General features: G+C 36.8%; 3 protein-coding genes and 1 long non-coding RNA gene across 6 annotated transcripts; 3 read left to right on the top strand and 1 right to left on the bottom strand.

Annotated features, from left to right (window-relative positions):
- Positions 1-5,555: 5,555 nt before the first annotated feature.
- LOC114174438 (uncharacterized) lies at positions 5,556-6,283 on the bottom strand. The gene is made up of 2 exons (XM_028059281.2): positions 5,889-6,283; positions 5,556-5,814 (listed from the first exon to the last, which is right to left on the bottom strand). The coding sequence occupies exons 1-2, from the start codon at positions 6,281-6,283 to the stop codon at positions 5,556-5,558; spliced, it is 654 nt and encodes a 217-aa protein (XP_027915082.2).
- A 17,066-nt stretch (positions 6,284-23,349) lies between these two features.
- Positions 23,350-31,101, top strand: LINC3 (little nuclei3). 3 transcript variants are annotated; one of them, XM_028055791.2, is made up of 8 exons: positions 23,357-23,808; positions 24,870-25,079; positions 25,682-25,935; positions 26,036-26,306; positions 26,402-26,485; positions 27,405-29,449; positions 30,346-30,556; positions 30,639-31,101. In XM_028055791.2, the coding sequence occupies exons 1-8, from the start codon at positions 23,521-23,523 to the stop codon at positions 30,846-30,848; spliced, it is 3,573 nt and encodes a 1,190-aa protein (XP_027911592.1). In that variant the 5' UTR covers positions 23,357-23,520; the 3' UTR covers positions 30,849-31,101. The 3 variants fall into 3 exon arrangements, with proteins under 3 accessions (XP_027911598.1, XP_027911592.1, XP_085525920.1); XM_085669794.1 differs by having other exon boundaries at positions 23,703-23,818; XM_028055797.2 differs by lacking the exon at positions 30,639-31,101 and having other exon boundaries at positions 23,350-23,808; positions 27,405-29,497; positions 30,346-30,500.
- A 268-nt stretch (positions 31,102-31,369) lies between these two features.
- LOC146888317 (uncharacterized) lies at positions 31,370-40,617 on the top strand. Its single transcript, XR_014992969.1, has 3 exons — positions 31,370-31,887; positions 33,563-34,734; positions 40,380-40,617. It is a non-coding gene; the product is annotated as an uncharacterized LOC146888317 (long non-coding RNA).
- A 15,535-nt stretch (positions 40,618-56,152) lies between these two features.
- Positions 56,153-58,563, top strand: LOC114173155 (uncharacterized). The gene is made up of 2 exons (XM_028057401.2): positions 56,153-56,872; positions 57,259-58,563. Exons 1-2 carry the CDS (start codon positions 56,663-56,665, stop codon positions 58,444-58,446), a joined length of 1,398 nt encoding a protein of 465 aa, XP_027913202.1. The 5' UTR covers positions 56,153-56,662; the 3' UTR covers positions 58,447-58,563.
- Positions 58,564-72,089: the final 13,526 nt, after the last annotated feature.

Below are 72,089 nucleotides of genomic sequence, written 5' to 3'. Positions count from 1 at the left end.
TCCGACGGAGGAGATAGCTGAGAGCAGCTTGTCGGCAAAAGCCAGGTATGAGTGGGTAGCTGCAGATGTTGGAACCTAATATTCTCTTTTCAGATGGTCCCGCATACTGAATGGCTGGTTGAACTATGTTCCCATTCTCGAGAGGGGTACTTGGCAGAGCATAGTGTCATTGGAAAGAGTGAGCGTCGTTGATTGTGTTTGCCACGGCTAAGAGGGTGCCATAGAAGGATTCTTCTATATGTATATGCGTCACTTTTCTCAGTTACATATGTGAATGCCCTTTGACGACTTTACGACGGGGGTACTTCGCCTACTCAACGTTGCTCCTACCCAGCTACATCCTAATAGCTGGGGTTATCTACAAGCATTTTGGGTGTTGTGCCGATCTCTTTACTTCCAACCATCACCATGATGTTTTCTGTATTTTTATGACACTCGACCCAAAAGTCCAATTACCTTGTTGTTATTGATAAGCCGCCTAGGGATAAGCAAATTGGACGCCTTTTCTCAATCATTAAAAAATTTCAAAGATGGTTTCTTTAAAATGGTGATAAAGGAGCCAGGACGCTCAATTTTTTATAATGACAATGGGAGTACAAAGTTCCCTTTTCGTTGGACCGACAACCCGTGGCGATATAAGGATATGAAGAGGGAGGAGTTATCGGTGGCTGATAGGGAGATGGTGGATACGTTGATGAGATTTAGCGATAAGATGCCCACTAGGGTTTAGTTAAGGTTTATTTATCCATGCATCCACTTGTTGATTTAGAAGGTATCACTTTGTATTTTTACCGCTATGTTGTGTTCGAGAGAAATAACCGAAATTGCCTACTTTGTAGGTCTCATGGCTCAGCTTGGCAAGAAGAACTTGAATCTGTTCAAGGCTCTCCGCAAGGAGCAAGCTGAGAAGGCTAAAAATGTCGAAAATACTGATGTTCCCAATTTGTAGGAACCGTTGGTCGAGGTCCACGTCCACGGTGGATTGAAAAGGAAGGCAACTGTGCCTGCAAAGCAAGGTGTGGGGAACGACTTGAAGCGGGTAAGGGCCACCTTGTTAGATCCGGGGTCTACCTTTGGGCGAAGAAGCCGAAAGCCTGCCTGATTGAGTTGCCAGAGACAATCGTGCGCTGTGATATTGAGATTTCCTTGCTGGAGTCTTTGGTCTCCTTTATAGACAACATGGAGCCCAATTCAATGATTAAGGTCATGTTGGAGTTCAACAGTAAGGCCTTAATATTGGGTCGTAGAGTGGGCACTCTATTACAGAGAGAGATCAAGGAAGGTGGGCAGGCCAAGGTGGAGGAGGTCCAAGAAGAATTAAAAGTTCAGGCCACGAAGCATGCAAAGGAGAAGGCGGCTTGGGAGAAGGAGAGGGAAGAATGGCTGGTGGAGAGGAAAAGACTAGGCTCGTGGAAGGCTGGATGTCTGGACTTCGAGAAGAAGCTGAATGAGAAAATTCATGACATGGAGACAGACTATGACGAGATGAAGGAGAAGAATGATGGGCTCGAAAGTGAACTTAAAGGTTTGCGGCAAGCGGCCTTTTTCAGTAAGAACGTGGATGTGTCTGATGCCAGGTTCGATGTTAACAAGGATGTGGTGGACGACCGTCTTGTGAATGAAGTGGAATCGAGCCTGTAGGAGGTGGCTGACAAGGTGGCGACTACCAAGGATGTGAATCTTGTGGATGATGGAATCGTGGTGCTGGAGGTTGATGCAGAGCCAATTATTTAGAATTTATGTTTTAAATTTGATTCGTAGTCATCCTATATTTGTAATAACTTGCACAATTTTCTTCTTTTTGAACAATCATCTTTGATCGTTATGGAGTTATAATTTGATGAATGCCTTGTTATGCTTATTGTGTTGTGTGATGTCGTTAGCCCCCGTTTTTAGTTTGATTATAGGCACATCGCTTTATGACTTTATGATTGTGTTTGAATTATTCGTGATTATGCGATATGTTCAACCCTGGCCGCTTATTTGGTAAGTTGTGGGGAACTTAAGAAAATAACTTAATAAGTAAGTTTTCGACTAAGGCTGCTTACTTTGGTAAGTGGTGGGGAACTTAAGAAAATAACATAATGAGTAAGTGTTTGACCCCGACCGCTTACTTTGGTAAATGGTGGGGAACTTAAGAAAATAACTTAATGAGTAAGTGTTCGACCCATGCCGCTTACTTTGGTAAGTGGTGGGGAACTTAAGAAAATAACGTAATGAGTAAGTGTTCGACCCAGACCACTTACTTTGGTAAGTGGTGGGGAACTTAAGAAAATAACGTAATGAGTAAGTGTTTGAACCAGGCCGCTTATTTTTGTAAGTGGTGGGGAACTCAAGAAAATGACGTAATGAGTAAGTGTTCGACCCAAGCTGCTTACTTTGGTAAGTGGTGGAGAACTTAAGAAAGTAACGTATTGAGTAAGTGTTTGACCCAAGCCGCGTACTTTGGTAAGTAGTGGAGAACTTAAGAAAATAACATAATGAATAAGTGTTCGACCCAAGCCGCTTACTTTGGTAAGAGGTGGGGAACTTAAGAAAATAAAATTTGATCAATCAAATATGTGAAGAACCCTTGTTTTTATTCATAAAGTTGGGGTGCCTTGTTAAAATCTCCCTGGCCAAAATCCTCATAGGGAAAAAATGTCAGGTGAGGAAAAAGAGTACACCCAGGGTTACAAATTGTTTGTGCTTATTACATTGACAATCCTAACTAAAATAGAACTTCAGGTAAGATACGCTCCACATGTTTGGTATCTCCTCTCCTAATAATTGCTCTAACTTGTAGGCGCCTCCTCTTGAATCCTCTCGTATTCTATATGGTCCTTCCCAATTAGCCGAAAACTTGTCATCTCTCTTTCTTGCACTGCTAGCCATTCTCCATACCAGGTCCCCTTTGACAAAAGTTCGCGGACAAAGTTTTGAGTTATATTTTCTCGCCGCTCTCTGTTTTACTGCCATGTTTTTGGTTTGTGCTTTTTCTCGTAGTTCTATTAGCAACTCTAGGCTGGTGCATAAACTCTATTGGTTCTTGTTGTAGTCGTATACTTGTCGTCATAAGGAAGGTTCCCCGATCTCGACCGGTATCATAACTTCCGCCCCATATACTAAATTGAAGGGAGATTCGTTCGTAGAGGATTGGGGGGTGGGGGTACATCTGTAGGTGCAAAATACTTCAAATAGTTCCTCTGGCCATCTGTAGGTGACGTACACAATACCTTTTGTGTAATTCGACTAGTATGACTTTGTTGGCGGCCTTGGCTTGTCCGTTGGTTTGATGATGCTCCACTGAGCTGGTGATATGCTTGATCCCTAGGCCGGTATAGACTTTAGCGAGTTGCTTATCTATGAACTATCGTCCGTTGTCAGTTATGATAGTGTACGTCACCCTGTACTGACATTTTATATTTTTCCATACGAATTATTGTACCTGTTGTGCTGTGATTGTGGCCAATGGTTTAGCCTCTATCCACTTTGTGAACTAATCAATTCCTACGATGAGGAACTTAACTTGCCCCTTGCCTGGTGTAAACAGTCCCAATATATCCATCCCCTACTTTACGAATGGCCATAGGGAGAGTATGGAGTGCAACTGTTCCTATTTCTGGTGAATGAGATTGCCATGTTTCTGACATGGTATACATTTCTTGACGAAAGTATGACAATCTACTTCCATGGTTGACCAAAAGTAGTCGGCTCTATGTATTTTGGTCGTCATGGTCTATGATCCTGAATGGTATCTGCATATCCCTTCATGGATTTCCCTAATTACATAATTGGCCCGTTCCTTCAGAATGCACTTAAGTAGGGGTTGTCTGTATCCGCGTTTGTATAAATCATCACCGACCATTATGTATCGTGCTGCTTTTGATAGCTATCCCTTGTCGGTGTTGGCTGGGGGGTTTCCGGATTTTAGGTATTGGATATATGGAGTCATCCAATTGTCGACCTTGTCTAGGTTCAAGCATATGTTTGTCGTTGATGGTGCTGCTAACGTCTATTGCAGGAAGGACTTGTGTCGACCTTTATGCTTTGTAATTGCTAATTTGGACAAGGCGTCTGCGCGCGTATTATCCCCTCTTGGTATATGTTGTATCTTTACCTCGTCGAAGCCGAATTTCATGATGTTGCGGACCAGGTGGTAATATTGAAGCAAAGTGGCATCTTTAATTTGGAATTCGTCATTGAGGTGACCAATTGTTAATTTGGAGTCTGTTTTACATGTCAGCACGCATACTCCGACCTCTCGTGCCAAGGATAGGCCGACCATGATGGCTTCGTATTCGGCCTGATTGTTGGAGGTTTTGAAGGCGAAATGTAAGGATTTTTCTATAAGTATATGGTTAGGGCCTTCTAGGACGATGTCGGAGCCTGCTTCTTTTGGGTTGGAGGAACCATCAACATATAGTGTCCATTGTTCCTCTTCTGGGGTGTGTTGAAGGTTGTTGATAAAGTCGAATAGGCATTGAGCTTTGATTGGGCCGTGTCGTTCATAGCGGATGTTGAATTCGGACAGTTCTACAGTCCAAGATGACATTCGTCCCGCCAGGTCAAGCTTCTTGAGGATTTTTTGAATGAGGTAGTCCGTTTTGACGACAATCTAGTGGTTCTGGAAGTAAGGACGAAGTCATCTTGCCGCATTTACCAAAGATAAGGCTAGTTTTTCCACCATTTGATATCTGGTTTCAGGGTCTTGCAAAGATCGGCTGACGAAGTATATTGGATATTGAACACCGGCTGACTCCTGGACCAAGGCGGTACTAACTGTATGGTCAGTTGTTATGATGTATACTAGGAGAGGGATTCCTACATCTGGTTTGCGGAGGATTGGAGTGGATGTCAGGGTGGTTTTAAGGTTTTGAAAAATTCGCTCACAATCATCGCTCTAAGAGAACTTCGCGGAGTTTTTGAGAAGTTGGATGATGGGTTGGATTTGGTTTGCTAGCTTTGGCAAGAATCTGGATATGGCGGTGAGGCTGCCCACTAGGCGTTGTACTTCTTTGACATTGGTCGGGCTGCACATTTCGATTATGGCCTTGCATTTCTCGGGATTGGCCTCGATTTCTTGTTGTGTTAGCATGAAGCCTAAACATTTTCCACTATCTACGGTAAAAACACATTTTTCGGGGTTAAGTCTGAGGTAAAAAATACTTTAGACAGGTCCTTTGAATTTTGCAGGTGGCTGGGGGATTTGCCGACCATGTCATCTACATATACTTCGACACACTTGCCCATCAGGTGGCTAAATACTTTATCCATTAACCTTTGATAGGTAGCGCCTGTGTTTTTAAGTCCGAAGGGCATGACTACTAAAAGTAGTTGGCGTCTTCAGTTATGAAGGCGATTTTGATCATGTCGGATGAAGCCATGGGTATTTGATTGTATCGTGAGTAGGCATCTAGGAAACTAAGCACTTTCTTCCCGGCTATGCCATCTACTAGCCTATCGATGCTAGGTAGAGGATATGCGTCTTTGGGGCATGCTTTGTTGAGGTCCGTATAGTTAACACACATCCGCCATTTGCCGCTAGCTTTCTTGACAAGGACAACATTGGACAACTAGGTGGTGTAGTGGGCCTCATCGATGAATCCGACATCTAGTAATTTGTCGGCCTCTGCTTTTGTTGCTAGCCTTCGTTCTTCTCCTAACTTTCTCTTCTTTTGGGAGACGTACTTGGCTTCCTTGTAAACAGACAGTTTGTGAACGACAACTTGAGGATCAACGCTGGGCAAGTCTGTAGCTGACCAGGCAAACAGGTCGGCGTTGGTAGTTAGTGTAGGTGCAATTATGTTAAGACCATCTTGTTGCAGGCTTGTGCTAGTATAATAGTTATTCTAGGTGAAAGCTCTAAGGCTTTTGTATCTTTTACTGGTTTGATACGCGAGTCGCACCTTATTTTGAGGTCAAGGTCTTCGCCGAATAGAGTTAGGCCAGAACCGGGTTGGCGTTCAATATTGTGGATTTGGAGAATGGGTAGTTGGGGTCGTAAGATCGTAATGTAGCATTCACGTGCAAGTCTTTGGTTATCATGGATGGTGATGATGTCGCCGGAGGAAGAAGGAAACTTCATGGCTAAGTGGGGTGTGGAGGCTACTGCTCCTAGGATGTTAAGGGAAGGTTGTCCTAGGAGGATGTTGTAGGATGTGGGTGCCTCAATGACCAAGAAACGGATGGGTACAATTTTGGTTTTGTGTCCTTCACGAAACACGGCATGGAGATCAATATACCCTCGAGTGGATACTTTTTCCCCAGAGAAGCCATAAATGCGCTCGTCGTAGGGTACCATAGCTGTGACGGGGAGTTAGAGTTTTTGGTAGGTCGTCCAATACAGGATGTCAACTGAACTTCCTTGGTCTATAAGGACCTTCTTCACAACGAAGTTCTCGAGCTCTATGGTGATATCCATGGGATCGTCCTGTTGTTGGTCGACGCCATGAAAGTCGGCGTCAGTGAAAGTGATGAACGACATTCTTCGCCTATGGTGTGAGCGAGTGATGTGGTTGATGGACTGAATGTTGTAGAGGTGCTTCTTCTAGGCAAATGAGGTGGAGCCTCCTCCTACGAACCCGCCAGATATGGTGTTTATGGTGTCGCAGAGTTAGGGGGATTAACGTGGTTGATGTCGGTATGTGTTGGTGGGTGGTCTCTACGGCTATTATTTGGTTGACAAGTATTATTGTGACGATCATGTGTGGGGATGCAGTTGTCGGATTGCCTAGGGTGGGACGGTCCGTCTTTTGTGACGAATTATCGAAGGTGGCCAGCTCGTATCAGTTCTTCAATCTTGTCTTGAAGCGCTTTACACTCATATGTGGTGTGGCCATTGTTCCGATAATACTTGCAGTATTTGGTCATGTCGGCGTTGGGTGGGTTTAGGGTTTTGCGGGGTGAAGGGATAAGGTCTGCTTAAAGGGCTTCGTCCAAAAGGCGAGATCAGGGAACGCTTAGCGGGGCGTATCTCAAAAATCGGGGTGGTCTAGGCTCTCTAGGCCTCGAATCGGATCGTGATGGTGGTTTGTCGGTCTTGGGAGCTGAAGGTGTGTAGTCAATACAGAATCTGGTGTGTAGGGTTTTCATCTCCACACGGATGTAATCCGCAGCACGCAACTTGAGCTCGTGCATAGAGGCTGGTGTCTAAGATAGACATTGTCGGTAAACAAGCCAGGTTTCAGTTGTCATGCATTGTAAGATCATATCTTGGGTGAAGTTTGGCATAGGGAGGGCAGCTTTGCCAAAGCAATCTATGAAGGCCCTTAGCGTCTCGTCTTTTTCTTGTCTGACGCTGAAGAGGGATAAAGGTGTGGCTTGATGGGGGAAGCTTCCGGTGAAGTGGGTGGTGAAGAGATGGAAAAGGGTGTGAAACAATCAATGGAGTATGGGGGTACAGAGGTTAACCATTCTAGGGCTCGGCCTCTTAGGTTGGTAGGGAATGCCTTGCAGAAAATGGCATCCTCATATGTGTATAGAGCAACGTGGGTGACATACACTTTGAGGTGTTCATCAGGGTCTGTGTCCTCGACGTAGTGTTCTAGTGTGAAGGGTTCCCATTGGCTGGGAAGAGGGGTGGTGGTTATGACATCAACAAAGGGATGGCGGCGTCTGGGTTGGTGTGGTGGTAAGGGGTGTGGTGGTATGAGGTATTAGATGATGGTGGGGAAGGTTGTGGTGTAATGATGGGGAGGGATATGGGTGGTGGGAAGGGTAGCGACAGGATGGATAGTTGTGGGTTGTACCGGGAGGGTGGGTGGGTCTTGCGTAGTTGCCCGATGGGCGGATATGGTGAGTGTTTGCTGAGTGGTGGTGAAAGTGTGCGGGGTAGGGTTATGTTCACTTTCCTCATCGCTGGGTTGGTGTACTAGGGTTTTGGGGTCCTTTAGTAGCTCCTTACCCTTCCCCGTCTAGGTGAGATCAGCTTCAAATCTTCCTTCTCAGCCTAGAATTCTCTTGCCTTAGTGCTTCCATTTCGTCAGCACTACGCTTTTTAAGATCAGCAAGCTCTTGTTGCATCTTGGCCTACCTTTCCAAGATAGCGGCCAAATTCAAGGTGTTGCCCACAAGCATGCTTGGCCCTGCCTTAGGTTACTTCACAATTTCAGTTCTGCTATGTGTGAAAACCATTATCGCAAGTTCTTAGTTTGCTTAGTAAGATGCTAACTTGTGCCCCACGGTGAGGGCTAATTGTTCCTGCGGAAATAATAACAGAATATTAGGGAACACAAATTCATCTTACCCTAATCACCGACTTCTCGGACTGGTTACTCCTTGGCTTGGATGTGCCTTCTCCTAATGTTGGCGGTTTGGACCCTTAAGGGGTTACATATGGAAAGGACTCCGACGATAAGTCAACAAAGGTCTCAAAAGTAAAATCTTATAATAATTAATTAATGAAAGTGTACCTTTTAATTATTTGGGTCCACGTGCATTTACAGAGTCATTAATTATGTTTTCCCTTTTTATGGGTTGGGTCCTCTTCGTCGCGTTGTGATGAATGATTATCTTGTTTTCTTTTAGAGTTATGAATATGGTGAAGTTATTTAAGAAAGCTTTTTGAAAATTCCCACTGGACATTAAGATAGCAAGCTATCTAGATGTGAAGGTTCATTTCTCAAGCTCATGAAAGGAAGAAGAGAGTTGGATTCAAGCTTAAACTCACACGGCATTAATAACACTTAAAGAACCAAAATGAAAGAAGAAACATTAAAAATGGAAAGCATAGAAGATGAAGCATGGAAGAAGCACGCCACTCATAGGGGGGATCTAAGCCAACCAAGCCCTAGAGATGAGTGATGGTGCCGCCACTTGCAAGCAAGATAAGGCAAAGGTGAGTTCACTTCTAGGAAGGAGAGCTCACGAAAATTTAATGGTTGAAACACAATAGTTTAGAAACAAAATGATCAACCCTTTTACAAGACAAGGAGCACCCTTTAAATAGGAGTTCATAGGGGTCCTTTAACAAATACAAAAACATGAAAAAGGATTAACTAGAAAACCCTAAACCTAATGTGAGAGTGAGTCTTGGCCAAGTGAAGGGAGATGATTGGTGGAGGCATTCCCATGAGGATTCTAGGCCAAAAGAGGAAGGAAACCAAGTGACCTTCTAAGGCATAAACCACATAGGCAAAAGGAGACAAGGTACATGTCTACTTTTCCTTTTGCTTTATGCTTTTTGCTTTCCTCTCTCTTCCACTTCATCCAAGTGCTCCAATCACCAAGTGTCACCTAGCCATGCTCTACTTTCTCTTAATTACCTACAAAACAAGACAAACAAGGATTAGCATGTTGGTTTAAGTTAATCTAATCTTGGTCGAAGGTCAACTTTGGATCAAAGTCAACAAGTCAACCAAAATAAATCAACTAGAAACCAACTTAGGGAATTCAAACTAAAGTAATGCAAAACAAAGATAAAGGTGATGGAATAGAAGACTCCCCTCTAGACATGCTTCTAGTGATCCTTCTTGAGTTTGCTTGTAAGGAGGTGGTCACGCCTTCATCATCCTTCCCTTCTTTGAGAGAATTCGACCACGAATTCTTAAACCCTACATCAAAAGGAGAAAGGTCACAAACATTAAATGAGTTACTTATGTTGTAGCTTGGGGGTAAGTCTAACTCATAAGCATTGTTGTTAATTCTCCTAATGACTTGAAAGGGGTCATCCCCTCTAGGGAGGAGCTTAGACTTCCTTTGAGTAGGGAATCTCTCCTTTCTCAAGTGAAGCCAAACCCAATCTCCCTCTTGGAAAATGACTTCCTTTCTTCCCTTATTAGCATCCTCTTGTTGTTTCTTAACTCTCCTCTCAATGGTTTCCTTGACTTGTGAATGCAAGTCTTGGATGTACTTGGCTTTGGCCTCACCATCTTGGCAAGTCCATGCCTCATAAGTGGGTAGGGGAAGGAGGTCTAAGGGAGTTAAGGGATTGAACCCATACACAACCTCAAAAGGGGAATGAGAAGTAGTGGAATGCACAACCCTATTGTAGGCAAACTCTATGTGGGGAAGAAGTTCCTCCCACTCTCTAATGTTTTGCACTATCATACATCTTAGCATTTGCCCTAGGGTTCTATTAACCACCTCGGTTTGGCCATCACTTAGAGATGACAAGTGGTGGAGAAAAGAAGCTTGGTGCCAAGTTTACCCCACAAGGTTCTCCAAAAATGGCTTAGGAACTTGGAGTCCCTATCACTTACAATGGACCTAGGTAGGCCATGTAGTCTTACCACTTCCTTGAAGAAAATATTTGCAATATAAGTTGCATCATCAATCTTATGGCAAGGAATGAAATGAGCCATCTTAGAGAACCTATCCACCACTACAAAAATGGAATCCCTACCTTTTTTGGTCCTTGGGAGGCCTAAGACAAAATCCATAGAAATGTCAACCCAAGGCTTGGAAGGGATAGACAAGGGGGTGTAAAGACCATGGGGTTGGACTCTAGACTTGGCTTTCATGCATGCTATGCAACCTTTGCAATGCCTATCTACATGCTTCCTCATGTGAGGCCAATAGAAGTGTTCTTTCAAGACTTCCAAAGTATTGTTTGGCCCAAAATGCCCCATTAATCCTCCCTCATGTGCCTCTCTAATGAGTGAGGCTCTTAAGGAACCTTGGGGAATGCAAAGTCTCTTACCTTTGAAAAGATATTGATTGAGAAGGTAAAAGTCTTTGTAAGCCCCTTGGTGACACTCACTAAGAATGGGGGAGAAATTAACATCCTTTGGATACAATTCCTCAATATGATCAAAACTAAGAAATTTAGTTTCAAGAATGGAAAGGAGGGAATGCCTTCTTGAAAGTGCATCTGCCACAATGTTAGCCTTTCCTTGCTTATGTTTGATCACATATGGGAATTGTTCTAAGAACTCTACCCACCTAGCATGTCTCTTGTTTAACTTGCCTTGGCTTTTCAAAAATTTGAGTGACTCATGGTCACTATGTATCACAAACTCTTTTGAAAGAAGATAGTGTTGTCAAGTTTGCAAAGTTCTCACAAGAGCATAACGCTCTTTGTCATAGGTGGAGTAGTTGATGTGACTCCCCTTTAGTTTCTCACTAAAATAAGTTATGGGGTGCCCTTCTTGGAGAAGCACGGGCCCAATGCCTACATTGGATGCATCACACTCAATTTCAAAAGTTTTGAAGAAGTTAGGAAGGGCTAAGAGTGGTGCATTGATCAATTTTTGTTTTAAAGTTTCAAAAGCCTTTTCTTGATCTTTGCTCCACTTATAGGCCACACCTTTCTTGACCAATTCATTGAGAGGGGCGGCTATGGTGCTAAAGTTTGGCACAAACCTCCTATAGAAACTAGCTAACCCATGGAAAGACCTAAGCTCACTTACATTATTTGGGGGAGGCCAATCCTTGATGGCCATCACTTTTTCTTGGTCCACATGGACCCTATGTTGATTTATTTTGAAACCTAGGAAGATCACATGATCCATCCCAAACACACATTTCTCCATGTTAGCATACAAGGATGCCTTCCTTAAGGTTTCTAACACACTCCTTAAATGATGCAAGTGGTCATCTTGAGACATACTATAAATGAGAATGTCATCAAAGTATACCACAACAAACTTCCCTAAGAACTCTCTAAGAACATGGTGCATGAGTCTCATGAATGTACTAGGTGCATTGGTCAAGCCAAAAGGCATGACTAACTACTCATATAATCCAAACTTAGTCTTGAAAGAGGTTTTCCATTCATAACCTTCTTTGATTCTAATTTGATTGTACCCACTCTTCAAGTCTATTTTGGAAAATATGGTTGCACCATGTAACTCATCAATCAAATCATCTAACCTAGGAATGGGATGCCTATACTTGATGGTTATGTTGTTGATAGCCCTACAATCTATGCACATTCTCCATGTTCCATCTTTTTTGGGGACTAGGATCACGGGCATTGCACAAGGACTCATGCTATGTTGCACCCACCCCTTTTTTAACAACTCATTCACTTGTTTTTGAATTTCTTTAGCCTCCTCGGGACTAGTCCTATAGGCTGGCCTATTAGGCAAAGATGAGCCTTGTATGAAATCAATTTGGTGTTCTATATCTCTTAGGGGTGGGAGACCCTTTGGAGGTTCTTGAAAAACATCTTTGAACTCATCTAAGACTAATGACAAGTCTAAGGGACATCTAGAGTGAGGGTTTTGGAAGGAGGGGGAAGATTCACTAGGATAAGCTAGGAAGATGGGTTTTTGGGCAAGCATTACCTTCTTCACCCCCTTGAGGGTGATCATGCTCTTCTTGGACTCATGCCTTTGCGCCTTCTCTTCTTTTCTTTTCTTAATCATTTGCAATTGGTCCTCATTGACTTCTCTTGGTGAAAGAGGTAGTAATGTGATCTTTTTGCCTTGGAAGCTAAAGGTAAACTTGTTAGCATGGCCATCATGAAAAGCTTTTCTATCAAATTGCCATGGCCTTCCTAATAAAATGTGAGTTGCTTTCATGGGCACTAAGTCACATAATACCTCATCCTTGTAGTTTCCAATGGAGAAGTTAATAAGGACTTGTTTGTCCACTTTGATTTCACCTTCCTCACTAAGCCAAGAAAGCTTATAGGGCTTGGCATGAGAGATGGTTTTCAAGCCAAGCTTGTTCACAACCCTTGTGCTAGCACATTAACACAACTTCCACTATCAATTATGAGGGAGCAAGTTTTGTTGTTGATTTGGCACCTTAAGTGAAAAATATTTTCTCTTTGGTTTTCAAATTCTTTAGGCACTTGGCCTAACATGAACCTAACCACCAACAAACCTCCTTCATTAGGTTTGATTTCATTCTCACTTGAAGATTGGGAAGAAGCGTGGGAGGAAGAACTTTTAGGGGAGGGGGAGAAGAATGTTCACTTTCAACCTCTCCTTTAGGGTTCAAGATCATGTTCCTTTTTGTTGGGCAATTTGAAGCAATGTGACCATAGCCCAAACACTTAAAACATTTGATGGAACTAGTTCTTAAACTTTGAGAAGAGTTTGTATTTTCATGGGAGGTTCTAGACGAATTGGTCCTAGGTGGGTGGTCTTTGGAAGGAGGTTTCTCATCCTTTTTTTCTTTTCCTTTCCAAGTTCTAGAGTAGTATTCATTGTATGAAGTATTCCTCTTGGCCTCTTGTTTCTTTTTCAATTGATTTTCAACTTTTAAGGCCAAGTGTAAAATTTTGTCAAGAGTGGAATACTCATACAACTCAACTACATCTTGAACTTCTCTTCTAAGACCACTCACAAAATCTAGCTACCTTTTCTTCTTCACTTTCAAATTGGAGTCCTACTTTGAGAAGCATGGACTCCATCATTTTAAAATATTCATTCACGCACATAGACCCTTGTTGAAGCCTTTGGAGCTTCAAAAGAGTCTCCCTCCTATAGTAGGAAGGAACAAATCTAGCACGCATCAAAGTCTTAATGTCCATCCAAGAGGTCGCGGGTGGCTCTTGGTTATTATTGTCCATACACAATTGATGCCACCATGTCATGGCATAATCTTTAAATTCTAAAACTACTAAATCTACTTGTTCTTGATCACCAACTAAATGAATGTTGAAGATTTGATCCACTTTTTGCTCCCACTCTATGTAGAGGTTTGGGTCATTCTCCCCCTTGAACTTTGGAATCTTGATTGGTGGAGGTTGTCTTTGTGGGAGTTGATTGCGCCTTCCACCACCATCATAGTCGTGCCTTCTTCTTCTTCCACCATGGCTAGAGTCCTCAAAAGAGGACCTCCTTCTTCTCCTCTCATCTTCCCTAAGCTCAAGTCTTTGGATGTGCTCTTGTAGGATGATCTCACTTTGCCTCCTATCCGCCCTCAATTGGTCAAAAGTTTCTCTCCTACTCACTTCCATCTCACGTAAGATGTTGGCAAGGGTCATTTGTTCACTTTCTTGGGCCATAGGAGTCACCATGAGAGGGGAATAAGGTGAGGCCGACTCCTCCTCTTCTTCTACCTCCAAGATTGGATCCATATTCATGTTCCTACACCAAATACTCACCAAAAACCGAGACAAGGAAGAAGTTAGCTAACAAACAATTCCAAACCCGAGACCAAGTGTGGTCTTCTCAAGCACCCAAGTGTTTTTTATCACACTCCCAAAGTAACAAGGCAAGGCTAGCACTCAAAATCCACCAAAGGATTGAAGAAAACACTTTTAAAAACTTGTGCAAAACCTTTCAAATGCAAGACAAGTGATTCGGCCACAACACCCCAAGAGTTTCAAGAAAAGAAAACTAGTAAGACAAAACAAAGAACACCTAGTGACAAGCAAGGAAAGCACAAAAAACAAGGAAAGCTAAACTATAAAGAAGAAAAGTTTGAGACAAAACTTTTAACAAGACTAAAACAAGAAAAGCACATTTTAAAGACTATATGGAAAGTACTTGACAAGCATCTTCAAGTCTTAAATTATGCATACACCAAGAAAGATCATAACCAAGTTAAAGTATGGAACAAATTAGCCAATATCACCCAATTCTCAAGTATGAAAACTAGTAGCATAACACCAAGTGAAAAATACACTTTTAGTTCACCAAGGAGCAAGGTTGCTCTCGGTTTTTAGGCAAAAATTGGTGCAAAACTTTCTTCTTTCACAACTAGTTTCATAAAATGGTGAGAAAGAGTTTTAGGTGGCTTGGACACTTAGTTCCTCAAGTTTTAGGCCAAAATCAATTTCATGGAGCATACATCAAGCAAGACATAAAGTGAAAGCAAGATTCAAATACTTGGAAAAACAAGAATAAGAAAACTTCAAGCTAACATATGACATATGACTCAAGCAAAAGTTAGGCACATTTAAAGACTCAAACATGTAGCTATCATGCATTTAAACTTTTGGAAATGAAGGTCAATGATTAAGCACACAAAGACATGTTATCCAACAAAATTTAGGAGTAAGAAGAGTAACAAAAACAGTAGCCAAAACTGCCCAACATAACCTGAAAAACGTTGATTCGCGGTGATCTCGGCAGCTCTGACCTTTGCTCACTATTTCAATCATAACTCTCTCCACAGAACTCCAAATGCATTGGTTCTTTTTTTGTTAAAAACTAAACTAACCGAGCTTTCTTTGGACATCAAGCACGTAATTTTTGGACCACTGAGCAGGTGCAGTTTAATCTTTTAAAATCGTGAACAGTTTCTGCCAGCATTGATTTTATGTGGACCATTAAAAGAAAGCTACACAAGACAAGGTTAGAACATGAAAACACCATATTCAAGGACAACCAAAGCTCTAGATACCAAATGATGAAGGATTATCTTGTTTTCTTTTAGAGTTATGAATATGGTGAAGTTATTTAAGAAAGCTTTTTTGAAAATTCCCACTGGACATTAAGATAGCAAGCTATCTAGATGTGAAGGTTCATTTCTCAAGCTCATGAAAGGAAGAAGAGAGTTGGATTCAAGCTTAAACTCACACGGCATTAACAACACTTAAAGAACCAAAATGAAAGAAGAAACATTAAAAATGGAAAGCATAGAAGATGAAGCATGGAAGAAGCACGCCACTCATAGGGGGGATCTAAGCCAACCAAGCCCTAGAGATGAGTGATGGTGCCGCCACTTGTAAGTAAGATAAGGCAAAGGTGAGTTCACTTCTAGGAAGGAGAGCTCACGAAAATTTAATGGTTGAAACACAATAGTTTAGAAACAAAATGATCAACCCTTTTACAAGACAAGGAGCACCCTTTAAATAGGAGTTCATAGGGGTCCTTTAGCAAATACAAAAACATGAAAAAGGATTAACTAGCAAACCCTAAACCTAATGTGAGAATGAGTCTTGGCCAAGTGAAGGGAGATGATTGGTGGAGGCATTCCCATGAGGATTCTAGGCCAAGTGACCTTCTAAGGCATAAACCACAAAGGCAAAAGGAGACAAGGTACATGTCTACTTTTCCTTTTCCTTTATGCTTTTTGCTTTCCTCTCTTTTCCACTTCATCCAAGTGCTCCAATCACCAAGTGCCACCTAGCCATGTTCTACTTTCTCTTAATTACCTACAAAACAAGACAAACAAGGATTAACATGTTGGTTTAAGTTAATCTAATCTTGGTCAAAGGTCAACTTTGGATCAAAGTTAACAAGTCAACCAAAATAAATCAACTAGAAACCAACTTAGGGAATTCAAACTAAAGTAATGCAAAACAAAGATAAAGGTGATGGAATAGAAGACTCCCCTCTAGACATGCTTCTAGTGATCCTTCTTGAGGGAGCTTGTAAGGAGGTGGTCACGCCTTCATCACGTTGGGCCAATGTTCAGGTTCTAAATGGGATGGGGCAAGCAGAAGCCCTATGTTAGTGAATTGACACTAGAGGCCTCGCTGCACTTTTCTAAGTTTGGGGTTAATGATTCTTCCTTATGTTCCATTCTTTGGAGTAGGCGGCCTGTGCTACCATGTGTGTTGTCTTGTTTAGTTAACCATCTTTTCACAATTCAGCTAGACATAGACGGTTTAGACCGGGTAGTTACCGAAGATCGTCTAGGTATAGTACATTATTTTTATATTTTTTATAATTTTATTTAAAATATTTATGATATATATTTTCTTTTTAAATATTTACATATTTATGGCTATGTGAATATTTATAAATATATGCGGGTTTTAAAAGAAAACTATTAATATTTTATAATGGAGTATCTGAGATAAATAGTTGGATAACAATAGTTGGGTAACAAGTCGATTGTTTTCTTCGGATCAATAATGAATAAACACTATTTATACTATACTTGACTTATTGTCATCTTTATATCTATATGAATAGATAATTTTTCCATTTTCATGCATATATATTCTTTTTAATTTTCATTTTTAAGTAATTGTTAATTTAAATTAAAATAATTATATTTATATTTTTTAAATAATTTTTAATTTAAATTTAATTACTTTTTAAATCAAGAAAATTATTTAGTTATTTTAAATGATTATTTATCTAGTTCAGTTATTTTTTATATTAAAATAATTATCTATAATAAAAAATAAAGGATATACATGAACTAGATTTTCATTAGTAAACTTTATGCTGATATTGTATTATAACTACGGAAGTGGCAGCAATCTATTCGTGGATCATATATAGAGATGACAAATAAACTTGTTTTAGTAGGTATTGTCCGAACCCATTTCCGTTTTGACGGGGAATCTCTGCATTGTTTGGGTATGAGAATGAGAGATTTCCATCTTTTTCAATTGGGTATAGGGATGGGTATGTGGATGTACATATATCCTCATCATAATATCTGCTCCCGTCATATCTCTGTCCCCATTTAAATTATTAAAACATTCACAATTAATTAAGTAACCCTATATATATTTAATTTCTATTTTTTATTTCTTCTAATTATTTGGTCTGTCATGAAAATCATCCGCATATCCAATATATTTTTCATCTTATCATAATAACCTTTATGTAATTATGTTAAAATGATGTATGTCAATTAAAAAAATTGTATGTCTCACATTTGAATATTTCTATTATTTTTTCATATTTTTATTTATTATATACTTTCCTTTCACATGAGAATGTTTAATACTCTCAATTTTATTGTTTAATAGCATAAACATTTCATTTACTAGGTAATATAAAAAACTATATTATATATTTATTATTATTCATTTTTGTTTCATTTGAAGAACTCTTTTGTTTCGCTAAAATAATTTTCGTTATTTCTCAACCATTGAGTATATATGTTGATGTTCCTACGGAGAACAAATAAGAGATGTCAGACACAAATATCACCTTACCTCAATTCGCAATCTCCCTAGTAGGCTTCCTTCCGGCTTGCAAATGTTATCTACTTGTGTCTCGGCTTGGACCGGTTCGGACCTAAGAGGGGTTACCTGCGAAGAAGACTTTGACGCTCAAGTCAGCAAAGAATTCTCAAAAAGTCAAATCTCATGATTAAGGGATTAATGAATGCATACCTTTAATTGCTGAGGTCCACGCGTATTTATAGTTTATTAATTATGTTTGGCCATGTCATAGGTGGGCCCTTGTTTGGGCCGCAGGTGGGCCTGGGCCTAGTCCTAAGGGCTTTGCTAGTAATGCTTTGATTCTGTCAGGTTCTCGTTTCATTTTCTGATGTAAGCGGCTTAGGCCGCTTACTATTGTCCGTTTGATCTTATCTGGTAATTATTTGCATCCTTGGGGGTTATGTAGGCAAGTAAGCGGCTTAAGCCGCTTACTCTTGTCCGTTTGACCTTATCTGGTAATTATTTGCATCCTTGGGGGTTATGTAGGCAGATTTTACGATTATAGTCATGTTGGGCCGCCTAGGTGCAGTACACCAGTCCCCCAACCTGTGTCGGTATACCTATAGCGGCAAAGGATGAGAAGTGTGAGTATTTTTGTTAGGCCGCCTAAGTGCAATACAATTGATATTTGAAAAGTTTGCTTAGATCTCTAAGGTATTTTTCATCTTACCATACCTTTAATTATACATTGTTTTTTTGCGATTTATTTCACTAGTCTCTCAATTTGTTTCTGAGACACACATCAGTTAATTTTTTAATATTTTTATTTTTTGTTTATTTTCATCATGTAGAATACTATTTCAATATATTTTATCTAATTATTTTTTATTTTCTAACTCATTATCAATCATACTATAATTTTTTCACTATAATTGTATAGAGTTCAAAAGATACAAGATCTATGTCAAAAATGTTATTATTATTTATTATTTGTTCTTTGTGTCATTTTGATGTAGTGATGTATTATAACTTTTATTAGTTTACTAACATAAACACAGGCGCTATCGCGCAGCGTCTGTGTGTATATATTTTTTAAATATGCGTGATATTATATTAGTAGATGATAATATTGTAATATTATTAAGTTGTTATATAAACTAAAATTATATTTATATATATTTATTAAAAATAAAGTGAAATATATCAAATAAAAGATCAATCATTAATAAATAAAGAAGAAGAGAAGAAACAGAAATAGCCGAATTTATAAAACATTGTAAAAGTAATGGTCAATTTTTAAAAATTTAATAAATTATTATATTTAAAGGGTAAAATTGGTATTTTGAAATGTGGACACAAAAAGGGGAATCCCCTTTATATATTGTTATAGATAAAAAATAGATTCTTAGAAATTAAAAAATTGAAGTAAACAAATATTTAAAATATATTTTAATTTGAATATTTGTTTTCCTTTTATTTTTTTGAAAAGTATTTTTAAATTTTATCAACTAGGTTTCATTAATGTTTGCAAATTTAATAAATGTTTTGATTCTCATGAAATTTTGTTTGGTATTATAATCTACAATGTAAATAATTATAATTTATTTCAAAGTATTTGATATCGAAGAAACAATTTTGCTCCTAATATTGAATATTTGATAATATTATGTTTCCTTTATTGTAATTTTTTTATTTTATAAAAATTAATTAAAATTAATATTGAAGTAGTAAAAAAAACAGGTATGGATATGTGTACGAGATTATACCCGTTACTCGGTGGAGATGGAGATGAGACAAAAGTTTGATATCTGTTGGATTTGGGTATGGGGATGTGGTAGGATTTTTTCTATGGGGATGTGGTAGGATTTTTTCTACGGGGATGTGTATGAGATAGCGAAACTCGTCTCCACCCCGTCTCGTTCCGTTGCCATCCCTAATCGTATATCCGTTTGATTTATGTGAAAATTCATTTAATAAATACCTTTTAAATAGTACAATAAAGAAAGATAAGTTAAAATTAGCAATCAATTTTGTAAATAATTAATTATCCACAAATTATTTCTCAAAATGTAATATTTATGTATAAAAGTTAATTCAACTAATCTTTTCATAAGTAAACATCTTAAATTTACCTTTTCATAAAAATATTGTCCAGAAACATTTTTAATAATTTAAAAAATGTAACTTTTATAGATAAATTGATATCTATTAATGAAAATTTATCAATAGATGAATTGGATTTAACTTGTATTACATGGAGAAAATTAAATCAATTTGTCTGGTTAAATGTTAGATAAATATGTTATAAAAAGGAAGAGAAAAAAAAAGAAGAGATAGTAGAGACTACTTTATGTGTCATTACCAATATAAAAAGTCTCTATTTATATGTACAAAAGGCAACTCAATGATTACAATAGTTAATGATAACATCAAGAAAAATCAATCATGAGTAGTTGTTAGCAAGTCAATGGACATCCATTAATTTTATAACACTTCATCTCCCTCTTAGGTGTCCATTGATCAAAGAATGTATCTTGTCAAAACCTTATTAGGAAAAATCCTTTGGGATAAAGACCTAGTGAAGAAAAAAGAGTACATCATTTTTTATTCTTTGATATAATATTATTCATCACATATTTTATCTCTCCCCCTCATGAATACTTAAATCATTAAGATGATAGAGTCCAATCTTGTGAACAAACTTTCCAAAGGTTCTCCTTGGCAAAAACTTGGTAAATAAATCTGATAGATTTTCACATGAGAATCTTTCGAATTTGTATATCACAATTTCTTTGAAGATCATGAGTGAAAACATTTTTTGGAAGAATATGTTTTATTCTGCCACCTTTAATATATCATTATTTCAATTGAGAAATATATGCACTATTGTCTTCATATATAATTGTTGATTCCATTTTTTTTATGATAGACCACAAGTTTGTCACACATATTGAACAATAAACCTTAACCAAACACATTCACGACTTACCTCATGTAATACTAACATTTTTGCATGATTTGACGATGTAGCTATTATGGTTTGTTTCATATACCACCATGAAATTATTGTAGCACCACATGTGAATAAATATCCTATTTGTGATTGACCACTATGAGCATCTAATAAATAACTTGCATATGGATAATCCATTGGATATGATTTTGAATCATTTGGATAAAATAAGCCCATATTTGTTATACCCTTAAGGTAACAAAGTATATATTTTATTCCAGACCAATGTCTTCTTGTAGGTTAAGATTATGGCAAATGCTATATCAGGTAAAGTATAATTGGCAAGATACATTAGTGCTCTTATAACACTAAGATATGGTACTTCTGGATCAATAAGTTCTTCATCCTTTTCTTGATGTCTAAATGTAACATCCCGACCGGATATTACGGATTTAAATAATAAAATAAAGAAATATATAATAAAACTTCATTTATTATAACTTATGTTCCCAAAATCGGGAAAATTAAAACTGTATAGTAGTAATAAATAATCTCAAAACCTCTAGTATAACTGAAACATAAAATCCATAACAAAAAAACCAAGTTTAATAATATAAAATATTACAACTGTTCCAAAACATAATAAAAACTCTGATAAAAAAATCTTCTCCCAATACTTCGTTCCGTCTCTAAGCCTCACTAGATCCACCTACAATATCATCTGCTCCCGTGTACTATGTACACGATCATCGCCAAACACAAGTAGATAGGGTGAGCTAACAAATTCCACATATATATAAATATTGCACAATTATATATATCACACAATCACACCAAAGGAATCTCTTCCTTGATCCCATACCACATGGCCACTACCATAATAATCGAGTTCTACGTCTTATAGCGATTACCTCAAGATGTCTTGCTGCCATACCTATCGGCCACAACCGGTAGGGCACGTGCGGGAAACCACGCTATGGATCATACACCGTAATGCCAGGTGGAGTTCCCATATACGAACATAGTTTGTAACGTCCCAAGACTACCAAACTCAACAACTAATTACTGAGGACGGCAAACCATCTAGACCCATCCGTACTGGCCACAACCAGCACACTCACACCGGCAACACTCGCCAACCCGATCCACAACTCAAGAGTTCCTCGTGTTCATCCGCTATCCCGAGCCATAACTCAAGGGACGTCATTCCGGGCCACAACCCAGAGAATGCCCCGTGCTTAACCCCTATCCTAAGCCACAACTCAAGGGATACGTTCTGAGCCACAACTCAAGGAACACCAGTAAGCCGAACTTTAAGGCATCACAAAAGCTTTGTAGATCGCGCACATCAAGAATAAGAACACCAATACTGTTGCAGTAAAATCGCCTGGCGGGAGACACGTACCACTAGGCGTTGCGTGCTTCTAGACATGCACAAGCACACACACACACACACACGCACACACACATGCACACGCACACGTGCACACCCACACCCACCCACCCACCCACCCACAACCACCCACACACACCTACACACATACACACAAATGCACAATCTTGTACTCTCACACACACACACAATCTTGTACTCACACATACACACACACACTCTTGTACCATAAAGGAAAATTACTCCTATATTTCTCCTATTCACATGTGTTCACCAATAGTTTTCCTATGAGTACAGAGATAGTGCTCACTTCCTTGGGTCGAATATCTCATTCTTACCACAAATAAACAATAACCACCTAACGAATCCAATCGTTAAATGCAAATGTGTAGTGAGTGTACTAGTTTTGGTGTGTGTTGATTTTGATGCTAATTTTGGATGATTATAATAGGTGTTTTTGGTTGAAGATGATGAAGGCAAAAAGGAATGGAGAAAATGGGAAAAAAACAAGGAAGAAAAAAAAAGGTTATATGTTAATGTATTCTAGGTGTTCACCAAAGAAATACCAAATCAAAAAGTTGTTAATGTCGTTAGGCAAGAAGGATTACTTCCATGAATGTCTTAAGTATAAAAATCTAAGATAATCAAAGTTTGAGATTAAAAAAATCATGTTATGGTCTAGAGACCAAAAACATTGGTAATTCAATAATGTTTAAAAGTTCTTCAATTATAAAAAATTATGAAAGCAAATACAAGATAATGAAAAAACAGTGCAAGAAGTAAAATGAAAAATGAAATCTAAATTACAACAAAATATATTGAAAGAATCTAAAAATTTAAAATATGTTGTTGACTCCCCATAGAATCATCGTTACATGTATCATACTTATGCATAGTTTATCTGAGTGCTCCCATATAAAGTTGATATTTGGAGAGAATTTCAAATTTTGATAAATTTTTAAACCTAGCTTCCACAACTATATGTTAAACAAGATTTTACTCACGAACTTCGCAAGCTACTTCCAACAAGCATCACTAAACCCAATTCAACTAAAAATTTAATTTTTCTTATCTTTTTAGCTATGTACATGGATGGTAAAAAATTTCAACAAATATCTCTCTCTCTATATATATATATATATATATATTTAAAGATATAACGAACTTAATCCAAAAGTTTGTTTTCATTTTCGTATTCTTTTTTCTATTTTATTATCACCATTATTTTTTAAAAAATTCAAGTTTAATTTTTCTATATTAAATAAATGTGTCATTCGTCACCAATTCACTGCAATCCAAATTGGTGGTACAAAACAGTCTTAAAAGTACACAGTTCTATTCCACATAACGTTTAAACCCTTTTCAATTTCCAAAATTTCATACTTCCCTCAAACTAAACACGATCCCTCCCTCCTTTGTTTCTTCCGGCGGAACCCTCACCGTCTTTTCGTTTTCTTTGACTGCGCAGCGTCTTTTCCTCCCATTGTCGGTTACGGTACAATGTTCACGCCGCAGAAAAAGGTGTGGCCGAATGCCGCTGCGCCTTTCACGCCGCACCGAGGCGGTGCTGTGACGGTTTCCGCCTCTGCGAAGGGCAAAGCAGTCGCCGATGGTCCGCCGCCGCCGCCGTTGGGGTCTCTGACCGAAACCACCGTAGCGGTGGGGTTCGACACGGGGAACGCGGACGACTGGAGGCGGTTCACGGAGTTAGGGTTGCTTGATGAAAGTGTGATGCAGAGGAAGGACCACGAAGCACTCATGGAGAAGGTCTCGAGGCTCGAAAAAGAGGTTAGACTGGGTAAAGGTTTTGCGAATTTTCACCGATATTGATCTGAGGCGCGTTTCTAGGGTTTTTGTGTTTTTATTCGACTTCGACGCGGTAGAGCGGAACTTTATCTGTTTATGGTTTTTGTTTAGCTTATAAAGATAACATTTTGTTTAAATTTATGATTGATTGGTGTTTAGCGCTCGATATTTATGATTGATTAGTTAATTTGAATCTATAGTTGCAGTCGGTTAATAATATTATTAATATTGATATTAACATAGCTATTGGTGCTTATGTAATTTAGAGAAAGGAACTCTTTTGGTGGATTTAAGTAGCTTGAGAGCAACTAACTTTGTTTAGATCCCCCCGATCATCCCTAAAAGAAGTCTTTGATGTGTTGGAGAAATTACTAGAAAATGTGGTTGTGATTTTAGTTGCAATGCAGTCGTAGAGACTTCAAAACTGTGATATTGTACCTGCAGTTGAAGCTTGTTGAAACAAGTGTTGTAGTTGATAAAGTCATGAAGGCAAATCATTTTATGCTATTTCATGTCAAGGGTTGATACAGCAGGGCCTGGAATTATGACATGGTTTTGACTTTGGATGGACCAATTTCTTCTAAACTATGCCTTTTATATATTAAGGACCTAAGGGAGTAATTTTGAAGATTGTAGCTTCGAGTCAAATGATAAATTAAAGTTGAGAAGCATAGTGCAGTAGGAATAAGGTAATTCATGTCATTCTATGACAGATTTATAGGCCGTGATTCTGACTCTTGGTTTCATTAATTTCCCTTAAACTTGCTGACTCAAAGTTTCTAACTCATTAGAAGCTAATTGCTATGCACATGTTGTTATGATATAAAAATGAAGTCGGAACAGGTATTGTATACTGAATGTAAATAGAAGTACGAAAACATATCTATGGGTGTAAACAAGCAAATTCTTTGGGTGGCCTCTGCATTACAATTTCTAAAATATTTTATGGTTGCAGAGATTCTGTATGTTGTGGATATAATGTCATCTCCCTGATGATTGATTGTTCATTGATGAACTATTTTGTTTCTTTCATTTTTTCATAGCTTTTTGACTACCAGTACAACATGGGCCTGCTATTGATGGAGAAGAAAGAATGGAATTCAAAATTTGACCAGCTGAGGCAAGAACTAGCTGAAACTGAGGAGATTCTAAAACGAGAACAGTCAGCACATTTAATTGCCTTGTTTGAAGTTGAGAAGCGAGAGGAGAATTTGAGGAAAGCATTGAGCACAGAGAGGCAATGTGGGGCTGATGTATGTTTTTTGTTTTCATCTTCAGTTATATAGTTGTTATATTTATCTACTTTCGTGCATTTCTACTTTCCTCTGTTGTGTTGTCATCCTTTTTAATTTGCTTATTGTTGGAAGAAGAGCCTATCATTGGTTGGGCTTCAGTTTTTTCCTCACTTCCTCTTCACCCCTTTCCATGACATCATTCTGGAGTATTTAGGCATTACCTTCAGTTTTATCTGTTTTTGGTTCACTGAAAACTTCAGTTTTATCTGTTTTTGGTTCCCGCCTTTCTAATTATTACAAAAAGGTCACCTTATTTTGACTAGCTTTCCTTTTTTAAAAGATTTTGTATAGGAAATGGTGAAAACAACAGATAATAGAAATAGTGATAATATCAATCATCTTCTTAAACCTCTGGCCTTGGTGTTTCCATGGATGCATGTTCTCTTTCCTCTATTACTCTTCAGATTGTTCAGTACTTTACCAATTTATTTCTATTTCAATTTTATGATCAGATTTGTAGGATATTTCTGGAGTTTCTCATGTTAGGGTTGGAGTTTGAGATTCTTGTTTAGATGTTCCTTTATTTTATATTGATGTTTGCATAAATCATTCAATTGCAGCTTGAAAGAGCTCTGCGTGCAATGCATGAAGAGCATGCCCAAGTCCAGTCTAACTCCAATACAAAGCTAGCTGAAGCTAGTGCATTGGTTGATGGAATTGAAGAGAAGTCTTCAGTGGTTGACAAGAAACTGCTTGATGCAGAGGCTAAGCTTTCTGAGGTAAACAGAAAAAATGCAGAGCTGGATATGAAATTGCAAGAGGTTGAGGCTCGTGAAAGTTTGCTTCAAAAGGAGCGTTTGTCTTTAGCTACTGAGTATGCCTATTCTCTACAATTTATCATTGTTTCTATTCATTAAATTTTTTGAGCTCTTATGCATTTCAATTTAACATGAAGTTGGTATTCTACGTTGCAGTCGACAATCATTTGATGCAACATTCTATAAAGAAAGGGAAGATTTGAAGGAGTGGGAAAGGAAGCTACAGCAAAGAGAAAATATGCTATCCAATGGTAGGCAAAATATCAGTGAGAAAGAAAAAATGATAGTTGAAACCGAGAAGAACCTTAAACAGAAAGAAAGAGACCTGGACATGTTGGAGAAAAAGGTTAATTCTTCGAGTTCTTTACTGAAGGAAAAGGAAGCTGAGATTATTAGAAGAATAGCCGATATAAATGTGGAAGAGAAGGTCATGCTTTTTCATTGTGTCTTGATGATTTGTGTTCTGTTTTTTGTATTTTGCTGATACTTTCCATTCTTTGTATGTTGTGACTATGGTTGCAGAAAGTGAATTCCTTGAAGAGCACGCTGGAGATAAAAGAGAAAGAATTGTATGCATTGGAATCAAAACTTAATTCTAGAGAAAGAGTAAGTCCAGGAATCTTGTTGCTATGCAATGCAATAAAATGACATGCAAAATTCAAGAAAAGAAAAACTACATAACATTAATGAATAACTACTTAGCACACATGACCTAGAAATGAAATTCAAAATGATATCACTGAGATAGATTCATCTTGAAACAAATAGATTCTGAAGATTCTTAACCCCTGCCATATTCTTTCGCTCATACTGAGGTCCAAGACTGGTATTTTTTTTGGAGTAAAATCAGACGACCTGATGCTTCCAAATTTCTTAGAGTACTGTATAAATTCCATTGTGAATGAATAAATTTTCCTAGGGCTAGGGGTTCTTTTAGTTTCTGCATATGGGCAATGTCCCAGGCAGATATTAGTTCACAATTGAAAACTGTGACTACGATATTAGAAGTGCTTTGCTTTTATATTAGCATCTTGACATCTGCCTTTCGTTTGTGAATTTCATATTAAAATTGACAAATTTATTATTTTGAGTATCATCTATATTCATTTTGTCAGTTCATTTTTTATTTCTAATATTTATACAGGATAATAAAAGATTAAAACATCTTTTTCACTGACAAGAACTTACGACTTTTTTAAGGATACTGTTTGCATCATTGGGAGAGACCAAACGCTGAAGCTATGCTTTGGCTTTATGCATTAGCAGATGATAGTTTAAAGATTTATTTGCTTAACTGAATTCCTTTATTGTCAACATGGTAATAAACTTTTTTAAGTTTTACTCTGGGAATGACAACTCTACACAATTTTTCTCAAGTGAAAGTAAGGAAAGAAATTGAAAGTGGGAATTCACCATATAAACTCAAAATCAGAAAAAGAAGTTATGAGCAGAAGTGTACATGTTTGACATTAGTTACTTGCATGATTTTATGGCATTCTGATGGTTGAACCTGTGGTTTCTACAGGAGGGGATCCAGAAGCTCCTTGGTGAACAAAAGGCTACACTGGATTTGCAGATGCAGCAGGTTGATTTTGAAATGGAACACCAGCGGAAATCCCTTCTTGATGAGTTTAGCATCAAGGAGGAAGCCTTGGAGCAGAGGGAGGTCGAAGTCAACCATAGAGAAAAAAAGGTTGAAAAAGAAGAGCAGGCCTTGAGTAAGAAGGCTGAGAGAATAAAAGAACAAACTGCGGAGATTGAAGCAAAGCTGAAATCTTTAAAGGAGAAAGAGAAGACTCTGAAAATCAAGGAGAAAGAGTTGGAGAAGGAAAACCAACAATTGGTTGCTGATAGGGAGAGCATGGAGAATTTAAATGCTGAACTTCAGAGGATAAAAGCTGAGATTTCTCTGCAGGAGCTGCAAATACGCCAAGAGACTGAAAATTTGAAGCTTGTTGAGGATAACAAGTTAGAAAATTCTCGATTGCGATTGGAACTGAAACAGGAGATAGAGCATACCAGATTGCAGAAGGACTCTCTTGTGAAGGAAGCTGAAAACTTAAGGGAGGAGAGAGAGAGGTTTGAGAAAGAGTGGGAAGTACTGGATGAAAAAAGAGAAGAAATTACTAGGAAGCAGCATGATATTGATGTGGAGAAAGAAAGTTTAAGAAAGCTTCAGAACAGCGAAGAAGAAAGATTGAAAAGCGAGAAACAAAATATGCAAGAACATATAAAGAAAGAGCTGGAGAAGCTTGAATTGGAGAAGGAATCATTTAGAGATTCAATGAATCAAGAGAAACACCTGTTGTCTGAAAAGGTGAAAAATGAACAGGCTAAAATGATTCAAGATTTTGAATCAAAGATGAGGAATCTTGAGAATGAAATCCAGAAAAGACAGGAAGAAACGGAGAAAGATTTGCAGGAAAGAGAGAGAAATTTTCAGGAGAAAATGCAAAGAGAGCTTGACAACATTAATATATTGAAGAATGTTTCTGAGAAGGAATGGGAAGAAGCAAAGGCCGAGGGGATTAGATTAGAAAAAGAAAGGAAGGAACTTGAATTGAACAAGCAGCAACTTATGTCAGGCCAACTTGAGATGCGTGAAGATTCTGAAATGCTTATGAATCTCAGTCAGAAAGTTAAGAAAGGACGTCAACGCCTTGTGGCTGAAAGAAAAAATTTTCTTGAACTTGTTGAGAATCTGAAGAATTGCAAGGTCTGTGGTGAAGTTGTTGAGAACTTTGTTATATCTGATACTAAACTACCTGACTTAAAGGAAAGTGTGGTCATTCCCTTGCCTATTTCCCCTGTTCTGAATTATAAGCCTCCTAAGAACTCCCAGGACATTGTAGCTACTTCTGACATTAACAATTCTGGATCTGTAAGACCTGTGTCTTGGCTCCGTAAATGCACATCCAAGATTTTCAAACTGTCTCCAAGTAAAAGAGATGAAGCTATTAGGGCTTCTGACATGGCTGGGACATCACCACCCTCAAATGTGAATGATAGTGTAAACAAAGCAGATGAGCCTGGATCTCTTGCTAATATAGAAGGAGCTAGAGTTATTCTTGATGAACGTCAACCAGCGGGTGGGATGGCCTATCACTCTCTAGATACACCGCACCTCCAATCTGATCACATTGATAAAGAGGTTGGTGATGAATACTCCTTATCCATAGGTGATCACAGCTGGGTTGATAGTTTGGTTGATGGAGATCGAGATGATTCTCAACAGTCTGTTCCAAAGCTTCGAAGGGGCAGACCTGGGAGGAAAAGCAAATCTGGAATTGCTAGAACACGCTCAGTGAAGGCTGTTGTTAAAGAGGCCAGAGAGTTCCTAGCCAAAGAAGACAGTCGGGAAGACTCAAGTCACATTGAGAAAGCCAACACTGGAAGAAAGCGTCAACGGGCACAAACTTCTAGAGTTACAGAAAGTGAACAGAATGCTGGTGATAGTGAAGGGCAATCAGAGAGTATTACAGCTGGTGGGCGCAGGAAGAAGAGGCAAACAGTTGCTCCGCCAGCACAGGTTACTGGGGAGAAGCGATACAATCTTAGGCAGCACAAGACGTAAGTTTATTCTCAGGTCTCATCAGGCCCCATTTGGACCAGTAGCAGGTTACATTATATCTTATGCTGGTTGTGTATTTATTGGAGGGATTCTCTTGTGTGTGAGGTGTGAACTGAATATACACGGCTATATTTAGATTTATATTAACTCGAAAGGAATGATATGTTTGAAATAAACTCATGGTTGATTTCTGAAGGCCAATTGATATTTGCTATTGTGATAGGTAGATTTCTGTAATAGCAAGAATGACATTTATTATATTCTCATTATTAAACTGGTTAGGAAATTGTATTTTAGCGTAAATCACTCAGGTGGTGAGATCATTTAATAATATTATATGGGCATAAACACTAAATTCAGATACTAAGTATGACAGTTTTTGTTCTGTAGTATGTTTATTAAAATAAAATTGGTTTTACTAATAATGAAAGGTCAGAAACTTTTTTATTTGTTGATATGGCCCCATGCTTAATAGTATTTTTAAGAATTTGGTCTTTAACGGACTCCAATGGCGCAATGAAATCCATGTTCTTACATAGTGAGATAATGCTTTGTTGTTGATTATTCAGAAGTGATTTCCTTTTTACTGAACTGAAAAAGATCCTAAATCAAAGTAATTTTGGGTTTAGACAGCACTAGTTTACTTGGATGCCCTGTGGTGTGGTGGATACTTTCTCCGTAGTAAATAGTATTTTAGATATGTATAATAGTAGGAAATTGAATTGCTTGATTGAGTTTTAATGCCGTTTGGAATTATGTGAGAGGATGTTAAGGGGTTGTTATTGCAAGTGTCTTGCTTGTGGCTGTTAAGTATATTTAGCAGCAAAACCATGATGCATCATGTCTGTTTATATTCGGAGCTGTGGTCATGTTTTTCTTTATTGTTCTGGAGCAGTGCGGGCAAAGGTTCATCAAAACAGGCCATACCAAATGCAACAAGAAGTATGGGGAAAGAGACTGCGGGTAAACTGGAGGGGCAGATGAGCCCTGAAGTTGTTGAAACCTCATTAGCAGAAGCTGATGACAATGTACAAGTAGAAGACAAAAGCATGGTGCAGGTCACAACAACAAAAACTGTGGATGTCTCAGATGAAAGAGTTGTTAGGGTAACAGACTTGTTATGATCATTGATTTGACCAAACCTTCTGTACATACGTTCTATTCTATTTTTACACATTCTTTTTTCAGTTTGAAGTACCAAGAGATATTGTTGATGACAATGGTGCTGCGGAGGAAAATGGTACACCAGAATACCGAGACGAAGATGGAAGCACAATCCATGATGTTGAAAATGATGATGATGATGAAGATGATGATGATGATGAGGAGGAGGATGATGAGGAACATCCGGGTGAGGTGTCCATCGGAAAGAAGATCTTCAGATTTTTTACAACGTGATGGAAGAAGTTATATTTCATTTATATGACATTAGATATACAAATGTTATGATTCCTTATTTAGGAGATTAGGCATGTAATATTAGATTGGGGTAGCATCCATGTTTGTTTAGCATTTATTACCGGCAGTTGAGAAGCATTGTTCTGCTGCCTGTGTTCTCAATAACTGTTTCCTTGCAAAAATAGATTTACTGCTAAGAAAGTTAATGCTTTCAAGAAATGAACTAAATGGAGCCCAATTTAATTGTCTATTACGAGTGTTTGTGTTATTCATAAAAGGGTTAAATATGTTTTTGGTTCCTCAAGTTTTAGCAAAATTTGAAATTAGTTTCTCATCTAAATTTTTGACCAATTTAGTCTTCTATCTTTCAAAATGTATGAATTTAGTCCTTTTAACTAAAATTTGTTAAGTTTATTTAATGTTTCAAGCGTATTTCATGATAGTATTTCAATTATTTACATTCTTTGACATATTTTTGCTTCAATGTTAACTTAAATACTATCATGAAATGTGTTTGAAACGTTAGATAAACTTAACAAAATTTGGTTAAAAGGATTAAATTTATGCATTTTGAAAGATGAAGGACTAAATTAGTATAAAGTTTTGATGAGGGACTAATTCCAAAATTCATTGAAATTTGATGAACCAAAAACATATTTAACCCTTCATAAAATTAAGCAATTTCATGACATGGCTGGTACTGAATCTATTGTAGAGAAAAGTAGTTTAAAATAACTAAAAATATGAAAATTAAATTTTATTTGCCTTGAGTCAATGAACAAAACAAAAAATAATTTAAAATGAATACTGTGAAACCCTCCTTTTTAGACACTCTTTCCCCTCTCTATTTGCCAATTCGCAAAACAACACTCGTTTACTTTCATTCAACATATTTTTCCCCTTCCTTCCTTGTTTCCCTCACTTCTCTCAAACCAGGAGGCTTGAGCACCAATTCTGATCCCTCTTTCCTTCCTGTATAGCAAGTGAACCTGAGACTAGAACAGGACCTCCTCCACCAGTGAATTTCCTTTTCTTCCATGTAAGTTAATTCCAACCTCCCCAATTCTCTTCAATTTGAAATTTTGGAGCTCCATTCTTGTTGAGCCAAATTAGGATCCTATTTTCACTTTGTGAACTTGTATTTTAGCCTTTTAACTCCTTAGGTTGTGCAATTGAGGTATCCCTTGTTGGAAGTGTTTTGGCTAGTTAGTAACTTCTAGAGGTAAGAGAAGTTGATTGTTTTGCTTAAAATTTCGTATATAATTATCTTTGATACCTTTGATTGCATGAATCTGTGTTTGTTTGATGCTTGGATCACCCATTTGTGCTGAATTAGAGTTATTGGCATAAATTTCATGGCTTCTGCATGTGGGAACAGATTGGAAATTTGGTATTTTCGCCTGGGCAAGCAGCTCTCGCCTGAGCGAAAAGCTCTCGCCTGAGTGAAAATGTCAAAAAACCCACCCCTATTCCTGTGTGAAACCTCGCCTAGGCGAGCTGGTTTCGCTTAAGCGAGAGTCACTCTCGTCTAAGCGAAATAGCTTAGCCTGAGTGAGAATTCGACAAGATTTCAAGTTGCCTCTGTTTGGAGCCTCGCTCAGGCGAGTGTGACCCGCCTAAGCGAGATAGCCCTCTCGCCTGGGCGAGATCCTCTAGCTTGAGTGAGAATCACTACAGAGTTATGATTAATTCCCTGTTTTAAATGGATGAAGTTGTATTTTAAACGCGATAATGTGGTATTTGTTCATACTATACTTGGTTTGTCATAACTAGTAGACTAGGTAATGATATTGTATGAAATTGGAATATGAGAAGTATGGTTGAATTAGGATTTTAAGGGAAATTCTAAGGGAAATGTTTTAGTATATCTAAGGACATGAGGACTCAATTTTGGTTAGTATCCTAATGCTCCAATAACCATTAAGGCTCATGTAGAGTGTAATGGATTATGTCGTGAGGAGTAGCAGGAGGTCCTAGTTTGTGGACCCAATCAGCATAGATGCGAATGGGACTTACCTAGGGAGTGGTTGGGTGATAACCCCTTAAGCCCAAACTCTGCAGAGTTTGGAAACCTTCACAGGTGTAAGCCACCAAGAGATCCAATGTCGCTTACATAATTTGGATATTGAGTCTAGTGTCATGTATCTGTGTTGTGTTGTGGTGGTTTAAGTAATTCTGATGGATGTGAAAACACTTGCTCATAATTATAATTGAATTGCATGATTTCTCTTCTTTTAGTTAGCTTACCCTTCTTGTCTGTGCGTGTTCTTTTTGTGTATGTCCTCTTTTGAAATGACCATCTATGAATTGGTGTGAGTAGAGAAGGATCCAGGTGAAGATACTCCCTTCTTGGATATGAATTGACCATGGATAGAGATGCTTGATATGGTTCTTGTTCATACTTTGGAATAAAGTTTTTGGATGTATATGTTATCTCTTCCTATTGCGACTTATACAGTTATTTTTGGATGACTGTATTAACATTCCATATGGCCTATTTTGACTATCTACTATGTTTGATCATGATATAATGATTTGTTTAATAACTTAAAAACTATTAAATGAGATGTTACACTTTTGGTATCAGAGCAGTGGTTCCTTTAGGATCTGTAGGTGTGAGCTTGCTTAGTTTCTGTTGTGTGTTCCTTGTGATGTCTTTGGCATAGTTTTGGTATCTGTTAGTCAGACTGATGGTTCTTTCTTTGTGTGGTCAGAAAGCTATGGCACCTAGGCCTCCTCCTCCTCCTCTTCCAAACCCGGATAACCTTTACTTGGTGGGAGCAATTAAGGCAATGATAGTATCCATGCAACAGCAGAATGCTAACATGGTGAATCATCACAACCTAGCCTTGCAGCAGATGGAGTCTGCTAGACTAGCAGTGAAGGCGACTTAGCAGAGGCACTTGGAAGCCCTGCATCAGATAGGGGAGAATCTTTCTGCAGTTGGTTCTTCCCAGTCTCCACCACCTTGAGTGCAAGAGTGGAGTTTGGAGGATTTCCTTCAACATCATTCGTCTCGCTTTTATGGTAAGACTAGCCTGAATGAAGTGGATTAGTGGATGAGGGATATGGAGCGGATTTATGACGCGAAGAGGTGTCCCGCCAAGAACGGATTGGCATATTCTGAGTATCTTCTGGCGTGAGAGGCCGTCCACTAGTGGTCTAGTATAAAGATGATGCTGGAGGACAGCAATGAGCCTATCACTTGGGAGCTGTTTAAGAAAAAGTTTTATGTTGAGTACTTCCCAGAGAATGTGAGGTACGCCAAAGAGGTCGAGTTCTTGCAGTTGATGCGAGGAGATATGTCAGTATCAGAGTATGCTGAAAGGTTCAAACACTTGGGCATATTCCAAACCCTGAAAATGGCAGAGGATTGACAGTGTAGAAAGTTTGAGAATGGATTGAGAGGCGATCTCAAGCTCATGGTGGACCCACTCTCTATCAAGGAATTCCCTACCTTGGTAGAGAAAGCAAGAGTAATGGAGAAGTTGAAAGCTGAGGTCGAGGTTCAGCAGTGATCATAGAAAAAGGTGGGAGGACCATCTGAGTCCACGAGCAGACAGGACGATAGGAGGAAACCATACTCTAGGCCTCAATCTCAGGGTCCTAGGAGGTTCTCATATCAGCCTCAACAATCTTAGCCTTCCAGACCACATTGCTTTCTTTGTGGGGGACCCCATATGAAGAATGCGTTCCCTCAACTCTTTGCAGGAGGACGTCTCACAGTTGTGGCAAGGAGGGTCATTTCATCAGAGATTGCCCCGTCAGTAGGAGTGCAGTACTGAGGCCTCCAACACAGTCTCAACCACAACAGACGAGGGGAGGTACAAGGCCTCAGGTGGCTGGCCGAGTATATGCCATGACGGGTACAGAGCGGTCATATCAGGTAACCTCATCATCGAATCATGTATGATTGCTGGTAGGAGTTTGTGCGTTTTATATGATTCTGGAGCGACACACTCCTTTGTGTCAGAATCTAAAGTGGTAGAGTTGGGTCTTCGGGTGAGGGAACTCCAGTTTGATCTGGTGGTGTCCACGCCTGCTTCTGGTTTGGTCAGAACCTCAACGATGTGTGCTAGATGTTTAATCAGTGGTCTGTTGAGAATGGAGATGGAAATCTTGAGACATCTGTAGTAAGGGATTTCTCAAACGTTTTCCCTGAGGATGTGCTTGGCTTGCCTCCTCTTAGGGAGATAGAGTTCTCCATTGATCTGGTGCTTGAAGCAGGACTAGTATCAATAGCACCTTACAAAATGGCTCCTGCTGAGTTAGTGGAATTGAAGAAACAAATTAAAGAGCTGCTAGAAAAACAGTTTATCAGACCGAGCGTGTCACCTTGGGGAGCGCCAATGTTGTTGGTCAAGAAGAAAGACGACAATTCTAGGCTTTGTGTGGATTATAGGCAATTAAACAAGTTGATCATCAAGAACAAATATCCTCTGCCAAGGATAGATGACTTGATGGATCAGTTGCACGGTGTTGCAGTGTTTTCTAAGATCAACTTGAGATCGGGATACCATCAGATTCGAGTTAAGTCTGATGATGTGCAGAAGACCGCTTTCAGATCCATATGGGCACTACAAGTATGTAGTGATGCCTTTTGGTGTAACTAACACCCCTGCCTTGTTCATGGACTATATGAACATAATCTGCAGGCCGTTTCTAGACAAGTTCGTGGTGGTTTTCATCGACGACATCTTGATATACTCCTGAACTCGTGAAGAGCATTCAGAGCATCTGAGGACAGTTCTGAGCATCTTGAGAGAGAAGCAACTGTATGTGAAACTGTCAAAGTGCGAGTTTTGGATGACCACCGTCCAATTCTTGGGGCATATGATCTAGCTCAGGGCATATCTGTGGATCCATCCAAGGTGGGAGTTGTGTTGAAGTGGGAGCGTCCTAAGTCAATGACTGAGATTATGAGCTTCGTGGGGCTGACAGGCTACTATAGGAGATTCATTGAGGGATTCTCTAAGATGGTGGCACTCTTGACACAGCTGACTCGCAAGGATAAGCCTTTTGCTTGGACTGACCGGTATGAAGAGAGCTTCCTAGAATTGAAGCAAAAGTTGAATAATGCCCTCGTGCTGGTGATTCGTGATACCAGTAGCCCCTTTGATGTTTATTTGATGCTTTCCATAAGGTATTAGGGTGTGTTCTGATGCAAGACAAGAGAGTAGTTGCCTACGCCTCAAGGCAGGTAAAGAATCATGAGAAGAACTACCCCACGCATGACTTGGAGCTAGCAGCAGTGGTGATGAAGGATTATCTTGTTCCTTTTTAAGATTATTGAATATGGTGTGAGTTGATTAAGAAAGCTAAGTGAAATCCCCACTAGACATTAAGATAGCAAGCTATTTAGATGTGAAGGTTCCTTTCACAAAGCTCAAGAGAAGAAGATGATGGATTGATTCAAAACAAAAAGGAAATGGAAAGCACATAAACAATAGAAAACCAAGAACAATTAAATGAAGAAGAAAACATAAAATGGAAAAGAAAGGAATGGTAAAAATGTGAGAAGCACGCCACTACAAGGCTAGGCTAGAAGCCATGACAACCTTGAAGATGAGTGGATGTGTGCCACCACTTGTTGTGCAAGATAAGGCTTAAAAGTATTCACTTCCTAGGGAGGAAACTCTCACAAATGGTTGAGACACAAGAGTGCTTTTACTTCAAAATCTTCGACCCTTTTACATGTCTAGGAGCACCCATTATATAGAAGAGTTTAAAGGCCTTTCAACAAATAAAAGATACATAAGGATGTCTCTACAGAAACCTAATCCTAGCTTCTAGAAACTAGGTCAAATAAGGTTACAAGAAATGAGAGACAAAAGAGCTAACTATGGTGTGTGCAAGGCTAATTTCGTTCTAGCACAAAAGGAGACAAAGAATGTGTCTTATATGTCTCCAAAAAGTGACCAAAGTGTGCTAAAAACAAAGAAGACCAAAGGTACATAGGTACACTTGCTTCATGCCTTTTACTTTATGCTTTATGCCTTTGCTTCACTCTCTCCTCCACATCATTTATGCTCCCCAATCACCACGCGCCACCTAGCATTGCTTTCTTACTCCTAATTAACCTACAAAGCAAATAAACATAGATTAGCATGTTGGCTTAAGTCAAGTCAACTATAGTCAACAAGTCAAACCTAGACAAAGGTCAACAAGTCAACTAAAGTTGATTAAACTAAGTCAACTTAGGGAATCAAAAATAACAAACACAAATGAAAGGGATGAAGGATTAGTGAACTTCCTTTCTAAACATGCTTAGTCTTCTTAAGCATATGCCTCCATCCTTGGTTGGGGTCAATCCTTCATCAAGTGGTGTTTGCCCTGAAGATCTGGAGACATTATCTTTATGGTGCGTATTTCCAGGTTTTCAGTGACCACAAAAGTCTGAAGTACCTGTTTGACCAGAAAGAGTTAAACATGAGACAGAGGTGGTGGATGGAGTTCTTAAAAGACTTTGACTTCGAGTTGCTGTATCACCTAGGAAAAAAAATGTGGTAGCTGACGCCTTGAGCAGAAAAAAAGTTCATGCATCTTACATGATGGTCAAGGAGTTGGACTTAGTGGAACAATTCAGAGATATGCGGTTGTAGGTGGTTTTAGGAGGGGGCGTCATTAGATGCAACCATCTAGTGGTGTCTAATGATTTCCTTGGTTTGATAAAGGAAAGACAACTGTCTGATCCCAAGTTGCAGAAAATGGTGGAGTTGTTTGGCACCGAGAAAGACAAAGACTTGGTGATGGGAGGTGATGGGGTGTTAAGATTCAGAGGCAGAATCTGTATACCTAAGGACATGAAGGTGAGGGGTATGATTCTCGAAGAAGGGCACAAGAGCCATTTTAGCATGCAACCAGGCATGACTAAAATGTATCAGGATCTGAGGGAATCTTTTTGGTGGTTGGGCATGAAGCAAGATGTTGCCCAGTTTGTATCATCCTGCTTGACCTATTAGAAGGCCAAGGCAGAGCATCAGAGACCTAGAGGGATGCTGCAACAGTTGGAGATACCAGAGTGGAAGTGGGATAGCATTACCATGGATTTTGTTATCCACTTGCCACGGACTGTGAGGAGCCACGATGCCATCTGGGTTATAGTAGATCGCCTGACCAAGAGCGACCACTTCCTAGCTGTGAATCTGAGGATGTCCATGGCGAAGATGATGTAAATTAGTGAAATCGTGAAGTTGCATGGAGTGCCTTGGGCAGTAGATTTGCTATAAGCTCAACTTATCACCCTCAGACGGATGGTCAGTCAAAGAGGACGATCTAGTCACTTGAGGACCTCTTGCGGACTTGCATGTTGGACCATCTAGGTGCCTGGGATGAGGTCCTGCCTTTGGTGGAGTTTACCTATAATAAAAGCTTCCATGCAAGCATTGGCATGGCGTCATACGAGGCTCTCTATGGCAGGAAGTGAATGACTCCCTTATGCGGGTACCAAGATGGGGAGTCAATGGTGGTGGGACCAGAGTTGTTGAGGCAGACTACTAAGAAGGTCAAGCTCATACAAGGAAGAATGAAAGCATCCCAAAGTAGGCAGAAATCCTATGCTGATAAGAGGAGAAGACCTTTGGAGTTTGCACTTGGGGACCACTTGTGTGGGAAGGGCAATCCGCTCGAGGAAATTGTCTCCTAAGTTCATTGGTCCATATCATATCTTGAGAAGGATTGGACCAGTGGCTTATGAGATCGCCTTGCCTCCTTAGTTGACCAACCTCCACTCGGTGTTTCACGTTTCGCAGTTAAGGAAGTATGTGCTTGACCCCTCTCAAGTGCTGGAGGTGGAAGACTTGCAAATTAGAGGAGATCTTTCAGTGGAGGTTCAGCCTGTTGGTCTTGGTGATATCCAGACAAGGCAGTTGAGAGGGAAGTCCATCAGTCTAGTCTAGGTCATCTGGGACAAGAGGACGGGTGATTCCCCTTGGGAATTAGAAGAGGATGTGAGAAAGTCATATCCCCACATGTTCTCTGGTAAGTCTCAATTTTTGGGTCAAAAATTTTTATTGTTGGGGAGGATGTGAGACCCCCCTTTTTAGACACTCTTTCCCCTCTCTCTTTGCCAGTGCACAAAACAACACTCTTTCACTCTCATTCAGCATATTTTTCTCCTTCCTCCCTGTTTCTCTCACTCCTCTCTAACCAGGAGGCTTGAGCACCAATTCTGATCCCTCTTTCCTTCCTGTGACAGCAAGTGAACCTGAGACCAAAATAGGACCTCTTCCCCTAGCCGAATTTCCTTTTCCTCCATGTAAGTTAATTCTAGCCTCCCCAATTCTCTCCAATTTGGAATTCTGGAGCTCCATTTTTGCTGAGGCAAATTAGGATCCTATTCTCAGTTTGTGAACCTAGATTTCAGCTCCTTAGGTTGTGCAATTAAGGTGCCCCTTGTTGGAAGTGTTCTGGCTAGTTAGTAACTTCTAGAGATAAGGGAAGCTGACTGTTTTGCTTAAAATTTCGTATATAATTATCCTTGATACCTTTGATTGCATGAATCTATGTTTGTTCGATGCTTGGATCACTTATTTGTGCTGAATTGGAGTTGTTGGCATAAATTTCATGGATTGTACATGTGGGAACAGATTGGAAATATGGTATTTTTGCTTAGGTGAGCAGCTCTCGCCTGAGCAAAAATGCCAGAAAACCCACCCATGTTCCTACGCAAAACCTCGCCTAGGCGAGCTTGTTTCGCTTAAGCGAGAGTCACTCTCATCTAAGCGAAACAACTTAGCCTGAGTGAGAATTCGACCAGATTTCAAGTTGCCTCTATTTGGAGCCTCGCTCAGGCGAGTGTGACCCGCCTAAGCGAGATAGCCCTCTCGCCTGGGCGAGATCCTTTAGCCTAGGCGAGATCCTCTAGCTTGAGCGAGAATCACTGCAGAGTTATGATTAATTCCCTATTTTAAATGGATGAAGCTGTATTTTAAACGAGATAATGTGGTATTTGTTCATACTATGCTTGGTTTGTCATAACTAGTAGACTAGGTAATGATATTGTATGAAATTGGAATATGAGAAGTGTGATTGTACTAGGATTTTAAGGGAAATTCTAAGGGAAATGTTTTAGTATATGTAAGGACATGAGGACTCAATTTTGGTTGGTATCCTTACGCTCCAATAACCATTAAGGGTCATGTAGAGTGTAATGGATTATGGCATGAGGAGTAGCAGGAGGTCCTAGTCTGTGGACCCGATCCGTCATAGACGCGAAGGGGACTTACCTTGGGAGTGGTTGGGTGATAACCCCTTGAGCCCAAACTCTGCAGAGTTTGGGAACCTTCACAGGTGCAAGCCACCAAGAGATCCAATGTCGCTTACATAATCTGGATATTGAGTCTAGAGTCATGTATCTGTGTTGTGTTGTGGTGGTTTAAGTAATTCTGATGGATGTGAAAACTCTTGCCCATAATTATAATTGAACTGCATGATTTCTCTTCTTTTAGTTAGCTTACCCTTCTTGTTTGTGCATGTTCTTTTTGTGTATGTCCTCTTTTGCAATGATCACCTATGAATTGGTGTGAGCAGAAAAGGATCCAGGTGATGATACTCCCCTCTTGGACAGGAGTTGATCGTGGATAGAGATGCCTGATAGTGGTTCTTGTTCATGCTTTGGAATAGAGTTTTTGGATGTATATGTTATCTCTTCCTTAGCATAGGCTACACTTATAGTTTGCGACTTATACGATTATTTTTGGATGACTGTATTAACATTCTATATGGCCTATTCTGACTCTCTGCTTTGTTTGATCATGATATAATGTTTTGTTTAGTAACTTAAAAACTATTAAATTGGATATTACAAATACACTATGATTTTGAAATATTAGTTTTGTATAATAATTAAGCATAATCTTTTATCATAGTAATGGTATTTTAAAATAAAAATAAATTATGAAAGACAAAAGAATAATAGACTTTTATATTATTATTATTATTATTATTATTATTATTATTATTATTATTATTATTATTATTATTATTCATGAAATAACTTTTTAAAAATAATTTAGGAAATGCGATATAAAATATAGAACGATTAAAATTAGAGTTTTTAAATTTATAATAAGGAAAAAGATTTAAACATTTATAAACATGAAGAACACAAAAAAAAGTATAATTAGTTAAAAATGTTTTATTAACACAACGATGATTTAATAAATTATTTAATCAATTTACTATAACAAATTAAAAAAATTTATATAAATATTTTAAATTTAAAAATATAACGAATATAAAATATAAGAATATTTACATTATCTAAAAAATTTTAATTCTAAAATAATAACTAATTTCTAAAATTAAAAAATATTTTTAAAAATAGAAATATTTTCTAAAAAAGTAATTTAAGTCAAAAGATATTAAAAAATATTCTCAACAATGAATCATATAATAAATCCTAGAAGAAATTGAACAAACTATGAATGAGGTCACTTTACATGAACTTGCTATTCAATTTAATGATAGTGAATTTGAAATTGATCTAGATGATGTTGAAGTTTACGATGTTATCTTCAAATCATTAGAAGTCTTATCAATGTGATGTCAATATGAGTGAGTTGAATTTATATAAAATTAGTTAAATTAAGCTCAAGATGCACTCTTCACCCTTCATTGCATTTTACAATATGGTCAATCAACAATCACACATAAACGAATCAACAATCACAGACAGGTGGGTGAGCAACAATAGTTATCATAATAATAGTTTTAACCACATCATACAAACACATGTGTGGTCTCCTACGCAAATATCTCAGTCTACAGGTTCCTAACTGCTCATGGTTCCCAGAGTCTTACGAACGAAGTTCACTCCCCACTGCTCTCTCAAAAAGACTTACAAGCGAAGTTCATCAGCTGTATAACCACACAAAGTTACTAAGAACCTAAGACTTTTGCTGAGAGACAAACACACAAACATATCAACAATTTTCCCTTGTCCATACAGGGTTTCTCACACAACATGAATACACCACCAAACCTCATTATATATATATATATATATATATATATATATATATATATATATATATATTAATAAATAAGATGTAAAAACAAGTTTAAACAAGTTAGAACATCTTGAAACAATTAAAATAATTAGCTCCCCTTGTCCTTTACTCTTCACTTCTTCCTTCTTTCCCTTCAAAACTCAACCTTTAAAACCTTCTCCTTTCCTCCTTTACTTGCCACATTTTTTATTAAAATTCTCTCTCGTAAACCTTGTCCTCTTGTATTTATAAGGCTAATATCTCAAAGGCAAATACAATATTTTATTATCACCTATTATTATCTAACAACATATAAGAATATTTTTTAATTTGTAACAATATCTAATATATAATAATATCCAAGAATATCTCCTAATATCTAATAATATTTTTTCTAGTTGAATAATTATTCACCAAATCTTATGCTTATAAAATAAATCTTAAACTAGAATAAATCCTTTAAATTATAACTAACAAACTGTTTTATCTTCTACTTAAAATATGTAACCATATTTGCATATTTTTCTAATTATTAAAATTTCTGGGATCTCACATTAATAAGTTGAGAAATTTTTAAAGTATAATTTTATCATAATGATAAGCTCTTATTTTTTGTAATAGTGATTGATTCTATAGTGATGCGTCGATTATGTGTGAATTGCATCGTGATAATTGTGATTGTTGTGGTTGTGTTTGGTCACTAGATTTCAAAGTATACCGATTGTGGAGTGATTTGGAATAAAGTTAAAGAACTATCAACTTGATTATCAAAGTGTCTTGGATGTATAAATTGGATGTAAGTGTTGGTTGATAGATGAGACTTGATGCAAACAAATTATAGAAGAAATCAATTAAATTAGATGCAAATGAGTGTCTTTTATCATCCATAGGTTATGGTGCTAAAGTAATGAATTGTTTAACTTCAAAGGAATGTTGGTCAACTGCAGACTTACCCGGCGTAGATCCTCAAGTAGCAGTCCATAAGTTGCCAATATATAAAGAAGCCAGGTACATCTCACAAAAGAAAAGGAAATTGGGAGAAGAGAGATGGTTGGCAGCAAAGGTAGAAGCCGAAAAATTACTAGATGCCGGATTCATTGCTAAAGCTCACTACACCACATGGCTTTCTAATGTTGTCCTAGTCAAAAAAGCTAATGGAAAATGGAGAATGTGTGTTGACTACACAAATCTTAATAAAGCTTGCCCTAGAGATGCATACCCCTTACCCAACATTGATCGGATAGTAGACGGTGCAGCCAGTAACAAAGTCCTCAGTTTTAGATGCATATTCCAGATATAATCAGATACCAATGGCCACAACCGACATGAACAAAATCGCATTCATTACTAGTGATGATAACTACTTCTACAAGGTTATGCCTTTTGGACTCAAAAATACAGGCGCTACTTATCACAGGTTAATGGACAAAGTGTTCAACCATTTGATGGGCATGTGTGTCGAAGTATACGTTGATGACATGGTTTTCAAATCACCCAGCCACCTGCAACATGCACAAGACTTGTCCACAGTATTTTCCGCTCTACGACAGTATAACCTCAGACTCAACCCCGAGAAATGTGTTTTTGGCGTCGACAACGAGAAATTCCTAGGCTTCATGCTCACACAACGTGAAATTGAGACCAACCCTGAAAAATGCAAAGCTATAATCGAGATGTGCAACCCTACCAACGTCAAAGAAGTACAACGCCTAGTAGGTCGGCTAACCTCGTATCCATATTTCTTCCAAAACTGGCCGAACAAACCCGACCCATTATCCAGCTCCTCAAAAAATTCGCAAAGTTCTCTTGGAATGATGATTGTAAAAAAGTTTTCCAAGACCTCAAAAATACCCTTACATCCCCACCCAATCCTCCACAAACCAGATATACACCTCTCACTCTTACTATACATCACCGCAATAGACTACACGGTCAGCACCGCCCTGGTCCAAGAATTTGTCGGGATCCAGCATCTAGTGTACTTCGTCAGTCGAACCTTGTAAGATCCTAAAACCAGATACCAAATGGTAGAAAAACTAGCCCTCTCCTTGGTGCACACAGCAAGACGGCTACACCCATACTTCCAAAACCACCATATAATTGTTAAGACCGACTACCCCATCCAGAAAATCCTCCACAAACCTGACCTTGCCGGACGAATGTCGTCCTGGTCCGTTGAACTTTTTGAATTCAACATCTGTTACGAACCACACGGTCCCATCAAAGCCCAATGCTTACTTGACTTTGTCAACGACCTCCAACACACCCCCGAGGAAAACCAATGGGCACTTTATGTTAATGGTTCCTCTAATCCAAGGGGCACAGGTGCTGATATCCTCCTAGAGGGTCCCAACCACACCCTCATCGAAAAATTCCTACATTTCGCCTTTAAAATCTCTAACAACCAGGCCGAATACGAAGCCATCATCGCGGGATTATCACTAGCACGCAAAGTCGGTATACACTCCCTAATATGCAAAAAAAATTCCGAGTTCACTGTTGGCCACCTCAACGATGAATTTCAAATAAAAGACGTAACTTTCCTCCAATACTATCACCTGGTCCACAACATTATACAATCCGGATTAGACCGAGTACATATCCAGCATATCCCTAGAGGAGAAACGTACGAGCGGACGTCTTGTCCAAACTCGCGAGTACTAAGCTCAAAGTAGGCATAAATCCCTCCTACAACAGACACTATCTGCACCATCCATAACAAACATTTGCCTCAACCTAGGCCATACCGACAATTGGACAACCTCATACATCCAATACCTCAAAATCGGTAACCTTCCACCCAATACCGACAAGGGATGGCTGGCAAAAGCGGCACGATACACGATGATAGGCAACAAATTGTACAAGCGTGGGTATGAGCAACCTTTACTTAAATGTGTTACATGGGAGCAAGCAGAATACATACTTAGATAAATACATGAAGGAATATGCGACTACCATTCAGGTGCACGAACTATGACCACCAGAATACTCAGAGCCAGCTACTTCTGGCCAACCATGGAGGCAGACTGTGAAGCCTTCGTCAAGAAATGCATACCATGTCATAAACATGACAACCTCATTCACCAAAAACAAGAATCGTTGCACTTCATACTCTCCTCATGGCCATTCGCGAAATGGGGAGTGGACATCTTGGGACCCTTCACCCCAAGGAAAGGACAAGTGAAATTCCTCATTGTCAACATTGACTATTTCACGAAATGGATAGAGGCTAAGCCATTGGCCACAATCACATCACAACAAGTCCAACAGTTTGTATGGAAGGACATCATATGTTGATATGGAATCCCGCACACTATCATAATTGACAATGGCCGACAATTCATAGATAAGAAGCTCGCCAAATTCTACACCGGCCTTGGCATCAAACACATCACCAACTCCGTAGAGCATCGACAGACCAATGGACAAGCCAAAGCCACCAACAAGGTCATATTGGTCGAGTTGCGAAAACGATTAGATGGTGCAAAAGGCTGATGGCCAGAAGATTTGTTGGAAGTATTATGGGCCTACAGATGCACCCCCAATCCACCATTAACGAATTCCCTTTCAGCTTGGTGTACGGTGCGAAAGCAATGATACTAATCAAAATTGGAGAACCTTCCTTACGTCGTCAAGTATACGACCCCAACCAGAACCAACAAAATTTGTGCACCCACCTAGACCTATTAACTGAGTTACGATAAAAAGCGCAAATCCAGAACATAAGGGTAAAACAGAGAGCGGTCAAAAAATACAACTCAAACTTATGCCCACGAACGTTCGTTAAAAGAGACATAGTTTGGAGAATGGTCAGTAATGCAATAAAAAAGGACGACAAGTTCTTAGCCAATTGGGATGACCCATATCGAATATAAGAGGATGCAGGAGGAGGCGCCTATAGACTCGAGCCGCTATCAAGAGAAGAGATACCGAACACGTGGAATGTATCTCACATAAAGTTCTACTTTAGCTAACTTTGTCAATATAATGAGTACAACTTGTAACCCTGGGTGTACTCTTTTAACTCACCTGACATTTTTTTCCCTAAGGAGGGTTTTGGCATGGAGTTTTTAACGAGGCACCCAAACTTCATGAATAAAAGCAAAGGGTTTTTCCTATATTCAACAGATTCGCAAATTACTCCTTAAACGTTCCTCACCACTTGCCAAAATAAGCGGCCTGGGCCGAACACAAATTATTATGTTTCTTTCTTAAGTTCCCCACCACTTACAACAAGTAAGCGGTCTGGGTCGAACACAAATTATTATGTTTCTTTCTTAAGTTCCCCACCACTTACCAAAATAAGCGGCCTAGGTCAAACACAAATTATTCAGTTAATTTTCTTAAGTTTCCAACCACTTACAACAAATAAGCAGCTTGGGTCAAACACAAATTATTACGTTTCTTTCTTAAGTTCCCCACCACTTACCAAAATAAGCGACTTGGGTCGAACACAAATTATTCAGTTAATTTTCTTAAGTTCCCCACCACTTACAACAAGTAAGCGGCCTGAGTCGAACACAAATTATTACGTTAATTTTTTTAAGTTTTCCACCACTTACCAAAGTAAGTGGCCTAGGTCGAACACAAATTATTACGTTTCTTTCTTAAAGTTCTCCACCACTTACAACAAGTAAGCGACCTGGGTCAAACATAAATTATTACGTTAATTTCATTAAAATTCCCCCGCCATATACTAAAGTAGGTGGCCTGGGTTGAATATCAAAACAATTGTGTTGTTCTGTTAACGATTGTTAAGAGATTTTCTAAAAACTTCCCCACCACCTACTACAATAAGCGGCCTGGGTCGAACACTAATACCATCACGCTGTTTTCTACAAAATCGTTGAGTAATTTTCGAAGTTCACCACCACATACTAAACTAGGCGGCTTGGGTCGAATATCAAAGTTGTTACGTCATTTTCTCAAATCCTTGATTATTTTCTAAAAACTCCCATCAACAAAGTATACAGTCTATAATGTCGATATCATACAGCTATAACAAGTACCAAATTGACATAAATATCAGACAACGTGCGCCTATAACACAAACTAGCGGCATCATACAACACAATAGGTATATGAAGCACATTCATCCGACAAATATACATAAAGCATTCATCATATTAGAAGAATAAGAAAAATGTACGGGTTATTATAGACTTAGGTTGAAAAAAGTGAATCAAATACTCAGCTCCATAAATCCTAAGTCTATATCTGATCCATGTTCACTTCCACGGTCGCAACCTCATCAATATTCACCACAGCTTCATTCGCCACCTTTTCCGCTTCTTCCTCCGGGTTTGAATCTGCTTCGTTTACTAGTTGCCTATCAACCACATCTTTATTCACGTCAAACTTGACGTCTGACACATCTATATCCTCGTGGAAGAAGGCAACTTGCCTCAAACCTTTATGGAAGCCGTTAATATGCTCTTGGATAATCTGATAGTTCAGGTCTTCAAGTTTGCTCTCCAAACCATCCTGTTTTTCTTTTAGTTCATCATAGTCGGTCTCAAGATCCGTAATCTTCTCATTAAGTTTCTTCTTGGAGTCCAAACATCTCACCCTCTAGGAGCCCAACCTCTTCCTCTTTTCTAGCAATTCCTCCCTCTCCTTCTTCCAAGTCGCCTTCTCTTCTGCGTGTTCATTGGCTTGGACCTTCAGCTTCTCTTTCAACTCCTCCACCTTGGACCAGCTACCCTCATTCAGCTCTCTCTGGTACAAGCTTCCCACCCTACATCCCAATATCAAGGCCTTGCTTCTAAACTCGAGCATAGCCTTAACCATGGCATTAGGCTCCATGTTGTCAATAGAATTAACCAAAGACTCTAACAAATTAATATCATTATCACGTCGGACGGTAGTCTCTAGCAACTCGATCAGCCTGGCCCCAAGCTTATTCGCATCAAAAGAGGACCCCGACCCCAATAAGGTAGCCCTCACCCTCTTAACATCCTTTCCACCACCTTGCTTGGCTGGCATGTCCGCCTTTCTCTTCGTGCGACATGGACGTGCACCTCCACTAGTGGATCTTGAAGGTTGGGAAATTCAGTATTCTCCTTACGAAAGGGCTTGGAACAAATTCATGTTCTTTTTTCCAAGCTGTGCCATGTGACCTATAATAACAGTAAAACATCGGTCAGTTCTCTCAAACACAACATATCACTTAAAACACAAAAAATATACCTTCTATATCAACAATGGGATGTACGAAATAATAAACCCTAACTAAGCCCTTAGTGGGCATCTTATCGTTAAACTTCATCAGGGTCTCCACCACCTCCCTATCGGCTAGCGACAACTTCTCCCTTTTCATATCCTTATAACGCCAAGGATTGTCGGTCCAGCTGAATGGGAACTTAGCGCTCCCATCATCATTGTAAAAGTAGGAACGCCCAAGCTCCTTGACTACCACCTTAAAAAGTCCATCTTTGAAGTGCTTAAACGACTGTGTAAAACCATCCAGCCTACTTATTCCTGGCCAGCTTATCAACGACAACCATGTATTTGGATTCTTGGGTCGAGTATCATAAAAGTATAAGAATGATTGCGGAGATGGCTGCAAATACAATGACCGGCACAACACCCGGAAAGCTTGTAGATACGCCATTTGTTGGGATGCAACTAAGTAGGGGCAACATTCAACAAACGTAATACCCCTATTGTGAAGTCATCAAAAGGCAACCTCACGTACAACTGTGAGAAATGGCACATATACATATAGAAAAACCCCTCAGAAGCACCTTTCTGGCCATGACATACGTAGTCGATGGCGCTGACTCTCTCCAAAGCCACAATATCCCTCCGGGCACCCCTCTCGAAAACAGGTATGCAGTTAAGCCAAGATTTTAACAACTGAGACCATCTGAACAAAGAATGTTAGTTCACACATCCTCGACCACACATCTGTATCCGGCCCTTGCCGGCAAGCTACTCTCCGCTATCTCCTTTGGTGGATCTTCTCTTGTCTCCATAGTCACCTCCATTGGGATCCTCCCTTCACTAGCCAACTGACCACTAACTCCACTCCTTGACCGACTACTACCCCCTTCCCCTGTATGTTCACTCCCACTACCCAAACTAGACGAAGACACGCTACCACTAGCACTTGACATACCTTTAGGAAATGAACCAAGGTGAACAAATATTTCTCATTACCTCTATTTATAGCCAGCATTTGAACCACTACAAGTTTTCCCGCCCAAACAATGATCAGGCGAAACGTCACGACGAATGCGAAGCGTCACAGGACTCAAAACGGTTGCGCAAATCCCTCTGCTAAGACTCCTAACAGCTGACACCCCTCCACCTACATTCGATGCTTCTGACATTAGTCTTAGCAATGTTCCTCACATTTCAAGACTAGGGGACTACTATACCATACCATATCAAGAAATATTTTTTTCTTGCCGAGAACTATCAGGACCAGTAGGCAAATTGTCATGATAACCCGCATTGCCAAAATTCACCAAACCGATATGTTGGATATACATTGCATGCACTAATACAACTCGTTACTTACCCCAAATTGATAAACATCCAAACCTTCGACACGATATCTATCTCACCAAAGATTGGGAGACTGATGTACTATACCTGGGCATATTTGGATAACTACACGGCCAAAACCACCTAGGTATAGTCCCACAAATAGAAACAATATATGGGTAATCAGTTAAACAAATTCACATAGCGGCTTAGGCCACCTACTATAAAGTATCATGTTGAATATAAGGTCATTAACTTCGAATTTAAGCCTCTCACATACGCTCAGAACTTGGGCTCAACCCAGGCCCATAAGGAATCTGGGTATTGGCCCAAAATGACTCAAAAAAGGCCTAACCCACAAGAAGGGGCAAACACGTTTAATGATTCTCTAAATACGAGTGGACCCCAACAATTAAAGGTATGCTTTCATTAATTCCCTAATCTGATATTTGACTTTTGAGAGCCTTTTTGCTGACTTGATCGCCGGAGCCCCTTCCGCAGGTAATCCCTTAAGGGTCCAAACCGCTTACTTTAGGAGATGACGTGTGCATGCCGAGAAGGAGCTAGCTCGAGAGATCAAAGACTGAGGTAAGGCATTACTTGTGTTCCCTAATATCTCTTATTTGGAATAAAGTTAAAGAACTATCAACTTGATTATCAAAGTGTCTTGGATGTATAAATTGGATGTAAGTGTTGGTTGATAGATAGTGTTATGAGACTTGATGCAAACAAATTATAGAAGAAATAAGTTAAATTATATGCAAATGAGTGTCTTTTATCATCCATAGGTTATGGTGCTGAAGTAATGAATTGTTTAACTACAAAGGAATGATGGTAAGGGTCCACATATGACAAATTATTATTGTTTACAATATGAAATGCGAACTCTGGTGAATTTTGTTGTGTCCATGGATCTCATAGTAGTTGCAACATACATAATAAGTATATGGAATTGGCCTTATTAGATTCCATGTAGTCATGGGCGTGGAATAGAGGTCCTTGCATTAAATGACTATACAACATTAATTCACAACAATTGTTCCATATTCAATATATTGAGCATGCTTTGTTAGTCAATTTTTGTCTGATCATTCCCACATGTCATTCTGTGGAGCTTTTCAAGTTATTTAGTGGGACATGGACCTTATGAAACTAACCAAATTGTAAATTCACTCTATTGTACTGGTCAATTGAACTACTGTAAAGCAAAGCATGACATTATATGGTCCATAGTTGAACATCTTTGTAGACTTCTACCAGGGTGGATGTATCTAAGTCTCTATATGAATTTTGTATAAACTACAATAAATCAATGTACGTTACAAAATGTGATATTTATAAAATTTAAGGACTTTGTGGAATTGAATTTAATGATATTTATTTTTTGTATGACCTCATTGGCTTGAATGTGATCAATCACAAACTTATACCCTAAAAGGTCACTGTGAGAGATATTTCTGAAAATTCGGAACTTTGTTGTTGCTCCATCTACTCAATATGGGGTATGAAGGTTGTTGGTGGAAAACAATGTGATATATGTTATGTGATACTGTGCCCATGATTGCAACAATGATGCACACCCACCTATTGTTTTGCTCCCCAACTATAGTGTCTAGTGTGACAAAGATTAGTAAAAGAAGGTGAGTACATAAGATGAACTTTGTTGATTTTTTTATTAATCATAAAAAAAAATATCCACAAATCAAACTCAATATAGGTGTATAATTGTTCTTCAGTGGGTTCATCACCTGAATGAACATAACTTTATCAAAGTTTATGTTTACATTGATTACACGATTCAACATGTATTACACAAAAGACTTAGTATTTGAACTGATCAGACCAAAACATGCTTAATTGATCATAATACAAACTTTACTTATCAGATGATGTAATTTTGATGTAATTTTGGCTTGATCAGACAATATGAAGCTGGATTGTCCAATAAATGACTGCAACACCTTGTTGATGCATTAATGATGTTATTGCATTACATTTCCCTATTCCTATGATTTATTATCATCGGTTCATTACAACGATCAAATTATTTCTAGATAAACAAATTGAAATAAAAAAAATCACAAGAAAATTAAATATATTGAAATAGAAAACTATTTTAACTATCAAATGTCATTTAACATTGATTTTACTACTAATGAAATATGTCTTACAAAGTTTCCATTTTAGTAGAAAAAGAATTTGAACATCCCACTTCAAGCATTTGTTGATCTCAAAGAACAAAATACTGAGTTGAAGCTTCAATAAAGATATTTCATTACATAGGAGCTTCAAGCAAGAAAATCCAAAGATGAACTTGAAGACTCTATCAAGACTTTCTTTATGAAGCAATGTGTACAAAGAGGTTGAGATGAAATCAAATGTTCTATGTTTCAAGAGTTTCAATGGTCATATGGTTTGAAAACTTCCAATAAAGAAATACAAATATAGAAGACACTAGGGGAAAGTAATCAAAAGAAGAAATCTCATAAACAACATATTTAAAGGAAGAAAAGCTAAAGACTATCTCAAAGATTACATCAATAATTTTCTTTTGAAATGATGAATGTAAAGATACTCATATACATTAATGAGATTGAAATAAAACCTTCGATGGTCATTTGCATTGAAGAAGAAGAAAGACAAAATTCATAAAAGATACTAAAGAAGAAAGAATGAAAAGAACATAAATCTCTCATGATTATATTGAAACTTTCCTTATAAATAGTTAACATACTTAAGACACTCTAATACTTGAAGAGGTTGACACTAATAACCTGAAAAGGTTTATGTACTTGCTTGTAATCAAATAAATTTGATTAGTGAAACCTCTTAGATTATGCATTTAAAGGAAAACTAGACATAGCCCGAGTTTCGATAAAACAATATAAAAATTGGGTGTGCTTGCTTTTCAAATTATAACATTTAGTTCATACTTCCTTTACACAAGAAAATTATAATATGTCAGCATGCTTTATTCCCCTTCTAGACGAATATTTCTTCCACTACAAAAAAATTATCAAATAGTGACTAATTTTATAACTAAAAAATATGTTTAGAGACCAATTTAGAAATCAATTTTGTAATTAGAAACTAATTTAGAGACCAATTCTTTTGATAGTCAAAATCTAAATAACTCATGTCAGTGATAAATTTAAAAACCAATTTATAATAGAAACTATTTTTGTTACTAATTTAGAGATCAATTATAATTTTTTGAAATTATTTTAGTCACCAATAATTTTTGTCTATAAATTAATCATTATAATAATTAATTATTTTTTATTACTAAAAAAAATCATTAATCAAATATTTTTATAATGATCACACGTTAAAAGAAATTATTAATTATTAGCTAGCATTAAACTATTTGTCCAATGATATAATATAATGATTTGTAACTTACAAAACAATACGTGTCGGAAAAATATCCAAACTTGACTAAATTTACCTCAATCTAATTTTAATGATAATTATATTAAATCAATTTATATAAATTCTGAACATGCACATTTAACTCTTACATAATTAAATTTTAAATAATGATCACTAAATATTAAATATCAATTATTGTTTATATTTAATTTTTTCACAAATTATTACTTAAATTTTATATATTTTTTATAATAAATATTTATTTCATAGGAATTATAAATAAATTGTATTTTTTATTTTTTTATTTTAGTTCCATTTAAAGTAAAAGAAGAAAAAAAATTAAACTACATAAATTAATGTTTTTTTTACTGCCTGTGCTATCCTAAACTACTCATGAGAGGGTAGCTGAAGAAACACAGGGAAGAAAACGACCTCTCAACCTAATTTTAGGCTTAGGCCTTAACTTATTGCAGCTTGGCCGTTGCCTTCCCTAATGCCACCATTTCTCACCCTTCTCTTTTTTCTTTTTTTCTTTTTTCTTTTTTCGTTTTGTCTTTTCCATTCTCGTCTAGATACGATTCCTCATTTTTTTTTTTGTCTTTTCCATTCTCTTCTGGATTATTCTATAATCATTTAATAAAAAAAAGTGCAAATATTTATTAATGTTTAATATTCATCTATTTATTGTTAAAGGTAATTAATACAGCTGCTAGTATTATGTCATAGGTGGCTACACAGTAAAAAAGAAGTATATACTTATAAGATTATGGATCCCGGTATTATAATTAGGTTAAAATACTCCCTTCATCCATGTTTTTGTTGAAAAATTTTAAATAGGTCCTAAGATTTTTTTAGTCTCATTTAAGTCCATATTTTTAAAAATGTGTAACAATTAGGCCCATTCCGTTAGTATGATGTTAACGGTGTTAAGGATATGCCACGTGTCAGCTCCACATTTTTTTGATTTTTTTTTAATTTTTTTTAATTTTTTTTAAAATTTTAATTTTTTTTTGAAAATTATTCATGCCACGTGTCACGTCAATATTGTGCCACGTGTCACGTTAGTAAGGTGACACGTGTCAAATTATTGTCTGAATCTCAATTTGGTCCATATATTTGTTATTTTTATTACATTTCAGTCCATTTTTTTAAAATTTTTTAAATATATTTATTTTAACCTTTTACAAAATTGTTTTAAAATTTTATATTTAAATTTATAAAATTGTTATTTTTAAACCAACTCTAACATTTGTATATAAATTATTTAAAACAATTTTGTAACAAGTTAAAATAAATATTTTAAAATTTTAAAACAAAATAAAAAATAAACTTAATATTATTAAAATTGTTTAATAAAAATATCATTATAAAATTTATATAAAAGTTAAATTTGATCTCAATTTGGAGAAGATGAAATTGAAAATTAAAAAAAAAATGGACTAAAATATAATTAAAATAACAAATATATGGACCAAATTGAGATTCAAACAATGACTTGACACGTGTCACCTTACTGACTTGACACGTGGCACAATATTGATGTGACACGTAGCATGAATAATTTTCAAAAAAAAATTAAAAAAATTTAAAAAAAATTTAAAAAAATTTAAAATTTAAAATTCAAAATTCAAAAAAATGAGGAGCTCATACGTGGCATGTCCTTAACACCGTTAACATCATACTAACGGAATGGGCCTAATTGTTACACATTTTCAAAAATATGGACCTAATTGATACTAAAAAAAATCTTAGGACCTATTTAAGATTTTTCAACAAAAACATGGATGAATGGAGTATTTTAATCTTATAATTATGAACAAGTAAAATTAAATCTTATGCAGAGTCAATTATTTATCGTCCTTAGTTCATTTTACAACAACTTTTTAATTATAACTAAAATTTTATCATACCATTAAACTCACTTACAAAATAAATTCTCTGACATATAATTTGAAATAATTTATAATAATTTCTCAGGTATCAAGAAAACAGTAGTTATTACTCATTACCTAACATGCAGATCAATATAATGTTGTATAACTTAATTTGTATAAAAACTACCAATTCAAACGATATCAAAAGTATCCAATTAAGTCCTGCAAAATCATTGAGTTACAAAAGAACAAAAACCATATCCAATACTTGCAGCACTTAAAATTGATCAAAGATGGTATAAGTATTCTTTGTACTTCAAAAAAATGTCTTTGGTTTAAAACTACTATAGGATCCAAACAAAAGTACTTGAATAAAGACATGAAAGTTTTCCTTTTTTGTCAAAATATATAATAATAAAGCAAAAATTCTTCTTCCTTAACCCATACTCATACAAAGGGAAAGGCACTCAATGATTATTCACATTTTTTATAAACCACAACATTTTTCCACTAAATAATCATACAACAATACTATTACTATCATCTTTCTTCTCCTTTTGCCAGAGACAGGAATTGCATTCACACCCTACAAATTTTGAGCACCAGCAAAACTCAGAAGTGGTTTTTATGGTACAAAATAATGTGGTCCTCATGATCCAACCGCAATGCAATGCAATGAAAACAATATGGTTAGCTTCAGTTTTCAAAGGCACTGTGATATGTTGTCCTTTTTACCCTCTGCAGTTTCAGAGGGCTGTTAAAATCCCCCAGGCCACCACCACCAAAACAAGACAACAAGGCAATAACAGATAAAAACCTACTTTGTCTTGCATGCACTTACATGCACCTTTCATTTTTTGCATGCATGATATGGTCCCCTACTAATGTCATTTTTCTCCTTCTATATCCCAAAATCACACTTTAAATTTTGGGTTAAATATGTTTTAGGTTTGGGGACACGAAATTAGAATTTATTTCTCTCTCAAATTTTGATATATTTTAGTCTCAAAATTTTAAAATTAAATGGATATAATTTTTTTAATTTAATGACGTTAATGTTTTTGGACTTGTTAAATAATGTTTAAAAGTGAGGTTTGAGTTGTAACATGTCAAAACCAATGAAACGTTATCTTAAAACATGTTTGACATGTAAAAAAAATTAACGCAATTTCATTTTTAAAATTTGGGAGATAAAAAATGTATCAAAGTTTAAAAACATTTTTCATAATACCCTTAATCAATCTAATGAGACATGTTAAAATTACACACAAGTATAATAAGAAGAGTAATTAGTTCATGTATATATACTACCTTAAAAACCATTCTATTCTTAAATAGTTGGAAGTTTTTACTTTGAAAAATGCATACCAGTCTCTAAGGTATTGGTGAAAAGATATAAGATATTATGACTTTGTGATGGAAAATGTTAAGTATTTTCCTTATTTATTGGTTAGATAAGAATGATAATAATGTGGCATTCAATAATTGAATGAGAAAGAGTGTTCAATAATGTCGCTTTCATCTTATATATAGGCCTTCAGTGAGTTGATACAGCTCTGGCCATATTAGGGTGTTTAATATTATGACTTTGAGCTTCGAGAACTGAGCTAACAAAACATCTTGTGTTGTTCCCTTATATCTGCTATATACTTCCTTAGCTTTTCCATAAACACAAAGAGGAAAAGAAGTCAGGTTTCTTGTTATGCATTTGTTCTTCCTCTACAATTATTCTTCTCCTTTTCCTCTTAAGTTTTGAACACAATTTCAGGATCCTGTTCTTCCTTTCCTGATGCAAAATACCACTGCCTAAAATACCGTAGGGACCCATCTTGCTATTTCTTTTGTCTTCACATGCTTCGTTACTGTTGAGGGATTAACTCACCTGCTCCTCCTCCTCCTTTGTCTGTCCTTTTTCTTGTAATTTAGTTCCATCTTGTTTCTATGTCAAAAATCATTTGTGTATCAAAATCACTATGCAAATTGTGCAATAGCTCCTTTTGCTTGTCTTTGTTTCATCAATTTTGCTCCCTCCACACCTTGAGTTTATCCTGTTCATGCTACTGCTGCTTTCACTCTTTACCTCATGAGGAACTTCAAGCCTTTTTCTCATGCCATCATTGCTCTCTTCATCATCTCTCTCAGTGCTTGGTGTCATGGACAAGTAGAACTTGACATTGCTCCTATGGAGAAGGCTGAGAAAGATGCTCTATTCTCCACCATTCAAGGTTTTGTTGGTCACTGGTGGAATGGCTCAGATCTCTATCCAGATCCTTGTGGTTGGACTCCTATTCAGGTGCCTTTCAGTTTTCACCCTTCTCAATAACTATACATCAAAGTGCAAAATTTTCTAGCAACTACCTTTACACTGTGCTGTGGAAAAGTTTAGCACATTTTAAACTATTTCTGTTTGAAGTTATGAGACCATCCTTTCATTCAAGAATTTCAAATTCTTATTATCTTTTTTCTTACAAAATGATGGCTTCAAAGTATGAACATCAGTTATTTTGTCTTCTTTTTTTCCCTGCCAGTTAATCTGGTCCTTGAAAAATATTGCATGCTAATAAGTAATCACTATAGCTGTTTCCTATTAAGCCATTTTCTCTTTACAAAAATGTTCCAAAACATTACATGATATTAAAAGATTGTTTAACTGATACTCAGTATTGTTTTCTGCTGCAGGGGGTTTCTTGTGATCTGTTTGATGGATTTTGGTATATTACTGCCTTGAACATTGGACCAACCCAAGAGAATTCTCTAAGTTGTGCCAAAAATGTGGAATTCAAACCACATTTGTTTGAGCTGAAGCATCTCAAATCTCTATCCCTATTCAAATGCTTTAGATCACAACGCAGGCATCAGGTTACAATCCCCAATGCAAACTGGGAAAATCTGGCCGGCAGCTTAAAATCACTTGAGTTTAGATCAAACACAGGTCTCATTGGAAAAATCCCTTCAAGTTTTGGTGTCCTCAAGAAGCTTCAGTCCCTAGTACTGTTAGAAAATGGTTTAACAGGTGAAATTCCAGCAGAGATTGGCAACCTGAACAAGTTGAAAAGGCTTGTCCTTGCAGAAAACTATCTGAGTGGACACATTCCAGATATTTTCAGTACACTGAGTGACTTGTTGATACTTGATTTAAGCAGAAACTCACTATCCGGGTCTTTACCTTTAACACTTGGATGCTTAACCTCCCTTTTGAAGCTTGATGTGAGCAAGAACCATTTGGAGGGGAATCTGTTGAAGGAATTTGGTTATCTGAAGAATCTGAGCCTTTTGGACCTTGGGGATAACAGATTCTCTGGTGGGTTGGCATTGAGCATTCAAGAGATGTATTCTTTAGAGGAAATGGTTTTGTCCAACAATGCAATAGGTGGAGATATCAGGACCCTGAACTGGGAAAACCTTCATAACTTGGTGAGTTTGGATCTCTCTAACATGGGCTTGAATGGGGAAATTCCTGAGTCTATGTTAGAATTGAAGAGGTTGAGATTTCTAGGCCTCAGTGACAACAACCTCACAGGCAACCTTTCACCAAAACTATCAACTCTCCCTTCTCTCAACGCACTCTATGTTAGTGGTAACAATCTTGCAGGAGAGCTCAAATTCTCTATGGACTTTTATGGAAAAATGGGAACACGTTTTGGGGCCTGGAACAACCCCAACCTCTGTTGCCCTCTTGGAGCATTGGCAACAAATCATGTTCCATTTGGGGTAAAACCATGCCAGCAGCAGATCAAATTGGTAGAATCTAACACAAATGATGGTGATGTTAACAACACTTTCCATTCCATAGCCTCTTTGTGCTATGCCCCTAAGACTTTCCCATTGATCATCATTCTCTTCCTAAATTCTTATATAGGTCTTTAATCAATATAGTAGTTCAACTTTGGCTTTAACTTCATAGGGATATTAGTTACAGCAACCTGTATTGTAGTACTTCTGTATTTTGCTATGACACAAGTTGACACTCTTTTTTCCATCTAATTTCATTTCTCTATTCAATGATTTTGCATACAAGTACAATACCTTAATCTTGTAGGATTAAGCCTGAGACAAACTTCAATCAACAGAAAAAACTTACAGAGAGATATTTATGAAGTTCTTATCAGCAGCATTGTTTGTACAACTTGGTTCCTACAACTATCCTATGATTCATTTGTGATTACAATTGTATGAAGGGTAGGTCAAGTCTTTGATTCTAAAAAATTGTCACCACTAGTAGTAGTTTCTGAACACTTGCTTTCTTAGTGTTGAAAGAAGAAAGCAAGAGGGGCCACTCTACAAATGGAATACAAAACAGTAATGTCAATGTCTCCGAGTCACATCTCCTTACAGTTCCACAGGTGAAGGGTAAGGACCTAACAGTGTATGCTGGTAACACTTATTTTCATCGTACAAATAATTGAACTTATCATTGAATTTCACTGTTTGTATTTTGGGGGAAGAATGTGTAGTAGACGCATTCAAGAGTTGCCTAATCCAATTGATAATCAAGTTTTCATGAGCATGTTTTAGATATTATAACAAAAATATCACCATAAATGTGACTTGATATCACTTATGAGTCATTCTTTTCACAGAAAAATGCTTTGCAGATGAATTATATAAATATGATCTGAGTTTAACTTATACAAATGATTCACCTTATTTTCAATTCAAAAGACAATAAATTTATAAATCTTATATGATGTTCACCTTTTTTATGTTTTATTAGATGTATCTCACTTGAATTTTCAACTATCTTATACGTTATACAAAGTTTTGAGTTAATGTGTGAATATAGATATTCCAATAGTGCAAACATTGTTCATATTCTTATACCTGCTCATTTAATTTGTGCTCCAGGTACAATTTTGCTGTTAATAGTAAAAATTTGGTTGCTTTAAGAGAAATTGACTTCACTGCCTCTCATGCTATTCATACTGTTGATTTTGAGTTTGAGAAAGTTTAATTAGTTGGTAGGTTATACAATTATTTATGACTTTTTAAATATTTTTTAATTTTAGTTAAGTTTTGATATATAATTGTTTATGTGGGTATTTATAATTTTGAAAATCGTCACAGATTATAACTGTATAACAATTTTAAAGAGCAAAAAAATAATTCCAGAGTTTAAACAGTTATTATTATTAAGAAAAGAAATAGTTTACACAAAGTTGAATTATAGTTATTATTAATTGTTTGTGCCCTTCTGGTGGGTTGTTGTATATATGTTTGGTGGACAGGAGAATAGTATATTATATTGATATTTTTGGTGAACATTTGCATGTGTTGTTAGGAGAATTAGGAAACAGAATCCAGAATGAGAGTTTGGCATTTCTACGATTGGATTTACGAGGCGATGAGATTTAATTATTTATTGTGAGTTTAATAGGGTGAAAGTGAAATGTGAAGGTAAGGGATGGTCCTATAGGTGTAGGGATTGTTGTGGTGTTGATGATGAAATGGGTAGGGTGGAAGCAATGGTACAGTGCCTTTAATGGAGGTTGTGGTGTTTAAAGTGGACAATCATCTTCTCTTTCTTCAACATTGGTTACTTCATTTCTTCACAGGGCATTAAACAATGTGCAGCTCTGCACAATTTAATGCTTCTCATCATCTCATTTGTTGGACTTCGACTACACCATAACCTTTATTTTTTATCATCTTTCTAACATAGATTCCTTTCAAAATCTTCGTTTCTAGTTCCACTTTCTTTTAATGTTTTTTACTTAAATACCACACATCTATTAAAAATTATCTAGATAGCAAAATATTTACACAAATTATATCTTTCTTTTTTTCATGTCAGAATTTTATTTTTGAATAATTCAATTTTCAATTATAATCGGAAAAGCATGTTGGAGAATAAGTTCAAATTTAATTCTTGAAACATCATTTTTTTTCATTATGATTTAGAAAGAATTCATTGAAAAATTCGATTTTCTAAAAATCTGTTGAGAATATTTAAATAATTTATTTTATTTACATGAACAAATATTTGTAATATCTTTCTGAAATTAGTTATTATTTATATTAAGATTAAGATATTATAAGTAATTTATATTTGATATTATGTTACATTTTGTTTTATTTATTTATATATATATATATATAATATATAAAATATAACAAGTTCTTTTATATCATATATCTTTCATATATTTTATACTTCTCATATTTTTAAAAGTTCTCAAATTCTCAATAAAATTGAATTATAATGGACTAAAAAAATCTATATTATCTATATAAATATTTGACAATTAGGATAACTTTTAAATGTAAATGTGCTATTTAGGTAAAACGGTATTTTATTTTTTATATTGTAACATTCCATTTAATAATTTTAAAATTATTAAACAAAATATTTTACAATCATAAAGCAAAACAGATAGTGCAAAATGAATATAAAGTATTAATACAGTCATCCCAGAATAACTATAGTAATATCAACCTATTTACAAAACTAAGCACAAAAAGAAACCTAGAGTTTTCCATCTCTAAGCAACACAAAAGTTGCCTCTATGTTATCAGACTCTACTCTACATCCTCACTACTAGCCAAAAGAGGAGTATCATCACTTGCATCCTCCTCTACTCACACCATTAAGTGATCATTGCAAAAGAGATAACAAAAAACAAGCACACAAACATGCAATAGGGTAAGCTGATGTAAACAAGGACTATTATGAAAACTAAAATTAGGTTACAAGATAACACACACAATTTGCATATAATCATAAAATCAGTGGACACTAGAGTCGATTATCCGAATACATGCATTTGACATCGGACTCACTAGTGGTGTGCACCTGCGATGGTTCCCAAACTTTGCAAATTTTGGCCTCAAAGGGTTATCACCTAACCACTCATAAGGTAAGTCTTCTTTGCACCTAGAACTTGAGCAAATCTAGCAACTAGGACCTCATTCTTCTCTTAATGACATAATTTACTCTACTCAACTTGAGTGTGAGTAGTTATTAGAGAAATCATACCTCCATATTGAATCCTTATATCAATGCGCACACTAAAAATATCATCACATAGAATCTCTCCTTGAGATTCTAGTAACCATATCATATTTCATTCTCACAACCATATATTCAATCCCATACACCATTCATGTTCTAAGAAATAATTCACACTTGCTACCACACATCTAAAAACATCACATAAGGTAAATGCTAGATTTTAATGCCTTCGCTCAACAATACCATCCATTCGATGGGCAAAAAGTGCACAAAAGTTCACTCGACCAACGATTAGATGGCTCATTAGCGAGTGAATCACTAGAGCTCTCAAAGATAAATTCCTCTAAACATGCTCAACGAGCTTATGCTCGACCAGTGACTACAAAGTATATCAATTCTCTGACTTTGGATTCCTTAAGCAAGCTCACCTTTGACCAACGAGTCACCATAATTCTACAGAATGAGATTCTGCCTACTGAGATCTTTCTAGTCCAATTTAAGCATCTCTTTAGTGATTACATATACTCAATTCCACTAGTAAAAGTCATTTGGAATGAAATTAATGAAGATACTATATAAAAAATTAAAAGAAAAAAAAAGAGGAATTTACCCTCATTTATTTTAACTCAATAGAAATTTCGAGGACAAAATATATGTAACTCAGGAAGAATTGTAACATCCCAAAAAAAAATTATAATAACATATTTTCAAAACAAAATAAATTAGGATCATATCATATATATATATATATGTGTGTTATTATATTATATAGGGATAAATAATATATATATATATATATATATATATATATATATATATATATATATATATATGTGTGTGTTATTATATTATATAGGGATAAATAAATAAATTTGTCAAGTAATTTTTTTTATAATATAAACTTACTGATAGAAAAATAAAATGGTTACAATAATTGTAAAATAAATTTTTAGTTATTATATGGATAAAATCATAATAATATTAATATTATTACTAAAATAAAAATAAAAATGGAACAATAGTTATATGTTATAATATCTATATTATGTTATATTTAGTAAGTGCAATAACTGTTATATACAAATATAAGGTTAAAATCTATATATAAACTATTATTATTGTTAAAAGTAATAAAAGGTAATAGATAACCGTAATGATATCATATGTTGACATATGCATATGATAAATTTTATTTTTTTTACTGTGAATCAAAAGAAAGAAAAATCTCTAATAGCAATTCATACCCTACCAAACGAAAATAGTGAACTCAAAAATTAGTTTAATTGAACCAAATGCAATGATTATCATTTCTCCTATAAATACCAACGTGAAGTGATTATAAGAGGGTGAAAAAAAAGCGAGAGTGGACTGAAGAGAATAAGTAAAAGAAAAGAGGCAGGGTCAATACAGAGAGAGAAACCTAAATATCTAAGGTAATTTGCATTTGGAGATTGTAAGCTTCACTTTGATTCTGCCCCAATGTTTAAAGGCCTACCCTAATCGGTTGGGCCTAAGACTGGTCAATAGGATGCCTAAAACCTCTAAATCAGACCTAACACTCTCATTCTGCCAATTTTTCAGAAAACTCTTCCCCTCCTCCCTCTTTGAACTGTAGCAGCAAGCTCTGCTAGGGTTTGGCATCTACTCCTTGTCAAGCTAGCTCAAACCCATTTTTCTTTCACGTAAGTTGGTTCTCAACTCTTACTCTTTCTCCTCTGGTTTGATATTTCATGGTTCTAGTTAGGGTTCACCTTAGTAACCTTGTGTTCAATCTATTCCACTATTTTCAACTCATGAACCTGCTCTTGGAGCTATAATGCTCAGCTGTTTAGTTGTCGGTGTCTTTTGCTAGCCTTTTTCTAGGTAAGAGAAGCTAAGATTTTCGTGTTTTCTTTATATCTGCCTGTTTTAGCTTTGTTTCGTGTTTAAGATGCTTGGGTGTTGTTGTGATTGCTTGGAATATTGATAAATGTCAATTGAGTCTCGAATGCCTAGCTGTTGCACGCGTGAATAGTGGAGGGGCACCGGTTTTCTCGCCCAAGCGAGCGTGTCTCGCCTAGGCGAGACTAGCAAAATCTCACCCAGGTTTTCTGCTCCAACTGTCGCTCAGGCGACGAGCCTTCGTTTTGAGCGAGGAGCAATCTCGCTCAGATGAGGAGGTCTCGCCTAAGTGAGAAATCGCAGAAGCCACTGTTCCACTGCTCGAGCTCTCGCCTAGGTGAGAAGGGCTCGCTTGAGTGAGAGAACCTCTCCCGCCTGAGCGAGGACTTCTAGCCTGAGCGATACTGGGGCAAGTTTCGTGCTCTAGTTCTGATTGGTTCCCTGATGTGGTTGCTTGCCTGCCTGATAAAGTGTTTTACTGTAAAAGAATGAAGTATGATGCCATGTATATTGTATGAGATTAAATGAGAATGAGATTTTACTTTGTTGAGTATGAAATGGAAAACATGAATTGTTGGTTGGTTGGTTGAATATTGGCATGAGACTATTATGCTTTGATAAATTGTGGCTGGTTGGTGAAACATGGCTATGGTATGGTTAGGACGTAATTCCATGAACCTCTTGGTGAGAGTTCATGGTGGTGCCTCATATAGGGACGTAATTCCATGAACCTCTTGGTGAGAGTTCATGGTGGTGCCTCATCTAAGGACGTAATTCCATGACCCTCTTAGTGAGAGCTCATGGTGGTGCCTCAGGTAATGGACGTAATTCCACGAACCTCTTAGTAAGGTTTCGTGGTGGTGCCTTAGTATATAATTAAGTAAGGATTCGAGTAAGGATTGCATCCTGAAGCTCTAAAGAGTTAGTTAGTCTCACGTAGAGTGTACTGATTCAAGTGGTGAGAGTAGCAGGAGGCCCTAGTCTTTGGCAGGATAATGCCTTAGATGAAGGCTAACCTTGTGCGTGGTAGGGTGAAACCCATTGGCAATGGCTCTACAAAGCAGTAGAGGCCACCGCAAGTGCAAGCATCTAGTGAATCCGACTAATAATATGTATCTGGATAATCGAGTTTTAGAGTCTTACTTGTTTGCTATCACATGCTTGGTTGGATTATGTATTCTTGGCTGTTAAACTGTATGATCAAATGTATGCTAAAACATTTTTACACTAGCTTACCCCCTTTTTGTTTGCTTGTTTTTCTTATGTGTGATTTTCTCCTTTTGCGATGATCATCAATTTATTGATGTGAGCAGATGTGGGAACCCCTTGTGGTCATCAGTGTGATGGAAATTCCGTTGCTTAGCTTATCTTGGGTTGGATCCCCTTACTCCAAGTTTTCTTTTAAGGCATTGTGTGTTAGGAACAAGGCAATAAAGGAAAGAATAAAGGAGAGAAAAAATAGACACAGAGAATTTAACGTGGTTCGGCGTACAATGTGTATGCCTACGTCCACGACTACACTAGGAAGTATTTTTTATTTCTGGTGTATCTCAAAGCTTTACATAAGGTCTCTTATATAGTAAAATAGAGAACCACATCTCACAATTCTAAGCGATGTGGGACTAAATCAAGCACCATAATACTAACACTGTGGCCTATGTATTGTCTTGCTCCATGAGCATGTATTTTGGATACCGTTAAACCTTTATTTCATTTTGTTAATTGCATCGTGGTGTGTCTTAGTCTTTCTCTATAAGTATTTTGGATAATTGTAAGCAGTAACATTTCTACTCCATGACAATGCCCTTTATACTATTCTATGTGATGTTTCATTAATTAAGTTTATTTTTTTAATGTGTCGTTACAAAGATTGTATCTTTGGGGATTTAAATGAGTAAATTTAATTCAAGAGAAGATGTTCTTTAATTATTGTTATTGACTATTTGAAGCTCATTTATATATACTGACTAGTCACTACAAAAGTAATTTACACTTGTTCAATTAAAAATAAAGTGTACATAAATGTTGAATTTTATTTCATATTATTTTTATGGTATTTATTTTTCTATTTAGTTGTTTGTGCATGAAAAATAAAATTTTAAAATATATGCATATAACAAATGGATAGATAACATTTCCTTTTATTAGTAAATTTAATGCAATCATCCAAGTCATCTTTACCGGAATGCAATGAACCATCGATGTGCAAAAACAATACAATAATTTTTAAGGGCTAAGGAACATAAGTGTTGTCTCTTCTTGACACATCACTCCTAATTAATTTGACACGACCCATTATCGTTATATTTACAATTCTGACTATCACGACTTATGTGAATTCCTTTTTACACAATGTAGGTGGACTAGTCTACTCTGAAAAAGAATAAAAATAAAGTTGTAAAATTATTAGGAAAAGGAAAATAACTATAAGATATATGTGATATAAGTTTATATTGTATAATTATGGTGTATACTCATGTAAAATATTAGCTTTATAAATAAGATTTGTGAAATATTTAATAAATAAAAGATGTTATAATTTTCTTTGATGAAGAAAAAGATAATAATTAGGACGTCACACAAAATAAAAGAGATACTCTAACCATTGTATATATCGAAAGTAAGACACATAAGATGGATAAAAGTTAGTTAGAGTTAAAACAAAAATCTAACTAACTTAATGTATACATAATTATTAGATAACAAAAAATCTAGTTCTAGACATCAACTATGAGACAATTTACCCATGAAAATAGTTCAATGTATCACGGTTTGCATGTTGTTATGTTAAAAAGTTAGTATATTAAGATGCACAATTTTAAAATGTAAACGTGTAACTTTATGACTTGTGATAATAAATTAGAAGGGTAGAAGCAAAGCATTTGAGGTTTGTGATATGAATTATTAGTAAAAGTACCTAAAGTAGAAGTTGCACATGGAATGCAATGGTTTGAAAACCCCTTATTTCAACTCTCTTATGTGACTATTTCCCACCCAACCCAAGCATGCTCATCATCTATTATCCCACGTTACAACGATTGATATCATTTTCTGACCACATCGTATGTATCCTCTTCTGCATTATTCTTAAAATCTACCCTCAATATATTAACCATCAAAACCAAAACATGCTTGCACAGTGAAATAAATGCATACTATATATATGACATAATTAACATCAGTTTATTAAAAAATATTTGTAATAGTATACCAGATTTTTATATTATTTGTATATAGATAGATTGAAATTGTATTCATTATATGTTTTTTTTTTCTTTGATGTGATTGAAAAGTATCTCGAACTCTTGTTAGTCTCGTTTTTCTCACATTACGTTATTTGATATTTTAAATAACTAGACATATATCAACAACATGTAATAATAACTAAGTGTTTGTTCTTAAAAAAAAATGAAATCATGACTAAAATCATAAAGAAACTAAAATTAAACATTAGTATAATACGAAAGAATAAAAGTATTTGTAGGCTTTGATCTAAAACAATGATATTTGTCATAAATTTATGAACTAAAAAATTATAATATTGGCCATGTATCATGATAGTTAAAATTATATATAAATTATAAAAAGAATGCAACACTATTTGTGCTACTAAAAGAGACTTGGATTTTAAAATTCATGGTAGCAATTATATATATATATATATATATATATATATATATATATATATATATATATATATATATATATATATATATAAAAGTCACTTTCACATTTTATCAAAGAAAAAATATTCTTTTAAGTGGAGAATATTAAGAATAATTCTTCTTCAAAGTGCGAAATAATATTGATGTCATTTTAATATGGAATATATGCTTCCATTTCTAAATATCGGTATATAGAAATGTGTCAAATGTCTGCAAAATGTTAAGAATGAGTTATACAGTATAATAGTTTTTAGTGAGTGAGTTATTGTATGTTATAACGGAAGTTCACATCAAGAATTGATTTATATTCCTCTGTTTGAACACATGAAAGAGAACATGAAATAGTCCATGTAATATGTGTCCTATTACTAGGAATGTTTGCATAAATACTAGGTTAGGGGTCTATCCAATTGACTCATCAAAGCACATAATCAGCACACAGAAACTTGGACCCAAATCATCGTTTATTAAGCCTAGTATGACTCACCAAAGTGGTAATCCCCAATAGTGAAAATCATGACTCAATTAAAAATAACCTCCTAGGTTTTCTGATGTAAATTACAAATTGAGGTGATCAAAATGAAAAAAAAAAACTGATTGAAGGCGTATTTTTTTTTTTGGGTGGATTTATTGTTGCTTTTGGGTAGATTTATTGTTGCAAGGTGATAAGGAGTGATGATGGGAGAGATTTATTGTATTTGTTTTGACTGAATGGAGAGGAATGAAATGTGATTTGCAAGATATATTACCATATTGCATCCCGCTACCAAGACTGTGACATCCCATTTTAATAGATTACTCTACCAAATAAAGCATCACAAAATTTTGATAACGAGAACCAATCAGATAAACATGAAACGTACGAAAAGTAACTATTACAGTCATCCATAGGAGTACTTAGAGGAAAACCTGGGCATACAACCATGCCACAACTAAAAGAAAACTAACAGAATCCAACAGTTTTGCAAAAGGAGTTGCCACTGGGCAACCATTTCTAAAGGCCCCATGGCCATGAATCTGCCCCTAAGGCATCCAGATAGGGAAAACTAAGCCGCACCGCTGCGTCTCCCGGATCCATCTCGAACCTCCCTCTCATCTGCTCCCACCAGAAGGTGATCATCGCAAAAGAGAAAACATAACAGAAAACAAACACAACATGCAAGGGTAAGCTGGTGCAATATAAGACTTATCATGGTATAAAGGAATAAGTACATAAACATTCCCAGACATACAACACAGAGGCACATAATTCATGTTATGACAAGCAAGCAAAACTCTATGACTCAATTATCCGGATACATATGTTAAGATCGGATTCACTGGATGCTTGCACTCGTGGTGGCCTCTACTGCTCTGCAGAGCCATTGCCAATGGGTTTCACCCTACCACTCACGAGGTTAGCCTTTAAGCGTCTAAGGCCATTATCCTGCCAAAGACTAGGGCCTCCCGCTACTCTCACCACTTGGGTCAGTTTGCTCTACTTGAGACTCACTGACCCTTTAGAGTTTCGGGATGCGATCCTTACTTGAATCCTTATCTTAATATATACACTACACGCCACCATAAAGTCTCCCCACGGGACTCATGGAATTACGCCTATCACACCAAATTTATGTTTCATACCATATCCACCACTTTTTTCTCGAAACATCCAATTCTCATGCAAGTTCTCAACCAACCAACCAAACAAAATCCATGTGTTATTCATGCCAATATACAAATTTTTAGTTCATAGGATTCAAACAACCACATAAACATATTCACATTCTTTAGGTTTTGAAAGAAAGGGGTAAATAAATAAATCACAAAATTCACCCATCAAACAAAGAGAGAAAACAGAATTGGAACCACCCGCTGTAGCAGCCTCGCTCAAGCTAAGAGTAGTCGCCCAGGCGAGAGAAGCTGTCTCGCTCAGGCGACTGGCTCTCGCTTAGGCGAGCCTACAACATTGGGTCTTGGAAGGTTTCACGATTTCTCGCTCAGGCGACGCTGTCTCGCCTGAGCGAGCTGGCCTGTCGCCCAAAAATGCAGCCCCTCGCCTGAGCGAGTGCTCGAGGCAGGACCAGGGTGAGCATTCTGATACCCTCGCCTAGGCGAGACGAGCTCGCTTGGGCGAGAATAGCAGAGCTCACCACTGTCAACCCACATGCAGTGGCGGAAACCGCCCAGATCCACTCCCAAACACACATGCAACTCCATTTCATCCAACAAAAGCACACTATGCACACATATAAACATACAACGACCAAAAACAGCCAAGAATAATTTAAGACCGATGAATCTAGCTTCCCTTACCTCTATATTGAGCACCAAAAGCAACCCGATCTGAACTAAGGGGTACTACAGCTCCTGGAATGAGCTGAAACACGGAAAAAAAGGGACAAAACGAGCTCAGAGAACTTAACCCCAACTTGACCCACGCGTTTTAAACGGAGAGGAAAAGGAAATGAACGGACCAGAAGCCCCGAAGTTCACTTACTTGGAAAAGAAGAGGTCTTGGTAGCTCGGAGACGTGTGGCTGGTGTGCCCTAGCAGAGGACAAGAGAGCAGAGGAAACTGTTTTCTGAGAAGGGATACAAGAGCAAATGAGTGAACACTGCAGGGTATAGGGTCCTACTGTAGGGCTAGCCTTGGGCCTCCGAAAAGGCCAGGCCCAAAACTCTATACACTGAAAAAAAAGGCTTACAAAGACGAGATTTGAGAATGATATTTAACATTTTACTAATATGTTTCGATTATTTTATTCAAAAGTACAACACTACACCCACATGCATAAAAAAAATTCATAAGTTTTTTATGCATTTATCTAAATCCATTTTTGTTATACTCAGATTCCAAATTCATGAACTTTTCTTCTTTAACCGGTTCTATTTTGTCTTGTACCCGATTCCATCAAATCTCCTTTAGTTGGTTCTAGCAGGAACATCACATAATTAATTTTTGAAATCAATTATATTATATTATTTATTTCATTCAAATAATAAATATTATTATTACAAATATATTTTTTTTGCGTTAATAAAGAAGAAAAAAAATAAAATAATTAATTTTTCAAATTAATTATATTATAATATTTATTTTATTGAAATAATAAATAATAATAATATTTTTTGTCATCATCAAAAATATTTTCAAAATTAATTATAACTAATCTAAATATCATTTCATATTACTTTTAACTCCAAGGACAATTGGGTATTACTTTTTTATCTACTATATTTTAATTTTTATTAGTCACATTAGTCAAATCGTTCACAAACAACTTTGATAGATTCAATGAATACAACAACATTCAAATACTTCCAATTCAGATATGTAGAATTAATTGATCCAAGATGAAGTTTTATGTACCTTACGCAGATTCCTCTTGTAGTAAGATTACTTAGTAACCTTACGGAGGTTCAATCTTAAAGACTTATTCCAAGGCTCTAGATTTCTGTTCAACTTAACTAGATATATCGTCATGTCTGAAGATAATCTTGGTGATAGATATTACTTTCCATGATCTATAAGGCTAAGAACATGCAAACCCCTTTAGTCATGCCTATCTAAGTCTTAATTAGCTTGCTCAATTCCTTGACATAAGATTTGCCTAATACATGCATTAAGAGTTAGAACATTGGGGGCCAAACACACAGTTCCATCCCTGGTAATTGGTTTAATTTGGTTTTAAATTAGTTAGTTCTGTTGTTGAAATCCCATTCCTAAGACCTTCCAACAACTAGATCATGCTCTAAAGCGTACCCCGAGACAAGTATTAAGCATGAACCAAATCAAAGAAAAATATAAACATCTAAATGGAAAGAAAGTATAAGAAGATTGCTACTCCATTGATATCACCAGAAAGAAATCAGCTACTCATGGAGTAGAATGATGCAACACAAATCCAATAGCATCTAGACATATAGTATTTACATTTAGAACATAGTCTTTCTAGCCTCATAGACTCATTCCTACTCTACTACTGCATATTTGAGCCTCCACTTAATGCCTAGAATGAAGACCTGGGGTCTTTATTTATAGGATTTTTTTGGCAGTGCTCAGCCTAACTTTTGACGCTCAGTCACAGGATTTCTTCATAAGTGGGTTTCCTTCTCAACTCAACCCCTTGCCCTGGTGCTTAGCACTTTACCTTTCCTCTTTGGGAGGGTTTTCTTGGTTGCTCAACCTCATGGATTGGTGCTTTAGATTTTTTTGCAAAGAAGGTTTCCTCATGTCGCTTAACTTCAATTTGTTGTGCTCAACCAGAAAGTCAAAATATATTGTCTTGTCTTTCTACTTTCATGGCTTAGCTGGCTCAACTGTATATTTGATATTTTCTCTCATACAGTAAAATAGCAAAATATCATTACAATTCATAAAATCCCAATTCTCAATACCTTATTTTCTAACTTAAGCTAAGTAGGTTTGTTTCATACACAAAATAACACCACTTGATACATGATAAATGTCCTCAAATGGAAAATTTACTTATTCTTGACACTTATCACATATAAGTGTGGAAGTTGAGTGATTTATGTTAGAAATATTTTAATATAATTTAAAAAATAAATAAATAATTAAAATAAAAAACTTACTGTTACTCATGTTTTTATAGACCTTTAATTTAAGGGTTAATGTTTTTTATGACTAACGGCTATATTCTTATTACTATTTACTCCTTTGTCTCCTTTTGCTACCTATAAATACCACTTAGGTGCATGGAGAAGAAAACAACAACAAAAACAAAGACAACAAAGACAACAACAACAACAACAACAACACCAGTACAAACAGGGGATTTGGTCGCGGTTAATTTTACTATTCTGCCCCGGTTTCAAAACCGAGGCATATAAAGCCGAGGCCAAAAAAGTCACTCTTTTACCTCGGTTGAAAACCGAGACATATTCAACAGCTACTGCCTCGGTTCTATAAAAAACCGAGGCCTAATGAGCATTAAAAAAATTCAGAACTGGACTTTCTGCTTCAGGTATAGTTGCAACCGAGGCAGAAAATTGATTAAAATTAAAAAAAAA

This window comes from Vigna unguiculata, chromosome 2 (genome assembly GCF_037176805.1).
Source record: "Vigna unguiculata cultivar grain cowpea cultivar isolate G323 ecotype 2 chromosome 2, ASM3717680v1, whole genome shotgun sequence".
NCBI lineage: Eukaryota > Viridiplantae > Streptophyta > Magnoliopsida > Fabales > Fabaceae > Vigna > Vigna unguiculata.
Note: the sequence above shows the minus strand (reverse complement) of the source record. Positions and strands in the feature narration are given on the sequence as shown.

Coding starts and splice junctions, on each gene's coding strand:
- LOC114174438 (XM_028059281.2), bottom strand. CDS start 6,283: ATGGTACCCTACGACGAGCGCATTTATGGCTTCTCTGGGGAAAAAGTA. Junction 5,815..5,888: donor GACCTTGACCTCAAAATAAG/GTGCGACTCGCG, acceptor CTATTATACTAG/CACAAGCCTGCAACAAGATG.
- LINC3 (XM_028055791.2), top strand. CDS start 23,521: ATGTTCACGCCGCAGAAAAAGGTGTGGCCGAATGCCGCTGCGCCTTTC. Junction 26,486..27,404: donor AACTTAATTCTAGAGAAAGA/GTAAGTCCAGGA, acceptor TGGTTTCTACAG/GAGGGGATCCAGAAGCTCCT. Junction 30,557..30,638: donor CAGATGAAAGAGTTGTTAGG/GTAACAGACTTG, acceptor TTCTTTTTTCAG/TTTGAAGTACCAAGAGATAT.
- LOC114173155 (XM_028057401.2), top strand. CDS start 56,663: ATGAGGAACTTCAAGCCTTTTTCTCATGCCATCATTGCTCTCTTCATC. Junction 56,873..57,258: donor GTGGTTGGACTCCTATTCAG/GTGCCTTTCAGT, acceptor TTTCTGCTGCAG/GGGGTTTCTTGTGATCTGTT.